This window comes from Ursus americanus, chromosome 23 (genome assembly GCF_024610735.1).
Source record: "Ursus americanus isolate L20-20 chromosome 23, mUrsAme1.1.p, whole genome shotgun sequence".
NCBI lineage: Eukaryota > Metazoa > Chordata > Mammalia > Carnivora > Ursidae > Ursus > Ursus americanus.
Genome location: NC_142149.1, coordinates 18330104 through 18386856, shown reverse-complemented (window position 1 = coordinate 18386856; position 56753 = coordinate 18330104). Strand labels below are relative to the sequence as shown.

Sequence of the window (56753 nt, the reverse complement as noted above, 5' to 3'; positions counted from 1 at the left end):
TGATATGTCATTTTGTATATTTTCCACTCGTCTGCCCAACATTTCAAGCTTGACTTGTACCGCCTTGAGCAGAATAAGAATAGCTGTGTTAGGGCCGCTCCTGCTATTTTCAACATCTGGAACGTCCGCGGGTTTGTTTCTGTGCTCAGCTGGCTGGTGGAGTCTGGTCTCTTCACACAGCTGGTTGTCTTCAATGGTGGATTGGATTGGATTTGCAAAAACAATTTTTACAGTAACTGGAGACTCAGGCCGATGCTATTTTCCTCCCGAAAGGATTTTTCATTGGTACCTTTATCTGGGGGTAGGGGTAGGGAGGCTCTTGCCAGACCAGGACCGTTTTAAATTCAAGTTTAAAGCCTGAAGCTTCTGGAGACACCTAAATGGCAGGAGGCTGAATGAAAGTCCACGGTGGCTTCGTTTATTTGCAGTTGACCCCTCTCCCAAAGTGCAGCCCTTTGGGGTTCTAGCCTAATGTGATAAACATATATACACCAGATTCCCCCACTCTTGCAGGGCCACGGACTCCTAGCTCATCCCCTCTGCTGCTGCTTCTGAATCAGTAAATACTCTCAAGGACAAAAGCACCTTGCATGCTCCACTCATCTTTCTGGGTTTCTACTTGTAGACCTCAGCCTGGTACCCCTCACACTCATGTTCACTGTCCACTGCTTGTTTGAGAAAAAGAAAGAAAGAAAGAAAGAAAGAAAGAAAGAAAGAAAGAAAGAAAGAAGGGAAAAAGAAAAAAAAACCCTTATATTGTGAAATAATTTTAGATTTACAGAAAAGTTGCAAAGATAGTACAAAAAATACCTGAATATCCTTCACTCTGTTTCCCCCCAATGTTAACATCTTACGTAACCTGATACATTTGTCTCAACGATGCAATTAACATCAGCACATTACTATTAACATAACTCCAGACTTCATTAAGATTTCACTAGTTTATCCACTAATATCCTTTCTCTATTCTGGGATCCAATCCAAGGTACCCCACTACTACATTTAGCTTTCAAAGTGTTTGCGAAGATTTTAAAATATATGTCTGTTTCATCCAGCTTCTGACGGAGGATGGTCCTAATCACGCCGTGTCCTGGGCTGCCCTCCCCTTCATCTCACCGTCATTCCTAGAAGTAGAAAGTCCGTCCCTGAGTCAACATAAAAATCTCAAAAGGAGTTTTCAGATTTGTTTCAGTGGAGGCGGTTGAAAGATTGAGTTTGTATTGGCTGGGGCCGGGGGAGCCGTAGATGGGCTAGAGAATGGGATGTGGGTGAGAAAACAAGTTGTCTGGTGGTTTAGGCTATGACACAGCAACAAACACACTGTAACATCTCAGTGGCTGAACACTTCGAAGTCTATCTCCGGCTCACACCAAGTGTGCTGCAGACGGGGGAGCTGTCGGGGCAGCTTTCTCCCAAGCGGTGATTCAGGGATGTAGGTTTTTTCCAGCCCGTGGCTCACCCATCTTTGTGGGGGACACTTCATCCCCACTCCTGATGTTTCCTTCCAAGAAGGGAGGGGCCCACGGGCATAGACCCTCGGCCTCTCTCCACGCCTTTGCTTATTTGCTTGACGAGTCTGGAAGGAGAAGCAGGGCGTGTCTCACGCAGCCCTCTGTTCTCTCTCGCCTGGGAGCTGGCTCGCCTGCAGTGTGCGTTCTGGACTGCTTCTGCCGCTAGGGTGTGACAGGGACGGCCCCAGCCCCACTGCGAGGGGAGGCCTGCCGTCTTCCAGCACTGCCTGTGACTGTAGAAAGTCTGCCTAATTCTGCCCACTCTGCTCCATCCAAAGCCTGGTGAATGCACCTGTGTAACTTACACAATGTATACGTCTGGTTTTTTCATCGATTCAGTCATCATCTAAGGCAGTGGCTCTCAACCCAGAGTAGTTTTGCCTCCCAGGGGACATTTGACAATGTTTAGAGTCGTTTTTGATGGCCACAACTGGGGAGGCGGGGGTTTGGGGGGCAGGGAGGAGACTAAACTCTGCTAAACGTCCTATAATGCACAGGACAGCCCCTCATAACATAGAATTATCTAGGCCAAAATGTCAGTAGTGCTGATGCTGAGAAACCCTCATCTAAGAGGAACAAATCGCCATCTTAGATCAGCAGAAGGACTTAGTCCAAGTGAGCCCAATGCACAGGGGAACCAGATCGGGTGACTGTTGAGCTGGGCTTTTGTCTGGCCAGATGTTGTCTGCCCTGCTAACAGGCCTTGCTAAACCCTACCCCACAGCTGGGACTTTAGTTTCAGTGCACACTTTCTCAGATGGCTCCAGGGAAACTTGAGAGTTCTCCCCCGTTCTCCTTTCTCCCTAAGGTGGTTCTAAGTCCCGGAGGTTGTTAATTACCATCAGGACCTAGAAAAGTAGGGGGCAGCCTTTACCATTACCTGCCCGTGCCAGCATCTGCTGGGCTCTCCACTTCCTATGGGCTCTGGCGTGGCTGTCCCTTCCTCCTTGGGTCTGCCACCCATCCCGTGGCCCCAGCCACGGCACCTCCAGGCTCACGGATGTCATGAGGCTGTGATGAGGCCGCCATAGGACCACAGGGCCAGGAGCCCTTTTGCCTCACTGCTTTCCCCTCCTATGATGGCAGAGCACCTGCCAGTACTGTAGGAAGGAAGCAGGACACAAGTGCGTTCTCCTGTCAGATCCCCAAACCCATCAGGGGGGGTCTATCCATTGCTCCTCCTCTACCCTACGGGGTAGGACTTGCTGCAGCGCCCACACCAATGCTTCACTCTAGGCCCTTCTCCCCAACTCATGCACCGCTTTTGAGACGCATGATCTGTTTCTAATGGAGTCCTCAAGCCTAGCTCCTGGCTAGGTGTGGGACTGGGAGGGTAGAGGGAAGGACTTCACAATAAGCATGAAGGGAACGGGGATGAATGTGTATTGGACCCAACACCGTCTTCATAAAAATACAATTTTTGGTAACACTTCCTTTACTCTCCATAAATGACAGCCATAAATAATATGCCTTCTCGTATACTTAATTTTTAAAAATCACAATACCATACCTGAACTGTAATAGAGGGGAAAAAAATACAAGGAAAACAATTTGTAACCAAATAACACATATTTCAAAATGTCAGTGCTCAGGCCCCATGACACTAGAAAACAATGAAGTGTCAGATACTTGCCCCTGCTTAAAATAAGTCACTTAGGATTTTTTTAAAAAATAAGAAGATGAGAATTTATTCTGTATAAGGAGAAAAACAGGGAAGACAGCGAGAGAGGCTAGAACAAATATTATTTTAATCTGTGTTTTTAAAACTGCAAAAACTGATTACCTTCTGATATTTTTTAAAAGATTTCATTTATTAAAAAAGAATTGTATTTACTTATTCGAAAGAGAGAGACACGGAGAGAGAGCACACGCAGGGAGGGAGAGGGAAAAGCAGGCTCCCTGCTGAGCAGGGGGTGGAACTCGATTCCAGGACCCTGGGATCCTGACCTGAGCCAAAGGCAGACATTTAACCAACTGAGCCACCCAGGCAACTAACCTTTTGTAGTCTGTACATGTGATGGAGTCTGGTCCCGGGGTTCCTGCTCATTGTCGGCAGTGCCCCCTAGTCATTGGGAAATTAAGACACGTCCCCCCACATTGCCAGAATCTCTCTCTCTCTCTCTCTCTCTCGCTCTCTCGCTCTCTCGCTCTCTCGCTCTCGCTCTCGCTCTCACTCTCACACACACACACACACACTCACACAATGCACACACACAATCTCCCCTCCCACAACAGCTGACTTAATGCTTCAAATATTTACCCAGCAAGAAAGAACAATCCCAACTGTACATGTGGAAGCATATATGCCAAATGTTAACCCTGGTTTTTCAAGGAAGAGGAAATTGCAGGAAACATTCCCATTCTTTTTTTTTTTTTTAAACATTCCTGAATTGTGTAAAATTTTGGTTGCAACCAGTATGAACTTTGTCATCGAAAAACCTCCGACAGAGCTATTTTGAAAAACGATGTGTCAGGGCTCCCTCTAGTGTGCGTGTGTGTGTGTGTCGTTCCTTTAAACGAGGATTCAATTCTGTGATTAGAAATTGCTAATTGACTTTTTTAAATGCCCACCAGACAACTTAAGGCGGGTGGGGAGACCAGCCTTACTGCGCCGCCTGCGGGTGGCTCCAGGTATCCGGCTCGGCCCAGCCCTTCTGCTTCCCCGCTCCCCCTTCGCAGCGCCTCCCGGTGGCCAAAAGTGGTACTGCGTCCTCCGGGAAGCAATGAAGGAGGTGCTCACTGACAGAGGGACCCCTAACCTCGGTACCATTGACCACTTAGCAGTCTGGTAAAGCTTATGGGTCTCCTTTCGGAATAATCGTCTTTTAAATATATAAAATAATATACCTATGCCTAAAAGAAAGTCAATAACGTTGAAGTGGTTATCAAAATATTTCTAAGTGTGTTATATAGTAATAAATGTGCTTCCTTAGTGCTTTCAATAACCAGCTCTAGTGGCAGGCCTGGTGATCAATTATTTTCCAAGTACTGAGGAGCACAGACGATATTTCAGGCTAGCGGCGACAACTTGATGGGCCAGTGTCTGATTTTTTTGGTGACAAAGTCACAGACACTGCTAGCACAATAGAAGGAAAAGATAAACCGCTTAAAGGTTAGTAAAGGTCAATATGTAATTTTTTCAGTCTTGGACTCCCTGAATTGACCCTCTGGGGTGCATGGCGGTGGGCATGGTTAAGACCCCCCCCCCCAAAGGGTAGGGTTTTGGGAGAAACGCTCCGGTGGTTTGGCAGAGGTGGGGGGGTGGGGGAGAGGGGAGCGCGGTAAACCTCGAGGGTAAGTAAAGGGAATGGCAGACGCGCCTCCCTCTGTGCGCAGATGGGGAACCTGCACGGCCCCTCCCCCCCTTTCCTTGTCCTGATCTCGTGCCACTGGAGGAAGTTAAAGCCCCGAGTAGTTGCTAGAGGAGCTCCCAGTTCCCGCGGGTGCTCCTGTATGTCCAGCGCCCACCATGTGGCCCCTGGTCCTGCTGTGGGGCTGCCTCTTGCTCCCAGGTGAGACGGGGCGGGAGAGGGAGGAGTGGCGGAGGGATGTGGGGCTCATGCCCAAGCTGGCAGAGAGAGGACCTCCTGAACCTACCTTTCATTCTCGTGACCCACTGCTGCCTGATCCCTCCGGGTTTCACCCCCACCGCACTAGTCCACAGCCCGCAGAGGGGGCGGGGGAGGGGGCAGGCACTTGCTGTTTCTGGAACGCAGAGCCAGACCTCTGGGTTCCAAACCCTTCATGGTTAGGGGGTTGGGAGGGAGGCTTTACCAATTTCACCGCTGTTTTCCTGCTGGAGGCAGACAAGACACCCCTATGTGGTTGCCATGGTAAACGCTGCAAATATTTCTTGAACTGCTACTGTACCACTCACAACAACCCTGAGAGATAAGGGATTACCCTGTTTCATCAGTTCACAGGTCTGCCTCTTTTTTTTTTTCCAACTTTTTAACATCAAATATCAGGACGCGTCTTGTAACGGATGACAATTGTTCAAGTGACCAAGCTTTTTTAGTGGCATATAAAATTATGGTGTATCTTACATATGATAACATCTTAATTTCAATGAGCTAGGACATTATCATCATCGTCATCATCATCATCTATAGAAGAGAAAACCCAGATGCCCAGGGAGGGCAAACAACTTCTCCAAGGTCACACAGCTGCTAGGTGGCAGTGCTGGGACTCAGACCCCGGGCTGTCTGAATCTAGAGCTTCGCCACCACCACCCTTTGGGCCGCCAGGCTTAGGGAAACAGCAACAGCCCTGTCCCAGTGTCCCTTGGTGGGGAAGGGGAACCATCAGCCCTTCCAGGGCTGCCGCAGAAAGGAGTGACTGAGGAAGAGTCTTCTGGTCTTGACCCTGGAACTTGAATCCACGGAATTCTGACCTCCGTCCCTGCTGTGGTTTCAGGTTATGCAGCCGTGGTGGGCCCTAAGGAGATCAGTGGGTTTGAAGGTGACACGGTGTCCCTGCAGTGCACCTACAAGGAGGAGCTGAGGACACGTCAGAAATACTGGTGCAGGGAGAGTGGGCTCATCCTGTCCCGCTGCTCGGGCACTGTCTATGCGAGAGAAGATGGAGAGGAGACGACGGAGGGCAGGGTGTCCATCCGCGACAGCCCCCAGACGCTCACGCTGCACGTGACCCTGAGGAAGCTGACCCTGAAGGACGCCGGGAAGTACTTCTGTGGGGTCTCCAAACTGGGCCTAGATGAGTCTTTCCTGGTCTCTCTGCTTGTCTTTCCAGGTAACAAATGCCTCTGCTTCCCCGGATGGGGCACAGGTGATAGAGAGAGGAAGAGGGACAGGTGGGCCACTGATCAGTGCTGGACCCCCTTGTCCCCTCGCCAACAGGTGTAATGCTTATACCAGCCTCCCGGGGGAAGGGCTCAAGGGCTCGGTGAGATGATGCCGGTCAAGTGCTCAGTGCTCGGCCTGGCCCGTTGTGGGAGCAAAGGCAGCGCAGTGCGAGCCTCGGCTCCTCTTTGAAGAGGTCACACCGCGCAGATCTGTTGAACTCCCTGCTCAGTGCCTTTCATCTTTGCCCAGATGTAGGAGAGCGATTGCATGGGCTGGGGATGAGAGGGACAGCCACAGAAAAAAAAAAAAAAAGACTTCCTCTTTGGAATTCAGAGATGTTCCCGAGGATTCCGCAACTGGGCCCACCACCGTGAAGCATCCCAGGCCCACTCCGTAGCGGCACCCCCTCCCCTGCCATGGCCACACTGGCCTCGCCCTGCCTGTGGTCTCAGCTCTCCCTTCCTGCTTCCCTTCCCCAGATCTCGAAGTCCCAAAGGCAGGTGCTACTTCGTGGGCCTGGGATCTAGCCTCAGAGGAAGAATTCCTTGAGCTCAGGGACACTAGGGGATTCTGGCTGGGGATGGAGCAGCTCTCTGGATGTCCAGAATCCCACCTAGACCTGCTGAGCTGAGAAGAGAGAAGCCAGAGAGGGCCCAGGGGAGCGGGCAGCCCCAGTCTGCGGGCCAGTGAGGGTGAGCAGGTCTTTGTATCCCGTTCCGCAGATGGGGGCCCGAGGCTCCAGAGAGGAAATGATCTGCCTGAGGTCTCATGGCAGGAAGTGATGCAGCCAGGATTCAAATCCAGGGTTTTTTTTTGCTCGCTTTGGTGTCTGCTCTTTCCCTCTCCTGGCCTCATCGCTGGGACCCACCCCACTCCCAGGCTGTCCCCACTGTCAGATCCCTGACATCCCTGGGTCTTTATTTTAATTCAAGGAGATAGAAAGAAGCTCACCAAATAATAACAGTAGTATCATAGCCCTATCAGACCTGTTCTCCATTATTTGCAAGCTTCTCTGAGCTCCTCTGATTCTTACCAGCATTCAGACCTCCTTCTTACCTAGTAAGGATCAATTTTACCTATATTTGAGGTTCTCTATTTTTAATTTTGACCTCACTTGTAATTATTCATCTCCGCATGATGTGTGCATTATGATGGTACCCTGTGTCAGACCTTGTTGACCTTCGATGGTACCTGGGACGTAGAAAATAAAGGCTAACGGCAGCGGTGTGCGGGGGAATGTTTAGCTGGGAAAGCTCTGATTCGCAGGGCCTGCCAGTTGCTGTGGTTTAAATGCCCCTGCCCTCCCCAATTTCCAGCCACCGATAGTTTAACGACCAGCTTACAAAATTCCTGAAAAGTGAACAGTCAGCTCTCCCGAGTCAGTGGGAGCCATCTCAGCACGCCATCAAGTATGGCGACAGATCAGAATTTCTGGAAAGGTCAGAACAAGACAAGAGTAGCCACTGTCATTTCTTTTATTTCCCATTGCCTGGAGGCTCCAGGCCACGAAATATGACAAGATAAAGAAGTATACCTATAGGAAAGGACAAGATAAATACCCTTTATTTGCGCAAGATTTGATCATTTCCTCAGAAAAATCAGAGAAAACCTGACTTTGTATTAGAATAGAGAATGACAGGGACAGGGAGCGAGTCCCGGATGGCACTCCAGCAAGGAGCTGACCGAGGTTACCGGGATGGGTGGGGAAGGGGGCAGGGAGCTCGGCAGCTCCCGGGGGGGGGGGGGGGGGGGATGGACCACACCGCGTTTCTGCCCATTGTGCTGGTCACAGAGGCTAGGCATCTTGTCCTTGAGGGGTCCCAGCCTCGCGGGGACAGAAAGAAGTGGGTCAGGCAGCGGTGGAGAGGAGAGGCGTGGCACATAGGGGAACAGCGCGGCAAAGGCACGGAGGCGTGTGGGATGCTCACTTAGCTGAGAATAGAGGGCCAGCGGAGGGGTGGCTGGTGCCCCGAATGGTGAAGAGGTGAAGCCGATGCGGTGAACTGAGGTCTGAGTTTGAAAGGCTTTAAAAGGTCTGTAAGAAGCTTGAGCGTCAGCTCATAGGCAGTGAGGGCCATCGACGGTTCTGAAGCAAGAAACAATGGGATCCAGTATCCCATATCCAGATCCATGTTCTAGAGGCAAAATGAGCATTGGTGTGAAGAGTGTCCTGGAAAGAGCAGGCGGCGGGCAGCTGGGGACAAGGGAAGCTGAAGGTCTTAGCTAAGTGGGAGGCCAAGGGGACTGCAGGATGGGGAGGCCGGCAATCAACTAGAATCTTCCATCCGTGGCTCCTAAGTGGCTACAGGGGCGGGGGGGGGGGGGTGTGGAGATGGTGGGGACTCTGAACAGAGAGGTGGGGGCAGGAAAGCTACTGGCTGCCACCAAGGCAGGAAATGTGGCTCAGAGCGGTGATCCTCACCTCCCCTGAGACCAGCCTTTCCCTTTCCCTTAGGTCCCTGCTGTCCTCCTTCCCCCACTCCCTCCTTCCAGCCTCTTACTACAAGGAGCCTCCAGCCCAGGGCAAAAGCTTGGCAAACTCAGCCCCCAGCATTAAGTGAGTGAATGCTTTTTCTGTCCCCCTCCACCCATGTATAAAGCAGCATCCAGTGAGTGGCCGCTCGTAGCCAGATGTGGCGCTCCGTGGCCCCCAGAGCCCTGGAGCTGCACCTTCGGCGGAGGAATCGGCGGCCCAGTGGGGTCAGCTCCCCCAGGGAGCAGCAGAGCCCAGGGAGGAGGCGCAGCCTGACCGCCAGGCTTGTGTTCTGTCCGTTCCCCCCGGGGTTGAAGGGCTGAGCAGGAAAGATAGGGCCTTGAACCCTGACCTCTGGCCCTGTCCCTGCCACCCTGCCCTGCTGACCCTGTGGCTGTTGAAGGAGGTCAAGGCCGGTGGGGGCAGAGGTGGTGAGGGTGGGCGTGTGGCGACATGCCGTGATAACTGGCCAGGACTGGAGCGGGAGGGCAGGAGCGCCTCTGAGCCCTGCGTGGCCACTGGAATGGGTCACGGAGTGGGGGCAGGGCTGCGATGCCACAGGCAGCGGCACGGACGGGGCTGAAAACTATGTACGGGTGTGGGGCGGGCCTGAGACCCCGTCGGCCTGCTCACGGTGGCTTCATCTGGGCCTCTCTTTGCTTCCTGGGGGGTCCTTTAGCTGGGGATGTCAGAGAAGTTAGTTCTAGGAAGGCTAGGGTTCAGGGGTCAAGGATCAGAGGTCTGGGGAACACCGGGATGCAAGGGTCTGAGAAGGTGCTGAGGCCTTGCTTTTGGACTTGTAGCTTCTCCTGGTCTCCACCACACAGTCACCACAGCCAAGCAGGGGAAGACAGGGGCCGAGGCCGCTCCGTCCACGGGGACCTCCCCGTACGGGCACGTGGGAACCTCCCCAGACACAGGAACCTCTCCGTGCGCGGGGACCTCTCCTCATGAAGCAACCTCTCCTCATGCAGGGACCTCCCACCCATCCACACAGCTGGACACCACCTCCGCGAAGGACACCCAGCTGTCCCCCAGCAGCAGCAGCAGCTCCGTGTCCAGGTGAGCCCAGGGCGACCAAGATCCCCTTTCAGGCCATCCCCAAAACCTAACGTGCCTTGGAGCAAGTGAGGACCTGGCACTCCTTCCTCTAGGCGAACACGGCCTCCTGTCAGGGCCGCAGCGAACAGCGCAGAGGGCAGACTCGGCCCCGGTCCCCCCGCCGCAGGGCCCTTGTGCAGTGAACAGCGTGCACTGCAGAGCCGGCAGCCCTGTTGCTCTGGCCACACAGGCCCGCCTGCGGTGAAGGGTCCACCGCGGCCCCGGTCCCCACTCCTGTCCCCACCCCAGCCTCGGAGGCAGCCACCCCAGTTTCGCCGGCGCACCTTGCACTGGGCCCTGGGCCAAGCATGAACATAGGTTTTTTTCTTACCCAACTGGAGCCGCGGCCTGAAGGGTTGGTTCTTGGGGCTTATACATGATTGCACGCGGTTACTGACTGAGGCTTCCTGCCTGAGACATCCAGGTACCTGCGGCCACATTCAGACCCAGCTGAGAGTGTTTTCTGGGGTTGGAAGTGGGGGCAGAGGTCCCTCCCACTGGGACTGACCAGGTGCTGTGGTCCCTGGTGCCCTCTGATCCCTTTGGGAAAGACAAGGGACATGGGGGGGACGCAGACGGCGAATGCCGTGGTGCACAGGATGACTGCTGTCTGCTGACAGCTGCTGGGCTCCTTCCATCTCGCCCACAGGGTCTCCATCCCAATGATCCGCATCTTGGCCCCGGTCCTGGTGCTGCTGGCCCTCCTCCTGGCCGCAGGCCTGATTGCCCTCGGCAGCTATCTGCTCCGCTGGAGGAAGGAAGGTGAGCGAAAGTAGATGGGAGGGGGTGGGAGACCTGCAGTCCCGCCACTACCCCAGGGAGACCTTGTGGGTCAGTGTGTCTCTGAGATATGGGCATCAGGAGCCCTGCTTCTCCCTTCTGAGGGAGCCACAGGTCAGTCAACATTAGGAAAAAGCACTTCAAATGTGTGAATGGGAGAATGGGGGCTCTTGGCTTGCTCCCATCTGTCCAAACTCATCAATCACTTCTGTCCTTATTGATCCCAGCAAACCCATGTCCACCCTGTGCAGGTCCAGGTCCTGTGTGACTACCGTAGCAGGGGGTGGGGGCGGGAATTCGAGACTAAGCACTTGAACAGGAAGGATATTGTGGCCTCACACCCACCGTGGGGTCTCGAGAGGTGCTCAGCTCCTGTCAAGACTTGGCTTCAAATCCCAGCTCTGCTACTTTTTAGCTGCGTGACCTTGGGCAAGTCACCTACCTTCCCTGAGCCACGGCTTTTTTGGATCACGGATCTAGAATACAAGTGAAATAGAACAGAGATAGAATATGAGTCCAACAGAAGTAGAATCCACGCCACGCATGTACTTTATTTTTTTTTTAAAGATTTTACTTATTTATTCGACAGAGATAGAGACAGCCAGCGAGAGAGGGAACACAAGCAGGGGGAGTGGGAGAGGAAGAAGCAGGCTCCTAGCAGAAGAGCCCGATGTGGGGCTCGAGCCCATAACGCCGTTATCACGCCCTGAGCCGAAGGCAGACACCCAACCGCTGTGCCACCCAGGCGCCCCCACGCATGTACTTTAAACTTCTCTAAAAGTCACATGAAAAAGGGTAAAAAGGAACGAGGGACGTTGATTTTAATTACACACTCTATTAACACGATCTATCCAAAACGTGATCATTTCAATGTGGAATCGGTATAAAACTCTTCATGATGTATACATTCTGCATTCTGCGTTTTTTCATATCAAGTCTTCCAACCCTGGCGTGATTCGGAGCATCGTGCTTCCCGAGTCAGTGGCCGTGCGCGGCTGGTGGCAGTAGCATTGGTTGAGAGGGTTGGCCGAAATATCAGTCAGAGCAGCTGCCAGGGCCGGGCGTTTCTGTGTGCCTTTGTTGCTTTTCTCTCCTCGAATGCTCTCAATACTGTGCTGTTAGAAACTACTCATTCCGAGCGGCCCCATTTGACAGGGGAAGAAACTGAGGCAGAGTGGTTAAGCAGTTTGCCCTGGGTTTGCACAGCCAGGAAGCGGTGGAACCAGGAAGATGTGTGCCAGAGTGCTCTGCAAATTTGCAACGTTGTCCTACAGCGGGTGGCCCTGGGGGTGGGGGACAGTGGTCCTGGGCCTGCCTCCGACTTCCTGCGCGACCGCCAGGAAGACATGTCAGCTTTGCCCACGTCCCCAGGTCACTGCAGAGGAATCTGGAGGAGCACATGGGGTGGGAACATTCCTGATCAAGACCTCAGACCTTCTTAGTTCCTTGCCTCTCAAATTGTGGTCCCCAGCTAGCAGCAGTGACATCCCCTGGAAGCCTGTTAAAAGACTCTCAAGCCCCAGCCCTGACCTGCTGCATTAGAATGGGCATTTTCATAAAATGTCCCGGGATCCTGGATGCACACTCAGGCTGAAGAAGCAATGACCTTAGCACATAGAGTTACTTTCCCGGTCGGTTTCTGGCCCACACCAGGGGATTTCCATGTACCCATCCCAAAAGTCTGGATCATTGCTAAGGGACTGAGCTGAAAGGCCAAGCAGTCTGCCTGCCCAGCCTGTGTCTGCGTGCTCCCTCTGGGAAGTCCTTGCTCCCAAGTGCCAGAAGGCCCTGTCCCCCTCTGCGGGAGCTGTTGCAGGCTGCTGCCAGCTACTCCTGGCTCAGGGTACACCTGCTGGTCTCTTTCAGCTCAACTGGCCGCAGAGACACAGAGGAACGAGAAGGTCCACCTCTCACACTTGGTAAGGAAGGCAGCCGGCCCTAAGCCCCAGCTCGGGTCCCGGTGGGGCTGGACGTCAGGACTCCTGGGCCCCGTCTCTGCATCTCCCTATCTGCTTGTCTCTGACCTCCAGGCAGGGCTCGCTTCCCATCTCTGGGGAATCTGTGTGAACCCCGAGAGCAGCCCTACAGAGTGCAAGCCAACAGAGTGCCCCTCGTCACCCTGACTGCCCAGCAGGTACCAGGCAGGGCTCTTCCCCAGGCCCAGCGCCCTCTTCTCCTCCCCGTTTTAGAAGCAGAGACTGTCAGAGCTGGATCCTGGGGTCTTTGGGAGGGCTGCAGAATCACGGGTTCAGGACGCAGAAGCCCCACCTGTGTCCTCCCCCAACCACCCCCACTCGCGCGGCTGTTTGTTGAGATGCCTCCACTTTATTCGCTTACACGAGGGCAGGAAAGGGGGGCTGCCATCGCCTTCTTTCCTGGCGCCAGTGAGGACAAAGGATGCAGGCCTGATCCCCTGGGGAGGGGCTGCGGCAGGAATGGGGTTCTGAGCTTTGGCTTAGGAAGCAGCTGTTGTTGTCTCAGGAAGCCCAGCAAGGCCAGAGGTGGTGGACAGGAGTGAGGGAAAGGTCATGGACCTGGATGGGGAGGGGGGCTGCCACTGTCCTCCAGAGCCCAGCGTCCCGGCTGTGCGTCCTAGGGCGCACCCTGCTGGCTAGAAGAGGGGTGGGGCAGGAAGAGAACCTCTGGGCTGTGCGGCTCTGCTCCAGGAGGGCCGGGGAGGCCGAGAGCGCCTGCACCAGCCACCTCCCTTCTGCCCGAGCTGCTGCCACCCAGCCCACTGCGGGAAGGGTGCTTGGGACTGCTTCCTGCCTGCCCCCGCTTACGTGGGAGGGGACAGGAAAGGGCACAGGGCCCGTGGGCCGAGGGACTGGGAAGGAGCCTGGCCCCTTGTTGGGGGAAGGATGGAACAGGGTCTCCCTGGAGGGTCAGAGACAAGACCGCTGTGAAGATGGCCACCTGAGAGCTTTTGGTTTTCTTTGGTTTATTTCCCCTCTGGCTTCTTTGTAGTTTTTAGCAGGTGGAATTGAAAGGGTTTGGGGTGTTCTTTGCCCCCATTCAGGTCAAAGAGGGAAGGGGGCACTCTACTGGCTCTGCCAGAGAGCCCCAGGGGGGTGTAAAATCAGAGGGAAGTATGAGGGCTCAGGCCAGCATTTCCCTTGCCTGCAGAGCTATTTCAAGAGGCTCTCGTTTTATTCTTTAATTGAACACCTACTATGTGCCAAGGGCTTTGCCTATGTCACTGAATCTTCATAACTCCTGTACGTGGTAGGTGCTATCATTACCCCTTTCTTACGGAATAAGAAACAGAGGTTCAGAGAGCATAAGTAACTTGCCCACAGAGACCCAGCGTGAAAGAGGCAGAACCAGGGAAACGGACTCAGTCTGTGGGGCTGGCAGTGCCCAGCCTGCCGCACTGCAGTGCAGAGGGCCTGAGCAGGGGAACCAAGGGCTCGGCCTGCCTCAGCCTGTCCCCCGAAACTCAGAAGAAAGAACCATCCCCAGTCTGTGAACATGGGACGGCTCGGCCCCTAACTCCTGAAACAACCCAGCTGGGAGTGCCAGGCTCCGATTAGGGCTCGGCTCCCACTTCCCGAGGCTTCTCTGATTCCCTGCTATTTTCCTAGTGCTTAGACGCAGAGGCTCTCATAGGTATCTTGTAAATTGAACCACATAGAAAATGCCTCCGCCCTTGCTGGAACAGGCCAATGGGCCATGACGTGGGCAGAAGGACCCACATCGGACGTAGGGTAGGGGTCCTGGCCACTGCCTGCATGCGTGGTTTGGTCTCTGCCCCCGGAGGTTCTTTCCTCAGATTCAGGCACCCTTGAGTAAGTGACACTTCTGTGGCTCTGATGGTCAGTGGTGGTCAGCAGTGGCTGGGTTTGGGCCAAATCACAAAGCTGTAAAGATGGGATTCATGGGAAAATGGAGTGACATCAGGAGTCGTCTGATGGAGCCCAGTGCTGCGGTGTCCTCACCGTAGGCAGGAGAGCCCAGGAGAGCCCAGGGCCATGACTGAAATGATTTGTCCTGTTCCCTCGTGCCCTCGTCGCCCCAGCCCCAGCCCCCTGAGGAATTCTGCTCTGATTTTCATCTTGTCCTGTAAGACTGAATGTGTCCCCAGAGACGGCTCAAATGTCCACCTCTTCCCCCGTCCCCTGCAGCCAGGACAGTGACAGACGTGGGTTGGGGGGGGGGCACTTAGGAGACAAGGACATTGAAATGAAGGGAAGTGTGTGCGGCACATTCCACCAGGATGGTGGCAGGGGATAGGAAAAGAGCGCGGGTCTGAGGTCACATGGTCGTGAGTTCAAGTCTTAGCTCAGCTGTGTGACATCTGGCAAGTTACATCACCTCTCTGAGCCTCAATCTCCCCATCTCATGGGGTTAGGTTAGGAAATTGTGAGATGAGCCCCCCCCAGCAGGTGTCCAGAAAACAGGAGCTTCTTCCTTTGTCTTCAGTGCCCATCGGGCCATGGGGTCTGCCGGCTGGGACACCCAGGGCAGCTATGCCCTTCGGAGACCCGCTGGGGGCCTCGGCGGCTCCAGCCTCTTCTACCCTGCTGCTGGTACAGGATGGCTCCTACCCACTCTGGCCTGCCTGCCTCTCTTCCCTCGGCCTGGGCTTTCTTATCTGATCAAGGAGGAGGTGCTCAGGCTTGGGATTTGTAAAGAATTTTTCCTCTGCGGTTTGTTATTGGGTGAACCTTTGAGGTGTTCAACTTTGCTCTCCCGGGGCTGCGAAGACAGGCAGCCTGCACATTCCTTCTGCTTGGGGGATAGACATAACAATAAGGAAAACAAATGAATCATTCCAGGAGGTCCCAGGTGTTGAGCGGTGAAACATTGCCACGAATATTCATTATAACCCTGAGGCAAGAATTCTTCTCCCATTTGACAGCGGAGGAGTCTGAGCCTCAGAGAGGTTAGCGGTCTGCCCAAGGTCACTCTGAGATGTAGGAAATAGGACGGAAGGGCTCTGACCCCACAGCCTGTGTTCCTGCCCTTGCCCACGCTCTCCCGTGGCTCCCTCCTCTTGCTGTGGCGGCTGGACCATCGCTGCTGCCAGGAACGGGCTGTGCTGACCGAGTCTCTGTTTCAGCCGCTGGAGTACACGGTGATCAAGCTCGCAGGGCCCCCTGGGCCTCACGCCAGCCCCAGCCCCTGCACAGAAACCCAGTGCCTCAGCCAGGTGTGAACAGAGGGCGTGGGGGGGGGGGGGCGCGGAGGAGGGGAGTCTGGAGCCACCTAGCCTGACTCCACTCTGACAATGCAGGGAAGTGGGGGGGGGGGGTTCTTTCCTCAGCATCCGCTCTCCAAACACTGCCCCCTGCTTCCGCCCACCTACCCCATAGGCTCAGGCCATTCCATGAGGGAGTCAGGACTCGCAACCCTACATCCTCTTTTTTTCCCCATCCAGAAAGTTCTTGAATAGCTTGTTGGTAGGTGCAGTTTCAAGAGCTCTGAGCTGGCAGGGTTCCAACACCTGCTGGCCAAACCTGGCCAGAGGCCATGAGGATACTCTGGGCTGGGGGGCTGGGGGATGTTTGGGAGGAGGTGAGGGGCATGGATCAAAAAACCTGGGGGTTCTGGGGGGAGCTTGTTAGTCTGTGCCCCTTAGACAGACAGACGGACAGGCCCAGAGCTGTGGAAAATTCTGGGGTGGACCCAACAGTGACCTGGAGACAACCCCACACACACACCAGCTGGGCTCTGCTTTTCAACCCCTGACTGTCTTTTACAGACTTCAGAGGAAAATGAAGCCCCTTCCCAGGACCCGGAGGAGGACATGATCACAGGGCCTCCCCTCCACATGTCTGGGGAGGAGCTCAGCTTCTCGAAGTTCATCTCAGTCTAGCGGCAAGAGTGCGCTCCAGGCCAGCCTGCGGGGATCTGAAAGGCTGCATTTGCACTAACTCAAGTAAGCTTTCCGCGACAGCTTCAGAGCCTGCCTGCCAGACTCAGGGCTCTCCCCCACCCTCCCCAGGCCCTCCTCCTGCATGCCCAGCCTGACTCAGAAGCCTTCGTCAGCCCCGGAGCCTCACAGTGCCAGAGGGACCCTGGGACCTCCCCAGTATGTTCACCTCCCTGGGTGGGGCGTGCAGCCTCTGGAGCTCGTCAGTTGGGCAAGGCTCCGGAGATCTGGCCTGAGTTTGAATCTGCTGCAAGAAATCCCCTGAGCCTGGGTGCCCAGGAACAGACCCCCACCTTCTTCTGCCTTCCTTCCATCCTGACTCAGCACCACTTTCTCCTGCGTAAGTGCGCGTGGAGGAGGAGGGGGAAGTGCATGCTGGGAATAGACGCGGGTTCTGATTTCTTGAAATGTGACTGCATCCCAGTCCTTCAGGAGGCTGGTTAAAAATGTGATTCCTGGGGGCGCCTGGGTGGCACAGCGGTTAAGTGTCTGCCTTCGGCTCAGGGTGTGATCCCAGCGTTCTGGGATCGAGCCCCACATCAGGCTCTTCCGCTATGAGCCTGCTTCTTCCTCTCCCACTCCCCCTGCTTGTGTTCCCTCTCTAGCTGGCTGTCTCTATCTCTGTCGAATAAATAAATAAAATCTTAAAAAAAAATGTGATTCCTGGGTTCTCCCAAGACCTACCAAAACCAGCTCTGGGGCTGGGCCCACAACTTTGCATTTCTAGCAAGGGTCCGGTGACTCTAATACTTGAGTTTGAGAAGCAGCGGGCTCAGGTTAGAGTCTACCTTTGGTGTGTGGGGCCTCCCACCTGCTCCGCCCCAGAGGGGCTGCCCTGCCCATGACACCATGACCCAGCTGGGGGCTGTCGGAGTCCAGGCCCAAGTCAGCTGCGCACTGGAAGGGGTGAGCACATGGCTGGCAGGGAGGGGTTGCCTTTCCCGGCTCCCCACCCAGCCGTGCTTCCCAGGCTTTGGAAGGAGGCTGGAGAAAAGCTTGGCTCCTTCCTTGTTGAGAAAGGGTTCATTGCCTGTGGGTTGGGGTTAGGGAGGGGTAGGAGAGCACAGGGTGCAGGTGGGCATCTAAAAGGCAGGAGAGAGGGGATAGGGCAGGAACCTAAGAGGAACCTGAAGGTGACCCTGAGTCTGGCCCCCAGGACTGCTATTTTTTTTCTTTTTCGACTTTCTTTAAAAAGTGCAATGGGTGGTCACTCAGTATACAAAAGTTAGAGACACGGCAGGGAGGAGAAGAAAACTCGCTCAGGCTCACCACTCCCCCAGACAATCACTGCTGCATTTTTTTGCGTTTCCTTCCTGTTTCGTTACTCCACATCATTGGCTGGATTTCACTTTAGACCCTGCTTTTTCCACTTAATTCTTTTTTAAGATTTCTATTTGTAAGTAATCTCGACACCCAACGTGGGGCTCGAACTCACAACCCCGAGATCAAGAGTCGCACGCTCCACCGACTGTGCCAGCCAGGCGCCCGCCCACTTAATTCTTAGACACTTTTCTCCATGTTTTACCAACGTTTATAAATAAAATGTGTATCAGCTCCGTGATATTTCCTCACAGTGTGTTTCCATTCATTTCAATTGTCTCTCATAAGATATTTAATTTGTTTCTATTTTTGCTATTATAAATAACAGCATGGCAAGTCTTTCCACAAGGCTCGATTTGCATTTGGAGACTTCTTGAAGAAGCATTCGTGTGCATGGAAATGCCAGCTCATAGGGTGGGAACATTTTTGACATTACCGATACCCATTGCCGAACAGCCTTCTGAGATGACAGAACCAATTTCACGCCCACCAGAGCCTCCCAGGCAACATTTCTCAAAGTCCTCACCAGCGTCTACACCTGTCGCTGGGGGTATGGCAGGAGGAGACACTCAGGAATGCCCCTGCTGTGAGGGCCTGGGGGGCTGGGCAAGGTAGAGCAGGTCTGATAAAGCAAGGGAAATGCTCCAGAAGGTGCCAGACACTGCCCCAGGTCCCCAGGAACCGATGAGCTCCTCTTACCTTCTCTGGGTGGAAAGGGAGCCCCTGGGTGTGAACTCTGGAGTCTCTGCCCAGGATCTGTGCACAGTGGGTGCCCAGATGTTGGGGGAGGTAGGGAGCAGCAAGTTTGAGGTGGTATCAGAGAGACCCCAAAAGCTCACCATGCGAAAAATCCCTCAGCTGGAGGGTGGTAAGAACTGGGGCTGCCCAGTGGGGAAAGAAGCCTCTAGTCCTCTCAACCTGTCACCTGCTGCTGCCAGGGCTTCCTGGGGATCAGGGGGTGGTCAGCCAGGTCATCCCACTACCACCCCTTGCCCCTTTTTAGACCATGTGCCAATGAAACAGACTGATGTCTTTTGAGAGACATAGCTCTTTCCAAGGCAACCTAGGATTGGCATCCTTGGGATTCCAAGTTTCCATGGATTTATCAGATACTCGAGCACCCTCTATTGACATTTGCTCACTCCCTTAACTCCCACGGCTGCCACCGTGCGGGCCCCATTGCACCCTCCAGGCTGGGGAGAAAGACCACTCCTTAACCAGTTGCCACTTTGCAACCCCCCATCTTGAAACACCTTAGTTTCATGTTCGTACATAAATACTCAGACCGCTTTTCTACTTGTCTTAGTAATCTGCAGTCTTTCTCCTGGCCATGAACTACTTGTTTTCTTGTTTGCTGTAAATTCTTGTATATGTGAATTCATGCCTTTCATTGGTACTAGGAAATTCTCAACTATTATCTGCTCTCCATCATTTTTCATCTTGCCACTGCCAGAATTAATTTTTCTAGACGCTCTCTTTATCGCCGCTGTATCTCTTAACCTCTCCTCCATATTTCCCTCCTCATCTCTCTGTTCTGCAATCTATGTCATTTCTTCCAGTTTAATACTCCTCAAACTTGAATACGTCTACAAATCACAGGGAATCTTGTTAAACTTCAGATTCTGACTCAGTAGTTGTGGGTGGAGCCCGAGAGTCTGCATCTCTAACAAGCTCTCGGGCTGGTGATGCTGCTGGGGCAAGCACCATACTTAAGGGAACAACTTTCTGGGTTCATTAATCTCTATTCAGTTGTGTTTAATTGGCTATTAAACCCCCCAAAATTAGTTTTTATTTTCGTCTTTGTATTTTTTATTTCAAAAAGTTCTGGATGGTTCTCTTTAGACCCTAACTGGTCATTCTAGAGTCTTGTTGCTTGTTAATTTATATAATGCCATCTTTTATACCATTAAATATTTTATACGCACATAGTTGGTTTACATTTTGTGCCTAATAGCAAAAGTCCCTGGAGATATACATATGCTGTCGTTTATGCTGACTATCACTCATGGTGGTTTGTTCCTTTGTATTTCATGATCTCACAAGGTGAGCTCATGTTTGGATGATTTCAGTCCGGGGGCTGAAATTCAGGATACCTTCCTCCAGAGAGGATTTGCATTTGTTTCTGTCAGGGACCAGGATGCCAACATGAGACCAGATAAGCCCCTTCCCAGATCCCCACTTTACCAAAACCTCAGGTTGCCCCTGGCTTTATATTTAAATTTCCAAATGTGATGCCAATATTGTCATTTGCCTTTTAGGGTAACTCCACCTTTCCTGTCCACTCACCATGCCTCTTGGTTATTTCCCTTCCCACAAGCTCAGCAACAAAATAAAACACGTCTTATGTCTCATTGTTTAAAAGCACACTGGTACCTTGATCACCACTCTGCCTGAACTAGATTCTGACTTCCATTTCCCAGGCACTCTGTAAGTCCCTTAGACCTTGCGTAACTCCAGGGAAAGGAGGAAGCCCTCCAAAACAGGATTGAGATTTCATTTCTTTCTACTCTAATGAGCAGAGACTCAGGGAAAGATTTGATTCAAATTAGGAAAAAAAGGGGGGGGTATTTCTCACACTGGCATGCGATAAAATGAAATTCACAATCACCACATCAGAATAAATGATAATTCTTAAACTTGAATATATTCAGCTTAATGATAAGCTTTCTGCTCTGTTCTTAATTTCCTCCTATTGTCACAGATGAGATGGTCCACAGACCAGGGCTTGGGCACCTCTACCGCACGGTATGAGGGCAGGTTTACGGGGGAACTGCAGGGAGAAGATCTGTTTCTGGAAGGAAGACCAAGCCCTGAAAAAATAGGTGGGGTGGGGCTTACACACTTAGACAATTTGTGAAATTGTCAGGCACTGTGCCAACACTTGTGAAAGTGAAAAAAGAGGGAAGACAAAGATAAGCCACATCCAGGTGCTGTCTCCGTGGCCTTTTCTCCTTCCTGGGCGGGGATGATGGTCAGAGGGGCACGCTCCCACCTCACACCTGCCACATCTGGTTCCCACAGAGCACTGTGGCTCCAGCATGGCCTTTTTCGAGGACATCTGGCTGCTCCCATGAGCTGGGGTTAGATTTCCCAGTGGGTTTAATTACACAGATGTCCTGTGTTTTGCACTAGGGCTGCTATTGTGAACAGGGTCTTTTTTTTTCTTCTTCCCTTATTACATCTTCTAATAAATCATCCAGTTCCTTAAAAAATAATGGCATGCAACCTAATTCAACACCATCTTCTGAGCACCGTTGAATAGGGCACGGTCCCCACATCCAGAGGCCCAGAGTCTGAGACAGCAGAGAGGACGACAGTCCCCATCAGGATGCCGTGACAAGAAGCTGTTTCGGGATCTGCTCCTTGATCAGATCCGCCCGGGGAGGCGTCACAAAGCATCACCAAGAGGTGATGATGCTGGAGTAAATTCTCAAAAATAAGGGATGTTTGATAAGCGAACGAACGAAAGCTTGTCGCACATTGAAAAACAATTAGTATTTTGGTAATTTGGGTATTGAATTTCCTTGCCTGCTACTGATTCCGCATCTGAGTGTGTGTGCGCATGTGTGGGGTGAGGGCGGGGTATCGGAGCTTCTGCTTAAGGCACAGATCACCTAATCTCGTCACCTTCCATTCGCCAACTTTTAAATTAGTAAGGGAACACCCGGCGTCCTTAATCTGTCAGCCTGCTTTGGCTTTGGGCCAGACTTCAGACACTTAGAATTGCGGGGACAGAATAGGGCCCTTAGTTCGGCTTACCTGGGGGCTAAGGTGTGTCTTCATATACTTACTTCATGCGGAGAATGGAGCTGTGTTCTCCAGAGAGGGGCAAGAGAACAGGAGGGAATGAGCATCGACTAAGTCAGTCTCAGCTGTGTTACGCCTTCTTCAGCTGCTGTTTCTTCTCTGAGAAATGGGCTCTCCGGCCAGCGCATGCGCGGCCTCACCTCCTAGGCATTGAGACTTTGAAACCCTGTTCAAAATGCAGGGCATCTGTGTAATTCAATCCGCTGAGAGACCTAACCCAAACTTTGAGCTTTCACAGATCAGTAACACTTCCAAAATATATTTTGTCAACTTATGCATCTAGAAACAAGAAAAAAAAATCTCATCCCTTTTATAAAAAGACCATTTATCTCCAAAGAGTAGGGAGGGAGGAGAATCTCAGGATAAAGGGCAATCCTTTTGAAGGGAAGAATTTTGTTTTATAAGAAAGTCACAGTGTTCTCCTTGGTATCGGGCTGCTGCTGACTGGAGACAGCGGCAGTCTGACCAGTGCTGCCTGGCAGACAGGTGCGTGGGGGCCCTAGGCTGGAAGGAGACCAAAGTACAGGGAGACAGACCATAGTCCTGCAGAAAAAGACTGAAGAGTGAGAATCCTCCCCCAATTAATGGCCCAATTTCATGCAATTCCAATTAGGATCCCCAAAGGAAAAGGGTGTACTCTGACAAAACGATCGTAGAGTTCACTTTCTAGAAAAAATAAAGTATTACTAAGAAAAATATCACTGATCAGAAGAGTAATTGGAAACTTTCTTAACCAGATATAAAACATAGAAATTTCTAAATAATTAAAACCTTGATAATAGCAATTAGAGTAGATAAATAGATCAAGGGGACAAGCTAAATAGTCTTCCCTGCTCCCTTGCACGGTCTGCTGCGTCTCTCCCAGAGCGGTGGAGTCACCACCAAACCCAGTCCTGAGGGAGGAGGGGCCAGAGCTGGGAGAGCTGCAGCCTGTTGAGTTCCTCAACCACCTGGAATGCCTGGATCTCTCGAAGAGTTGAATCTGGGGATGGCAAGGTAGACCACACTTCCCCTCATGGTTCCCTTTCTTATCCCATGTTCCTCCTTCAACAAGGCCTTCCTCCCCTAAGTGCGCCCCACCCCAGACTCTATCAACCCCCCCTCCATCTTTGGGAGGCAGCACACGGGGAGAAAGCCCCAGCCTGAGAACCAGGAGTCCAGGGGTCTGTTCCAGCTTTGCCAATGACTTTCTATGTGACACTAGACAAAGCCCATCACCTCTGCAGCTGTTTCCCAACTATAATATGGTAGGAATCCATTCTGCCCTACCAACCATATGCTACTGTGCCAGAAAGAAAAAAGAATTAAAAAAAAACCAAACTGGTAGCAATATTTCTTTTAGAAATTCAAATATCTTCAGTAGGAAATTACCTTGATGCTAATTTGGGGCTAGAAGGAAAGTTCCTCCACTCCCAAGGGTATGGCGAAAATAGATGAGCAGTGGTTGGCAAACTTGGCTACACATTTGAATCACTCGGGGAATTTTTAAAACATATAGCTTCCCAGACTCTACTCCTAGCCTGGCAGAGGCTGGCTAGATCCCGCTTCCTCTTCCTGAGCACCAAGGAAAACTACATTTCCCAGGCTCCTTTGCAATAATCCAGGGCCACATGACTAGATTCTGACCAATGGATGTGAGCCAACTGGCCTAGCCCATAATATCCCTGAGTAATTTCCTACACTCTACTCCTCTTCCATGACACCTGTGGAGCCTGTTCTGAAAGATGGTGGTGTCAAAAATGGAAAGAGGCTGGATCCCTGGGTCACTGTTAGGAGTGCCACCCAATTCCCATCAGATATGATGTGAGCAAGAAATTAATAATAAAGCTGTGTTGGGGGCACCCGGCTGGCTCAGCTGAACAGCATGAAATTCCTGATCTTGGGTTTGTGAGTTCGAGCCCCACGTTGGGTGTACAGATTACTTAAAAATAAAAATCTTAAAACAATAATAACAATAACAATAATAATAAACAACTGTGTTAGTTATAGTTGTCGGCCTTTTCAGAACTTCTGATTTAACTGATCTGGAGTAGAGTCCAGGCAATTGGTTTTGTTTTTTTGTTTTTTTTTTTTTTACCCCTCAGGCAATTCTAATATGCAGCCAGGATTGTGAACCACTGGGTTAGGACAAAAATACAAGTGTGGGGTTGCTAGGTATGGTCATGAAATATTCATTTTCCAAGAACACCCCAGAGATGGGAAGAAGGTGGTTCAAAAATGAGAGGAAGAGGGGCCCCTGGGTGGCTCCTTTGGTTCAGTGACCAACTCTTGATCTCAGCTCAGGACTTGATCTCCAGGTCATGAGTTCAGGCCCCGCGTTGGGCTCCAAGCTGGGTGTGGAGCGTACTTAAAAAAAGAAGAAAAAAAAAAAAAGATGAGAGGAAGAGAGTGCGGCAACACGGAGGGAGGCAGGGGACCCCAAAGAGAAAGGCTGACCAGAAAAACATTCTATGTGCTGGGAATGATCGCAGAAGATTTCGGAGTTGGGATGTTTAATATTCAACCCTAGATTCTCATCAGACCTATTAGGTGGGAGACATAAGTCCTTACATTGTCTCCAAATCACCAGTGATGTCTGCCCCACACTCGTCCCTGCGTGAGTGGATGCCTGGGGAAATCAAAGGAAGAAAGCCAGTTCCACATTTGGTTGTTACAGGGAGAAGGGAAGCGCTAAAGCCCCCTGCTAAGAATCCTCAGTGAACATTCTGGGGTCTCCTGAAGAATTCAAGGTGGGAAGGAAGGCTGATGCCTTAACCCTGAAGGATTGGACACCCCCCCACCCCACGGTGACATTTCAACCAGCTCTCCATGGCATGCACTGTTGAGCGCCTAGAACCCATCCCAGCATTAGCGCCAGGAGAGTCCATGACATTTTCACGGAGTATGAACCTAAGCAGTACAGGGCCCAGCTGAAGGTCACACAGCAAGCTCTGGGTGAAGGGGACTGGATGAGCCTTGGAGTCCCTGAGTCCCCTGGCCCCCACGAATGCTCACAGACTCCTGGATATAGGCATTTAGAACAAGCGGCTTCCAGGGATGGGGCATGTGGAAGGGTGGGATGGGAAATTTTGGAAGACATCACTGGACACGAGACAAGTCACTGCGACTTCCATCCCAGAATCATCTGTGCTGGGCTTCCCCCTCTCACCCTGTACCAAAGCCATCCACCGGGCCCCAACCAAAGACAAATAGAGCCCAGAAACCTTTGTTTTCACATTTAATCAAAGGAAAAGAAAGAAAACCAGTCAGAGCAAAAGCTGAAGAATTGGCTGAGGGAGGGGAGAGGGGAAGGGCAACAGGGCCGGCACTGAGTGTGGACAGTGGGGGGCAGAGTCCTCGTCCCGAGGTGCCCCAAGTACAAGCGTCCAGGGAAGGAGGACGGGGTCAGAGAGGTAATGTGGTGGGCACACACCTGTTCCAACCCAGCCCCGGGCCAGGGACTGAGTGGTGCTGGTGTAGGGGAGGTAGGGCACAGTGGAAGGGATGAAGACAGGAGAGGAGGGGTCCAGCCCTGCCCCCCAGGCATCACTGGAGGTGAAGGTGCCAGAAGAGCATCAGCCCAGGGGATCCGCCCTACATGGTCCGGTGCCAGTTCCTCAGCAAGGTGCGCGGCCCCCCAGGCCAGGCTCCCCCCTCCTCCATCAGAGGATGCTCTTCCATCAGGGGACTTTGGAGGTTAACCAAGGGCAGGGGGGGCTGCACCCCCAGATCCCCCGCTGCTTCTACTTCCAAGTGCCCCTCCCCCATGAGATGGGAACTGGCAAAGGATACCATTGCCTCGGGCCAGCAGGAGAGCAGCTTTTCCTCCCACTCCTGGTCCCCCTGGGCTGTGGGTAAGGGTGATGCAAGGAAGAGTTGAACTGAGGATAAAAAGAACACTGACGAAAGGGAAAAGAGGAGTATAAACGTGATGCATAGTGGATGCAGAGCTATGCAAATGAGATGGGAGCAGGCTTGACCTTTACATCTCATTTGCATATCCTAGGCAAATGCAAATGAGATCCCTAATATAATAAATATATTTCTAACTTTGTAATAAATATTCTGTTTCTTCTCCCTCCCCTTCCCTAGGAAATGGGCACACAGTGGTTCAGGGGCCAGCTCGGGCTGAACCTGCAGCGAAGACTGATCAGACACTCAGAGAACTGGGAAGCACAGGGGCTGGCGGTGGGAGCTAGGGGGTGGTCCCTGCAAGGACAGGTTCACCCCAGACAGGATCACAGAGAGGGACGCGGGCCAGGTGCCTGGGGAACTCTAGGACGGCATTCTTAAAAGGGATTCTCCTTATTTTACACAATTGTCCTCCCCAAGAACTCGAGGGTGTCATATAGGATAGGGGGACACTACGAGACGGGGAGAAAGACATTGGGGGAGGGTCAAGGCTCTGGAATCAGGGATAAGGGTCTCATAAGAAATGGGACTGATGGAGAACACCCAAAAAAGGGCTCCAAAGAGTGATCTCCAAAGCAAAACAACTCTTTGCTTCTCTTCTCCCAAAACCGAGACTGACACATACACACACACAGGCCAACAGCGCAAACACAGACCAGGTGCCCCAGCCTGCGGAAGCTAAGCTGGACGGCAGAAACAGGGTGGATGGCGCCCCCTGCAGGTGTACAACAGGGAGCCCCTAGAGCATGGATGGCCTCTGCCAAGCCCATGCTCCCTGGCCGGCTCACAAGCTCCTCTCTGCACCCATCCTCAGCCCCCCAGGCAGACCTGATGCGGGTGGGCCACCCGGACCCCACCGGAGAGACCAAGCTGGACCATGGTCACGAATAGGGAGCCCAGGTGTGCCCCGCACCACAAGGGGCCATGGTCACTAGTCGCAGGCTCTCCATCACGCGGCTCAGCCTTCAGCTCACCCCTCCCTGCGCTGCAGGGAGTAGAGCGGCCCTGTGAAGAGCACATCAGAGAAGTCCGTGGAGAGACTTCGGCAGTGAAAAGCTGCGCATGAGGGAAGGACAGGGCGGGGTCCACTTGGGGGACTCGGCCTCATTCCAAGAGAGCTGGGACCGCACTGCTCCCCAGCTGTGGCAGCTGGCTCCAGCTTTGGCTCCCCCAGGCTGGCACCACTGCCGGGGACTGCCAGGCCTGCTCTGGGCCACAGGGGTGAGAGGTGGGAGGAGCCCCAGAATGGAGTGGGTGTGGCCAGTCCAAGGAGAAAAGGTGGCTGGAGAGAGGTGGCAGGGGGCAGTGTACCTACTGGCCACAGGGCCCCAGAGCAGCGTTCCTCTTCTCTGGACTGGGCATTATGGAGGTGACTCTGACACACTCCTGGGCACAGGCTGGCCCTCAGAGAGGGACATCTGGTGGCCAGTGGGCATCGGGAGTGGGCAGCACCTGGGCACAGAGGTGCCCCATGAACACCCACCTCCTTGGCAGTGACGCGTCTGTGCTGAAGCCAGAGCAGGGCCCGCTAGGAGCCGTCACCCGGGGATGAGAGCTAAGGATCAGGGCTGGGGGTCATGGCCGGGGGAGGGGATGGATTCGGGGTTCTGGGTCACAGCCCAGAGGGGTGCGGTCCGCACGAACAGTCTCAGTACACCCAGCTGACGGGCACCCACTGGGGCTGCGTCCGCAGCTTCTCCATGGCAGCCTGGAGCTCACGAAAGGTCCTCTCCAGGTTGGTGTTGACCAGGCTGAGGTCGAAGTAGTGCCCGTAGCCGCTCTGGATGCGGCTGCTCTCCTCCACGGTCCTCCTCAGGTCTGCCTCCTGCCGGCACAAGGGGACCTCCCGGCCATCAGTGTCCCCCCCTCGCCCTGCCACCCCCATCATCAGGGGGAATCTGCAGCCTCCCCTATCCATCACCCTCCCCAGAGCCCAGCCCTATCATGTACAGTCTCCCTGGCTAAGGAGGCAGGAGCCCCTCCCTGCATGCCCCAGGGCTGCTCCCCCGCAATCCTGGACAGACAAATGGATGAAAAGAAGGAAGGAAGGAAATAAACTTTAGTGAGGGCCAAGCAGGGCACGAACTGCTTTGCAACCCACATAATCTTGAATAGGGCTCTGCAAGGTGGGACTCATTTATTCCCCATTTCCAACAGAGAAAATGGAGGTACAGACAGGTTGCGTGGCGGGCGGCTGCACAGCGTCTGCCTGACTCCAAAGTCAGTGCTCCCTCCACTCTGACCAGGGGCCCTTACTTCCTCAGCCTGAGATATACCTCGCAAGCATGCCACTACTAGGGCGCTCCCGGGTGCCCTGGGGAACCACCACCCCACCCCTAGTCAAAGCTGGCCAGCTGGCCAGGCAGGTGCGAAGTGAACTTTGAATACTGACTTAAATAAGTCAAAGTGGAAGTTCTGGGACTGGCCCGGCTATGTCCCAGTGGCCCCAGTTGGCTATGTTTGTGACCAGGGTACTTTAAGGGGAAGCCCAACCCAGGCAGCCTTTCCAGGGCCTGAGCAGGACTCTGACCCGGGGCCTGACCTGCAGTACCAGATGTGGCCAGCAGATGGACCCCGGAGCTCAGAGTTCCGCAAACCCTACATCTCCTGGGGAAGGCTGCTCCAAGGGGTACCTGGTAGGGAGGCAGGTGCCCTGGGGTCCTGTAACACCTGACTCGAAGCCTCTCCTCCCAGCGCTGCCTCCTCCCTGATGCTAACTTATCCCTCCAGCTAGCCTTCCAGCCTCCAGCTTCCTCCTTCCCTTCAGCCTTTCCCTCCAGCTGTAAACGCCCTCAGCCCACCTGGCCCGTTCTGCCCACAGATCTCCCACGGGCCCTCTGGACTCCCTTTGGTAAGCACTCTGTCCCCACAAAATGGAAGGAGCTGTAGGCCTGGCAAAAGCTCCCGTACCCCAGGCTAGCCGTATCCCTGACTCTGAGACTTTGGGCACTTTGCTTCCTTGCTCAGACCTCCGTTTCCATACCTATACAGCGGGAATCACAAGTCCAACCTCACTGATACCTTGCGTGGGCCTCTCTCCCCTTCCCGACACCACCTCCTTCCCCTCATCAGCTCCAGCCTGCCCTCTCCCCCAGGCAGCCACCAGACCCCTCCCACCGCATATCAGAGCCCTCACCGTGAGCTGCTTGGTGGACACCCCACTCTCCAGGGCAGCCCGGTTCATGGCCCGTAGGGTCTCAAAGTCAGGGGCCTCGATGAACACCACGTAAGGGACAAACTCAGCTGTTCTCAGCACTTTCACTGCCTGCGGAAAAAGAAGGGGATGGGGGAGTCTATCCCCCACGGACATTCTAGAAAGTAGGGGAAGGATAGCTGGGGGCACAGATACCTGGGAATGGTGGGGAAATGGTACCTGGGGTCCTGGGACCTGAGTCCTGGGGATGAATGGTGGAGAAACAGCTGGCAGGTGGCTGGGGATTGGGACACTGGCGGAGGTTAAAGGTGTGGGGGGCCTGGGAGGCTCAGAAAAATGTTCTAGGTGGGTTGGGCTCCTAGCAGTAGTTGAGGGGTTATATGGGGGCTGCTTGGGAGACCAGTGGCTGGAAATACATGGGGAGTGCCGGGGTGGGGGGCAACAGAACGCGCAGAGGGCAGGCTGGGAACAAGCAGGCTGGGGCGGTACCTGGGGGTTGACATCCAGCACGCACACCTTGCCGGCGGCGACCACGCCCCGGATGGAGTCGATTCGTGTGCCATACAGGTTGCCCTCGTATTCGCCATGTTCCAGGTAGCGCCCCGCACGGATGTCGGCCTCCATCTCCCCGCGGGACACAAAGCTATAGCCCTGGCCTTCCCGCTCTGAGTCCTTGGGCCGCCGGGACGTGTCTAGGGGGAAGGAGGGGCTGAATGAGCACAGGAGGCCGTGTACCACCTCAGACACACGTGCACTGTCCTACAGGGGCCTTGCAGCCCAGCAGGTGAGGCCCCCCTCCACCTGCACAGCACGGCTGCCTTCCCACGCTCTGTGCCCTCGCCCTCACCCCTGGCACACAAGGATCCGAAACATCTATACTGAGGGGGCCTTCAGAGCTCACTGCTCCAGCCCAGCACTCACAGATAGGGGGCTGAGGCCCACAGAGGGCAATGTGCACACGAAAGCCATGCACCAAGTTCAAGTGGATCTGCGGTCAGCCCTCAGGTTCCCGCCTCCAGGAACCAGAAGCTCTCGCCACCCCTGCTGGTTCTGTCACCACACGTGGCTGTTTCACATGGGTTCCCAGCTGGGTTTTTAGCAAGTGAACCATGAGAGGAGAGGCGCCCAGCCCACCCAGGCCACAGCCTCCCAAACCGTCTCCAGCCTGCAGTTCCCCCATCACCCCCAGAGGGCGCACCCCCACACTTCCCCCATAGTACCACCTGACTTGATACCCACGCAGAGGCCCGCTCCGCGGACGGACACCGCGCCGCCCCGCGCCCAGCAGGGCCCGGCCCGCACTCACAGGGCACCGTGGTGCCGTATCGGTCTGGATCCCACATGATGAGCTTGTTCTTCAGGCTGCGCCGGCCCACGCCCTGGGCTCCGATCAGCACCAGGGTTTTCCGGCGGAAGGGGGGCATGCGGGCCACCTCCTCGTAAATGAGCAGCTCATGGCGGTCAAACTCTAAACACGGGGACACGGCACTCATCAGGCTACTTGGGTGGCATGGGTGGGGCCAGGGGCCAAGGATAAGAGGGGCTGGGGCCAGGGGCAGCAGAGATGGCGGAGGCAGGGCCTAGGGACAAGACTGGCAGCCCCGGCACCGGCACCGGGACAGCGGGAGCACAAGTCACTGGCGGCTGCAGGGAGGGGGCATGCCGTGTGAGAGGACAGGGAAGGGGGCCTCCAACACGCACCTGCGTTCTTGGTAGTCAAATACATCATTCGCTTCTTTTTCTTTCCTGAAAGGCTGCCACACAGGGTCCCTGGCCACAGAGAGACGGGCGAGTGAGGCCAGGCAGGCTTGCGTCAGATCCCAGGTTAGGGGTTCTGGGGGGACCCTCATACCTGAAGTGGGTGTCAGCTCCAGGTCGCGTTTGACAAAGGCTTTCCGCTTCTCCTCCAGCAGCTGGCTGGGGATGAGCCCGGCGCTGCCCCCTTCCACATGGCATGCCTTGAAGGGACATGGGACAAAGATCTGAGTGAGAGGACACCTCCCCGGGCCCTCGCCACCCCCACACACCACAGCTGGAGACAGACACCGAGCGTTCACCTGCCACCAGTTAGCGTCGTCCTGGTTTACGATCTGCAGTAAGTCCCCAGCATTGAAGCGCAGGCCCGCTTCCTTGCAGGGGATGAGGCTGTCCCTCGCAGGGTCATAGTCAAAGTGGCATTTCACAAATACCTGGACCGGGGATCACAGAAGGGTCCAGGCAAGAAGGGAAGGCCGGAGGTCAGTACCCTTCTCAGACCAGTCCCCACCCCACTTCCCCCTCTGAGGGTGGGGGGAGTGTCACACTGTCCACCGTCATCCCCCTACTCTCACAAAGATGCAAGAGGCTCGGGCACTGCCCCTCTCAAGGCATGACGCCCCCCAGACCCGCCCGGCCGCCTCCCTGGTACCAGCCTCCTTTTGCTTCTAGAAAAAAAGGACTCAGAGTGATGGGGCCTCAGCTCAGGCCTGGGGCCATGGGCCCATCCACTGAGGAGACGCGGGATCACTGGGTAAGGCACACAATCCTGGCACCTAATGCAGGATCCCTCGGTCCACCCACGCCCTCCGCTTGACACAGGGGGCCCGGGCAGACGGCTGGAGAGCCAGTAGGAGAAGGGGGACAGAGCAGCCAGGCCCCCACCATTCACCAACCAGGAGGCAGCCGTACAGACAGGCGGCAACCCGATGGTACGCATGCGCTCACCCAGGACACGCAGGCAGGCCCAGGGCGCAGGGATACCAGCACTCATTTGGGTACAGCAAGCCTTAAACGTGCGCACCTCCTTTGGACATGCGTGTCAGTGCCCACGACTAAGGCCGATGCACGAGCGTGCGGGAGAAGGGGACCCCCACCCCCCGCTTGTCCCTCTGGCGGCTGCCCCTTAGGCCTCAGGCTGGGTGGAGCTGGGTGGAGGGACCCACCTGGCGGGGCAGATGGGGCTCCTGGTAGCTGGGCAGGATCTTGAGGATGACGCTGCCGCTGGCGCTGCGCAGGAGCTCCTGCAGCGCGCGGGGGTCGCTGCCCACCGGCTGCCCGTTCACCTCCTTGATGATGTCGCCCACGTGGAGTAGGCCTTGCTGGGCCACCATGCCCCCGTGCAGAATGCGCGCGATCACCAGCTCGCCGCCCTCCACACGGAACGTCACGCCCTGGGGGGGTGGAGGGCAGGTGTGGGGAGGCTCCAGCTGCTCCAAGCCAGAATCTCCAAATGGGTCTCCTAAGAGCCCCTCCATTCCCATCCTCACCCCTTCCACCCCGGACTCGCAGACTCCTCCTCTTCCGTCTTTCTGCCCAAATTCTTCCCTTACAGGGTCATTCGCGGAGGGCAAGTGTGCGGAGTGGAGAGGGTCCTGGCACATTCTGTGCGCAGCTCAGATGCACAGTGTCTGTGGTCTCCTGGGGCTGCACGGGCCCGACCCGGGGCAAAGCTGGGCCCATCTTCGTCTTCAGCCCTCTCCTGACCAGATTTGGTCCCCGCCGGTTATTCTCAACGGCCCCCTCCAGATCCCACCCCAGGCCTGCCCGGCGGCCTCACCAGATGCTCTCCAGCGGTCTTGCGGATGCCCACCATGCGCACTGCGTCGGGAGGCACCGGCTGGTTGCTGAAGGTGGGGTCCAGGCCAGGGCTGGGGGGTGGTGTCTCATAGGTCTTTGAGGCCACAGAGTCGTGTGTCTCCAGGAGGGACTGGGGAGGTAGTGGAAAGAAAAGGGACCATGAGACAGTGTCCCATGGTCCCTTCCCATCTCTGCACTAACGTCCTGCCAGCCCCCGTCCCAGCGGCCTGCCCCAGCCACCACCCCATCCCAGCGCCGGAACCTGGAAGTGGGGCTCCTGGAGGATGCGGGCCAGCTCGGCGGCCGTGCTGCTCTGCTCTGCCAGCTGGGCCAGGTCACGGAGGATCTCCTGCACCAGCTCCAGGTTGTTGTCCCGCACGGCCTCCAGCTTGGTCTCCTCCAGCCGCTCGTGGGCCTGGGGGGAGGGGTGCGGAACAGGTGACACCTGAGGCTCCCCAAGAACCCTGAGGTACCAAACACTGTCCCCTACCTGCTCAGACCCCAGGTAGGGGTCTGACTTCAGACCCCACCGTCAGCATTGCTTCTGATATCGGCTTCAGAGCCTCACTCACCCAGACACACGCACGCTCACACATGCGTAGACACACTTGCTTTCCCCTTTCTCCCCCAAACGATGATTAGGACCCAATTTACAGAAGGGAGAATACAAAGGACAAACCTTCGTTCCCATCCCCTTGTCACAGAGGGCCATTAAAATTATCAAGCTGTCCCCAGCCCTCCAGGACCTTATAAGCATGTGAGTTCCAGGACAGCTTCTCCCACCAGATGGCATGGTCTTGGACATCCTGTAGCCCAGGATGAGGAAGGAGGAGCGACTTGCTCAAGGTCGCAGGGACCTGAACGTGGGTCTCCAGACCTTCGGGCCAGTGCTCCCAGGGAGGGAGGGGATAAGAAATCAGTACAACTGACCCTTGAACAACACAAGGGTTAGGCACACCAACCCTGCACAGTCAAAAATCCATATATAACTTTTGACTCCACGAAAACGTAATTCCTAATAGCCTACTGTTGACTGGAAGCCTTATGGATAGCATAAAAAGTTCGTTAACCATATCTTCTATGTTATATGATGATATACTATATTCTTACAAGAAAGTAAGCTAGGGAAAAGAAAATGTTAAGAAAATCATAAGGAAGAGAAAACATATTTGCAGCACTGTACTTTATTGAGAAAAATCCACATAAGTGAACTCACACAGTTCAAACTCATGCTGTTCAAGGGTCAACTGGCTACGGTACCAGGAGAGGGCCCTGGTTCTTCTGCCGACCCTGGGCTCCATGGCAAGGTGCTCTGAGAAGAGGGAAAGGAAGCTTTCACCAGGGACCAGCCCAGCAGGGAGAGTCATGCTGGCTGGGTCAGGAAGTAAGGAGTGCCATTTCAGGGATATACATGAAGGCTTTTTTTTTCTCTGAATCATTTGAAAAATAAGCCACTTCACCCCAGAGCAGTTCAGCATACATCACCTTAGAACGAATAGGAGATCCGCTACATAAACTACGATACCGTTATCACACGCAGGGCGTTCAACATTGACACACTGATATATTATCATCTAATAGACAGTGTCTATTCAAATGTTTGCTGTTGTCCCCAAAAATAACCTCTACAGGTTTGTTGTTTTGTTTTTGTTTTTCCTGATGGACAATCTCAGCAAGGACCAGGTGTTACATTTGGTTGTCACATCTTTTTATTCCCCTTTAATCTATACCAGATCCCAGTAACTTCTGGTCTTTCAGGACATTTTTCATTACGTTCAGGCAAGTCGTTTGTAAAATGCCCCACAACTGGATTTTTCTGATTGTTTCTCCATGATGAGACTCAGGTTAATCATTTTGGCAAGAGTTCTACATAAGCTATCCCGTGTCTTTCCCACGCCTTGAGACCCTGTGACTATTCTGCTCCCCAACAATCTTTCACTGATGAATTTAACATTCATTTATGACCCCTGCCTAAATCAATTCTTTTTTGGGGGATGGGGGGAAGAAGGGGCAGAGGCAGAGGGAGAGGGAGAGAATCCCAAGCGGGCTCCCATGCCCAGCACAGAGCTGAATGTGGGACTGGATCTCAAGACCCTGAGATCATGACCTGAGCTGAAATCAAGAGTCAGACACTTAACCAACTGAACCACCCAGGTGCCCCAGTCAGTTTTTAACTTGGGGGTTGCAAATGGTGATTTCCTAACTTCATCATTCCTTCTACGTTTATTGGCATTCTACTATAAGACCGAGCTTGTCCTTTCCCCTCCCACCCCTCCTCCCTCTCCCCCACACCCCCCTCTCTGTATCACTATGGACTCTTTTTACCTTGTGTTCCAAACCATCACCATCACTATCTTCATTGCCTCAAATTATTGCAAGTTTGTGCAGTGAGAGCCCCAAACACACCCGTGTCCTTTTGACATGTTCCCATCAGTTCTTGAGCACCTTCTTCCTTCTGCCATGAGCCCATCCTGTAGTTTCCCTACCCCAGGTCTGGGCTCAGCAATTTCTCCAAAGAGCTCAGATTCCTTTTGGCAGGGAATGGTACTTAGAAACCAAGATCTGGGCAGTTGGTGCTCATTGCTTCTGGGGTGCCGCTAATGGCCACTAGTCAATACTGCTTGCTCCAATTAAAACCTAACTTTGCAAGATTTTCCTCATCTTCTCTCATTCCACATTTGTACCTCCCTTCTCCCTCAGTGAGTATTTATTTCCCAAGAACATTAATACATGTATTTATTTGTTCTGTCCTCTACTATTCAAAAAGATTTCAAAATTGCAAAACGACCATGGCTACCTATCACGAACTTCAGTAAAAAATCAAGATTTATCTGCAGTTCTTTTTGTCCTCGGAATAGTCTAAAAGCACTTAGAGCATTTAAAGTTCAACATCCATGATGCCCAGTGTGGTAGCCACACGTGGCCACTGAGCAATATGACGACTACGACTGAGAAACCGAACTTTTGATTTTATATCAGCATTTCGGTTTACTTAAGTATTTTCATTTATCATAAGTATTTAAATAAATACTCACATGTGGCTCGTGGCTACTGTATTAAATAGTACAGCCTCAGAATATATCTCACGTAGTGTATACAGTCAGAATATTGTGAGCAAAAGTAACTAGAATTAATTCCCTTTTCTGTACGGTTATGCTAACGATTTAATACGTAGATAGATTCACTTCTCTGCACTTAGTTTCAGAGTTCACTTTTTTCATTCTTTTCCATTTATTTGTATTTTTGGAATATGTACAACATTGACATGGTTCAAATTTTCAATCTATATAAAAAGTAAATTGAAGGAAGTTTCATTTCCACCCTCATCCCTTCTGCCCTATCACACCCGCACTCTAGAGGTAATCATTTTCATTATTCTGGCTTATTCTGTTTCTTTTCACAAAAATAAGTAAATATTTCTCTTTTCTTACATAAAAGGTAGAACACTATACACACTCTTCGATTCCTTGGGTTTTTTTGTTTGTTTAATTGGCTTGGTTTGCTGTTTAGTTTTTTACTCAACAGTATGCCCTGGAAATCATTCTATGCTGCTATGTGGAGATCTTCTATTATTATTATTATTATTATTATTATTATTATTATTATTATTATTATTATATTTTAATTACTGCATTTGACTCACTGCATGACTGGAGGACCATAATTTATTCAGCCACTCTCATGGGTATTTACGTTGCTTCTAATATCTTACTATTGCAAATACAGCTGCGGTGAATAACGTGGCACAGCTGTTGTCCATCTGTAGAGAAGTCTTTCATGTAATTTCCTGGATCGAGCAGGAGCTACAAGGGTGGTTTTGTTAGATATTGACAACCCTCCTCCATGGGGCTTGGGCCGCTTTGTCCTCTTACTAGCATTGGATGAGAGACTTTCCTGAAGCGCCTGGACCAAGTACACAGCTAGCTAATGGTGCAGCCGGTACTTGAACCCTGATCTCTCAGCTCCTGATCCACGGCTGGAAGCAGACTACAAAAGCAGAGACGCCACACAGCCATTTCTTAGAGAGCTTTTCCCTCTGCGCTCCCATGCCAACCTCTCTGATCTTGGCAGAAGACAGGGAATTCTCATTTGAAGTCTAGGTTCGTAATTAAATAGCTCAAACACTGAAAGGAGTCCCAGAGACTGGAGTGCCAGAGGTAAAGTCACTCTTCCGTCTGATGATGTGGTTAGCTTGGTCAGTGGGACATTAGCAAATGTGATGCAAGCAGAGGCCTGGAAAGTGCTTGGGACTTGGGACTTGTCCTCCCTGGCTGCTGAGACTGCCTTGTGGAGAACCCTGGGCCCCCTCCTAGAGGACGAGAGACCATACCATCCTAGACATCGCAGCCTTCCCAGCGGGGACACCAGCCGTGTGAAGGAGAACTTCCTAGATCACTCTGCCCCAACTGAGCAGCCCAGACCAGAAAAACCACCAAATGATCAAAAAGATCATGAGAAATGAAATATGGTTGTTTTAAGCCACTAAACTGTGGGATGGTTTGTTACATAGCAGAAGCTGACTAATACACTGAGCTCCCCACCACTGTAGCTTCCACCTGTCATGTCCCTTGGTCAGAGGCTCTATTTCAGTAACAGACGCTCCCGCCCCAGTCCTTCATTCTTCTAGGACCCTATCTTGCTTTGCCAATGCTCTCACCCCAGCCTTATCACAGGAGTAGAGTCCTCCCTGTGAACTCCAGCCCAGTGGCCAAGACTGCATTGTAACAACTCCTTATGGTTTGAAAAGCACTTCTACATCCATGACTTTCCCCACTCCCACCAACACTCGGAAAGAGAGACATCATTATCCCCACTTTTCAGAAGAAATAACTAAAGGTCAGAGAGGTTGTCAGACGTACTAAAATCACAAAGCCAGCCAGTGACTCTTCTGACTCAGACCCTATGTTCTTTCTACCTCATCTCGTATGGATTACATCACAGGCCTCCCAGCTGGCAGATGTCTCCACTGGTAACAGTTCGCCTGAATTTCTGAATGTCACCTGACTTGGATTCCTCACCTTAGCCTTGCCTCTTGTCGGAACACCTGCTGCTGGATCCAGGTCAGCCCTCCCAGATGTCACCCACCTGCGAGGGCTGCCACCTGTCGTCTGCAGCCAACCCCCTGGATTTATGATCTGTTGGCCAGATCTGACTTCCCTCCACAGCCTTTACCCTCTGGGTTTGTCCCTTCAGGCCCTGCCCCTCCCTAGTCCTAGATCTACCCAGCCCAGGCATTCCCACACGGTCTCCACAGCCCCAGAGGGGAGAGGCAAGCTCCACCCCACAAGGGTAAGGGAAGGAGATTAATAGCTACCAAGGCAGTTCTAGCTTGCCTATGCCTGAGTTTATGGGCCACTTCACCAGGAGAACCAGGTTTTTACCACTGGATCTTTGATCCAAGTACTTTTGTCTGTTAGGTTAGAAATGTATCTCTGCATATATGATCGTTAAAATTGATGAGGAGGAAAAAGTAGGTCCCGTTGTCCAAAGCAAGTCATATGGTCAAGCCCAGATTGAAGAATGGAGGAACTCTACCTTTTGCTGAGGGAAGTGACAAAGTTCCACTGCGAAGGGTCACGCGAAGGGATGGGAGGGAGTCTTACTGAGCTCAGACGGGCCTTTATAGAGATGCGCTTCTTGCCCGCCTCACAGCTCGATGGCGAGAAGTCACAGGGTCCCCTTAGCTCGCCAGCCTCTCACTGGGAGTCTCCGTGTTGAAGGAAGGCCCGCACTACCTTCTATTGTGCGTTATGCATCTGGGACCATCCTGGGAATCTCTTGGAAGGAACTTCTATCCCCAAGAACAATTCTCGGGAAGGGCGTTCATGTTTACAGTCTGATCTAGTTCACCAGTAACTTCTGGTTAGGCTGTACCATGAGGTCCCAGGACAACAGACTTGGGCTCCCTCCGGAGAACAAACTCTCTGACAGCCCATTCCCACAGCCCCAGCACTGCGTCTGGTACTCAGTGAGCACGCCATAGAGAGCTGTCAAGTCAAAGCTGGATGACTGAGTGAGGGACAGTCATCCAGCCAGCATTCCCCTCACTGGAGAGCTGCCGGTGGACCAAACGCACCGAAGAACACTACGGAGGGCAACCATGCTTGGGAGGGGGCCTTCACGCCCCGAGACTCTGCCGTCCGGAAAGCTCCCTCCCTCCTCGGCTGTCTCACTGTAGAAGCAACAGCTAACGTGACCCAGAGGTGACACGGTCTAGCAAATCCTACTCTGAAATCAGTTGTGGCTTGCTACAGGTGTGAAGGGTCAAAATGTGCATATCCAGCAACGCCACTGCCAAGGGTCCGCCCTAGAGAGACTCACACGTGCAGAAGCAGAGGAACGTGAGGACGCTCCCCGCAGCGCTGTCCTTGATAGCGGAAAATCAACAACGGACCTGTTTCTCAGTAGGCGAACCAATAAATAGATACAGCGGGCTCTATTTCATGTACTGGAACACCACACAACAGTTAAAATGAAACAATCTGGGGCGCCTGGGTGGCTCAGTCTGTGAAGTGTCTGCCTTCCGCTCAGGTCATGATCCCAGGGTCCTGGGATCGAGTCTTGCATCAGGCTCCCTGATTGCGGGCAGCCTGCTTCTCCCTCTCCCTCTGCCTGCCACTCCCCCTGCTGCTCGCTCTCTCTCTCTCTCTCTCTCTCTCTCTCTGTCAAATAAATAAATAAATAATCTTAAAAAAATAAAATACAGTGAATCTATCTGTATCTACATCTATACTTAGGTCAATAATCATATTACTTACAGGAACTAGAAATCTCACAAAGCTAAGCGGCTTACGCTATCATTCCATTATGGAAAGTTTAAAATCCCATATCCTAGGGGTGGGTTGTGTACATTTAAACACATCCGTAGGCTAGATAGGCAAACATTCAGGGGTAGGACATCATCAACCTCAAGCCAGTGGTCACCTGCCGGGAGGGAAAGCAGCGGAAGTGAGACCGGAGGGGCACAGGCTGCATCACACTTCTTTCTTACAAAGAAATAGCAAGGACGCAAGACAATGTGGCCAGCAGTTCCATCCTAGAGATGATACTCAGAGGGCTGTTAGGGTTTGTTTCTACACTCTTTGTATTCATTCATTGAGCAAATATTCCGTGAGCACCTACTGCATGCAAGGCACTGTTCTTGGCCCTGGAGACACAGTCACCCCTGCCCTGGTGGAGCTCACGCTCTTTGAAACACGCGCGATTCCTTGCTTTTATTTTTAACCCATGAATACAATCCTTGACCACTGAATGGAAAGCACTTTGCCTTTCTCCAATCCCCGCCACCAACTCCTCCCCAGTCAGCTCCGTTTTCTCCTCCCCAGAACATTCCACTTTCACTCTTGGTCATTAGCAACCTCCCCGGGTCTTCAGCCATTCCACAGATGGAACGTTCCCCATGAACAGGCTGTGTCCCCGGAACATGGCATTCCCTGCACAGCTCTCTCCCTCCGGTGGGGCCTGGTCGCCCTCCACACCCCAGTCCCCACACTTGCAGTCCCCCACATACTTCTGGCTTTTTCTCACCTCTGTTTCTGCTTAAGCTCTTCCCTTGGCCCCAAATGCCCTCCCCCTCCTCCTCAGTCTTCCAGACTCAGCTAAGCAGCCCTTCCTCCAGGAAGCCTTCCCTGGCTACCCTAGACCAGGTTAGGCATCTGTCCTTTACATTCCCAAGATGCCTAGTGCATCTGCCTCTATCATGGCCATTACCAAATTGTTTAGTAACTTTCTCTTAGTGGGTTTCTCCCCCACCTGACGCATGGCAGTGACCTTAAAAAGCCATCTGCACAAAATGTCCAAAGGCAGAGGGGACAGGCAGGATGAAGTCTTGGAAATTCCAATGCACAGGCACCAGTCACACCCCCGACAAGCCAGCAGTCACATCCATTCACATGGGCATGTCCATACTCTCACCGGCCAGGCACGGGACAGCCCACCACCTGCAGTCATGCAGACTTGTCACCTGGGCATGGGTATTCACGCAGAGCCCCTCCACGGGTCTTCTGGGCCACATGCGCCATTCCCAGGCACCCTATGGCCAAACCCCATAAACTCCCTAGGCACAGTGCCCTCGTGCCCACATCCCTGGAGCACTATACCTTGGCCAGCGATCTCACTATGGGACTTTCCATAATGCCTCGAAGGAAGATCAGGTCCAGCTCTGCAGCCCCCGTGGCATTGGGGAGGGATCCCAGGTTGTCCAGGACTTGCTGCATGGCTGGGGAGAAGGGGCGGGCAGTGAGACACAGGTACAGCTGGGCACAGGAGACCAAAACCCACCAGAGCCATCCCACCCCTCCTACCCTGTGTCCCACAGAAGATAGCCCCTCTCCAGCAGCACTTCCTCCCTGCCCAGCTCGGGCACTCCCGGCCCTGAATGTCTGGGGCAGGGGTCTAGCGGTGAGGGAGGGGGACAGTTTCCTTGAGCTGTTCTCTAGGCCCTAGGTAATGCCAACCTGGGCAGGTGGGAGGGTCTAGAAAGCAGGAAATTGACTCCAAGGTGGGAGGAGGGGAGAAAGGGAAGTGGTTGTCAGGGTCTAGGTTCTGGCCTGAACCAGAGAGCCACAGACTCCTCACTTGATCTCTGGATGGCTGAAGTCCCAGGACTCAGCCACCTGCACCAAGGGGCCTCAGGGGAGAGAGAGTACTTGGAGCGTGTCCCTGAGTGCAGGCCCAGAGTCAAGCAGGCAGCCATGCAGGAGACCAGAGCCTATGCAGTATCCAGTACAAACAGCATCATTAATTCCATGTGATTTTTCAAAAGTCATGGTCCCTCACTGGCCTCAGTCTTTCCCTCCTGTAAAATGGGTGTGTGGAACTAGACAGTGTCTACAGGCCCTTCAGCTCTGACAGAGAGTTATCTATTATCATTGAGAAGTTAATAGAGATCATAGGAAGCCAAGATGTGGTCCAGAACATTGACAGGAGCTGGGGAGCAGGCACCCTGGGGTGCTGTGGGCACCAAAGGGCCGAGGTTAGACCAAATCAGCCCAGGGATCAGCAACCCCTCAGCCTGGCATGGGACGTAACTAAGGATGTGAGAACACCTGACACTGGGCTACAGCAGTGGCTGCTGAAATCTAAGGTAGGGCTTGTCTGTACCCACCCACGGAGGTAGTGGCAGGTTCTGGGGGGAGGAAAGGAGAAGCAGAGTGTGCCCAGCTGGGGGCAGAGATGGGCAGGGGGTATCATTACTCTGCCACCCAGCCACCCACGCCTGAGTCTACATAACAGCACTCAAGCCGTGGAGGGGGGTGGATACAGTCCCCGGCTCCTCTCACCACTCTTGTCAGTGCCCCCTCCTCCAGGAAGGAATAAGGATGGGGAGGAGGGGGCACTGAAACGGGAGAAGCAGACATGGCTCAGTGACCGCCCTCTTCCCACCCTCCTCCCCACTTTCTCCAGAAACAACATCCAAGCCCGCCCTCTAGACCCCTCCTGCCCAAGCCTGGGCTTGGTATTAATCAGACACCTGCAAGGCCCTCAGTGACCACGGAAAGAAGCCAGGGCAGGGACCCTTCCCATTCTGCCTGGGTATCCTGGGATCCACCCTCCCCAGCCATCCTCACCTACAGACCCACAAGCCTGTCAGCCTTGGAGGAGGACAGAGCCCGGGGGAGTTAGTGCCCTCTACTCAGGCCGGCTCCCGTAGGCTCCCGAGGGTCCGCTCCCGGGGCATCCTCTCCAGATGCCCAAACCCCGAGGAAGGAGGGGAGATGAAGGGACCAGCTTTCCCCCACAGCCTCCCCACCCCGCCTTTCCCTACCTTCCCTGCGGAGATCAGCTTCCTCAGAAGAGCCCAGGGATACACCCTCCAAGGAGGCCCCGCTGCCTGGGCTGCCCGCCATGGCTGCCCCCCACCCCGGCTCTGGGGCTCCTGGAGTAGCCTCCACGCAGCTGTCGCTGCCTTGCCAGTCCGAGGGGAGCGGCGCTCGAGGAGGCGGGACTCCGGGAGCGCCCTCTGCAGGATCAGCCAATAGCAAGGCTGAGTTTCCTTGACCGCCTTGCTGATTGGCCAAAGCCCCGACGGGAGCAGCCGGGTGGGGAGGGGGCGGTACTAGAGCTGAGAGTGGGGCGGTGGGAAAGACAGTCCCGCTCCTCCCGGTGCCTGATCCTCCCGCGCGGTGTTCGCACCCGCTGGGGTCGGCAGGGGGCGGCTGAGGGAAGGTTTGCGGGGCAGGGGGTTAAGCCTGCTGCCCCTTCAGAACTGAGGCGGTGCTCAGAGACTCTCCTCTCACAGTCCAACTGCGGGAAACCACAAGCGGGGTGGGGATTTGGCCCCAGCTTGTTCCCGCCCCCTTCTTCTGGAAGTCTCTCCTCTAATACACGCATGCCACTTCCTCCTCTTGCCCTCAGACTTCTACGTTCCTTCTCCAGGCCCAGTTTCCTTTACAATGACTCCCTCTGGATCAAAGGCAGCCCCCAAGAATGACTCTCAGTCCCCAGCCAGGAGCAGGGGCACCACTGTGGCATGGGGCAAATACCTCGAGCCCCAAATGCCTCCCCCTACCTGCTAGCCATGGGGGGCGGAGGTGTGGGGGGTGGGGGACAGGGAGCAGTACCACCCTGGGCTGCGAGGGGTGCCTCACAGTCTGACCCCACATCTCAAAAGCGGCCCCTTCCCACCCCCATCTCGCATAAGCTCCTCCCCTTAGGTTAGGGATGGTGCCTGGTGGGCAAGTCAGGCATCTTGGAAGGGAAAAGGTGAGGGTGCATTCTCACAGCAGGGACCCGGGTGGGCAGGAGCAAAGGACTTGGCAGTTACCCCAGCCCAGTGCCTCCATTCCTCTGATATCCTGTACCCATGAGGACACCACCAGCTGCTGCTGCCACCAGACAGCCATTCCCTGAGGAGTGGCACCAGGTCGAAACGCACCCCTGGTTGCCATGGCAGCAGGAGGGATTACACACCAGGACATTAACCCAGGGATGCAGGAGAGATTTAAAGGGACAGCTCCACCTCAAAATAGCCCACATCCCAGCCTTGATTCAAAGAAAAGAGGGAGTCAAGTAAAGAGGGCAGAAAGGGTAGGGCTGTAGGTCTGAAGACTCCAGGGGCAACTTCTCTGAACACTTAGCCCATGCTATAGCCCACATATTCCCCAACCCGTCCCCGACCCTCAGGAAAGGGTCCCTTCACTTTCTAGAAGTAGAGCTGGGTCTCTCTGCAAGAATACACTCACACCATCTCCCTTCCACAATGACAGTGGCCGTGTTAACCCATAGGGAAGGGAATTGTTGGCTTCACTCCACAGATCCCAAGGCTGGAATCTCCCTGGGAAGGGAGCGGGGAGAGGGAGGGTGACCCTGACCTCAGAGGCGGGTGACCCTGACCACAGCTGTCTCTCCTATCAGGCCTGTGGGAAGTGTAATGGCCACCAAATGAGAAGAAGCAGACCCATCATTAGATTTTTGAGGCTAGGAGCCAATCCAGCCTAGGGTGGGCAGGGAGGGCTGCCTGCAGGAAGGGCCCAGAGACTCATAGCGTTGGGGGTCACACACCATCTCTTTACAGAAGAGGAAACTCAGGATCCAAGAGGGTAAGCAGCTTGTTCCTGTCCTCCTTCCTTTGGATATGGGAAGGCAGAAGTAGCCCACGGCATAGCACACAGGGGATCAGGGGCCCCACAGGTCCCCAGAGGAAGCAGGCCCATACCCTCATCCCTGGCCTCCACTCCCTGCCTGGTCCCCACTGCACCCCCACCATGGCCCCATCAAGTGGCCTGCAGCAGGGAAGTCAAATTCTCCTCCCTCTACACCCCTGCCAGGCACTATTAATGGGTTTACTAAGCAGTCCCAGATTGAGAGGCCTTTAATCACAGGCTCAGAGATGGGCTTAATTAACCCCTAAGCAGCTTACAGTGGGGCCCAGGCAGCCTGGAGCAGGGGAAGAGCCCAGGGGGCTCAGCAGGCTGGACACGAGGTGGGGGCACTGAGCCCTCCAAGGCCACCAAAGCTGGGGGACATTAGTACAGTTCCTCCACTACACGGAGAAAAGGCCTTTCTTAGGGGACAAGTGTGTCACAGTTTTGGGTCTAGACCACCCACAGCTGCCTTCACTTTCCTGGTTCCCTTTCTCGGAGGGGAGGGACAGGGGAGACATACTAACCAAACTGGGAGGCCTGGAATATCTTGCCAAGGCAGCAGCAAGGCCTGGAGCAAGGGAAGGGGCTGCACGGGCAGAAGGCATCCAGGCAGGGGAATGTCAGACCAATCAGAGCAAAAGCAGAGCAGACTGCAGTGTGAGGGCCCGTAGCCTCTAGCACAGGGAACTTCACCTGGCAGGTCCCTGACTGCACCCGGGGTCCATGAACCCCCAGAGTGGAATGCAGATTCTGTGCATCGGAGCATTTGTCTACGATGAGGGCCCACAGCTGTCATCAGAGTCTCAAAAAGGGATCCAGACCCCAAAAAAGTTAAGAAGACTTCTCTTGTCCAATCACCTCATCTGACTGATGGGAAAACCTAGGTCCTAAAAAGGACCGAGGGTCACAGGCTGATTGAGGCAATAATCCAGCCGCACAGCATAATAACTGCGAATACTCCTATCAGGAATATTCTTTCCCCGACAGAGCCTTAGAGTTTCACATCAACCTCCTTATAGAAGAAGAGCCACAGGCTCCAAGAGGTTAAGAAATTTGCTCCTGAGGCTTCCTAGCTCATCTGGGTGACCTGCTCCCTTGCCCCCCAACCACCCACAGAAGCAAGCCCAGGCCTCCTGAGCCGGCATCCTCCACGCACATTTTCCTGTAGCCCAGCACACAGACGCATGCCCATCTCCAGCACGTGCTGCTTTACTCCATCCATCTGGTGGGCACAGCAGGGTGGACTTCCCAGCCCCGGGCTGTCCTCCACCCCCAAGCCATCCTCCAGGTCCTAAGGGCCACCTCACCAACCAGCCTGGCCCCAGGCCACAGCCCTCCAGCAATATGCGGATCGGCTCTGGAGCACGCACGCCTCTGCCCTCCACGGGCGTCTCCAGCTGGACCCTGGAGCAGGTGCAGTGGGGCCATAGAACCTGCCTGAAGGAAAGGCTGAGTGGCAGGATGGAGCATCAGAGGGGGGCAGTATTCCTGCAGTGGGGGGGGGCGGGGGCTGCGGGAGTGCCCCACGGCTGCTCTCCACCCTCAAGTCCCTGCCTGGAGCACTCTCAGAACCACCGAGACAAACAGACGTCCTCAGCCCCTTCTTACCAGACTCAGAGTTGGTGGCGGCAACTGGCATGGTGAGGTCTGCAAGGGCTCTGAAATGTCTCTCCTGGAGGAGGGGAGAGAACAGAATGAGAAAGCACAATGGCAAAGCAATGGGGGAAGGAATTAGGAAGGCGCTCCCCTCAGGATCGGGGCATTCTCCCAGAGACTGGTTGATCCTAAGGTCCTGGGAGGCACAAAGAGCAGCTATTACATGTCCCTTTCTCCGAGGAGGAGGCGACGGAAGATCAGAGAGGTTAATCACTTTGCCCAAGGTCACGAAGCTAATAAAGAGAGCTACATTGAACACCCAGGTTTACGACTCTTAAAAAAACAATTGTGTTTCTGCCTGCCATTTTTCCTTTATTTATTTTGGGGGTGGTAGGAGTCCAGAATGTGAGTCAAAAGCAGGAAAGATGGGCATTCCCAGACTGAAAGCTCCATGAAGTCAAGAACTACCTCTATTTTATTTTGCTTCTGGATCCCAAACCTAGCCAGTGCAGACGCTCTACAAACATTTGTCTGGCTGGCTGGCAGAAATGAAGCCATACTTTGCTGAGGCCTCTCTGACTTCCTCTTTCTCCCTTCACCCCTTCTTAGTCCAGAGCTGGGACAAGGAAAGCAGGGGGCTCTCTATTCTCCAGGGGAAGGGGCGGGGGGGGGCACCCATTACCCTTCTTCCCTTTGCCTTCCTGGGCACTTACTGCTGTAGAAAACCCTAATTCCCAGTTGCCATGACAACTAGAGGCAGTGGCTCACAGCAGGGGTGGGGGAGAAGAGTGAAGCAGCTGGCAGTGCCCACTTTAGGACTGAATGCCTGCTGGGTCCTGGGGGTAGGGAGCCACAACTTCACCTCCCCCTAAAAAAGGATTCTACCCAGAGGGATCATCACCAGCTTTTAAGAAAACCCTCTCTAGTCCCATCCCTTCCATCCCCAGGCCAGAGCTGGTCACCTGAGCTCAGGTAGCAGAAATTACAAAGGTTGGGGGATGACTCCCCTTCTTCCTGGATCTTCCCCTAAAGACAAGGAAGAAAGGAGTTTTCAGGGAAAAGAAGGGCACCTCCTGTCAGGCTAGCACCCAGGCTGGGAGAAATGCCCAGGATCTACTGTGCCAGCCAGTGCCCCTGTGCCAACCCCCTGCTGTCCCCCTGCCTTTCCTCCTCCCCCGTCCAAGGTCCTGACCACCTGGAACCTGGAGCATTCTCCTGGCTGGTGCTGTTCTCCCAGACAGTTGCTGGGAGAGGGGACTCCAGACATCCTCCTTCCTTAGAGACTGGAAGGGTGAGAAGAGGCAGGGAGGATCCTGTCCCCTGGAGTCTTGCCCAGCCTGCCTGGGTTTTTCTCTGGGTAATCAGTTCCCACAGCATCGGCTAGCTCTTCCCCACCCCCACCCCAGCCTCTGGGAGGGCGGGGCCTGGCTTTGCCCACAGGAGAACAGCAGTGCCAGGCAAGCCAGTCTGGCTGCAGGCCAAGGTCGGGGGCCCAGGCTTCTGGGAACGCGCACCTCGGCTTCCAAAAGCTTGGGCCTCGGTGTCCTCTCAACCCTACCTCCAGACTATCCACACCACCCAGGGTCAGTAGGTGGTGCGGACCAGGCGCGAAAGGGAGAGGTTTTCCTCCAACCTCCCACCCACCCAACCCTCCATTAATACACATACAAAGAGATGTTGAAGAGAAAGGTCTGACAAAGGCGCTTTGAAGACCCACAGGTCGTGGGGAGGGGTAGACGGACTGAGGGATGGGGGGGGGGTGTCTAGAGATGTGCGAACCTGCACGCACCGACGATCGCATAGCCCCCGCCCCACGAGCCGGGCCCTAACTGGCTGGGCGCTAGGACCTGGGGGAAGGGGGGCGTGTTGCGAGCCATCAAAGAAGGCTCTTTGCAAACGCGCCCGCGGGAGACCAGGGGATGAGGTCACTGAATGGATGCCCACCCCCCGCCCCTGTCCTCACTCTCCCCACCCCCCGCCCCGCCATAGTTGACCTAACTTTCTGACCTCGGCTCGTCTCTCCTGGCACCTATCCCCTCTCCGGTCTCCAGACCCTAACCCTGGCTCCCGCCCCCGACCCGCCCCCCCTACAGCCTGGGAGGCGAAAGAAGCAGCGCGCCCCCCTTCCCAGGACCCCTCCCAGGGAAGGTTGAGGTGTTGGCCTCCCAAGGGGGCCGGTGGGGCCACCGGGACCCACGCAACCTCTGTCTCGCGCCCCCAACCCCCGGAAGGGCTAACAGCGCGGTTCTTACGTAATGCCCGGCTCCAAAGTCCCCCGAATCCGCACAGCCCCCGAAGAGGCCTCGCGGATACCCGATCCTCGCACAGCTCACCAGCTCTGTGCCCGATGTCACTTTGGAGCCCTAACGGCGCGGGCCAGCATCAAGCAGTGGGGTTTGATTTCTCTCTAGGAGCCCCCGAAAAAGGAGGGAGGCGGGCGGTGGAGAGGGAGAGGACCGGCCTGAGGGAAGGTGCCCGGGGACACCCAATCCAGAGAATAGGGCTGTGCCTGGAAGAAGAGGAAACAAGGGCCCTGGGGTGGGCGCTGACCCAGGAGTCGGAGTCGGGGGGCGCCTACCTGCGCCCCGGGCAGCCCCTAGCTCTGTGCGGCTCCAGCGCAGCCCGGCGCTCCGCGTTTGTTGCTTGTCAATCGCTACCCCGGCTCTTAAAGCGGCGAGGCCTCCTCTGCGCGAGGGGGCGGAGACGGAGAGGGGAGAGGAAGGGAGGGGGATCTGGATGTCGCGGGAAAAGCCGGAGAAAGTAGTCTTTCTGTGCAACTAGAGGGTAGGCGGGGAGGTAGGGGTTTGGGAGAAACCGCACACCCCAAGACCCCGTGTTCGCTTTCCATTCGGGGAAGCAGGGGCTAGGACCCGTACCCACTAGAGTCCCTCGGCGCCCAGCGAGCCCTTAAAAGGGCGATGGTGAAAGATAACTCCGCTCCCTTTTCTCAGCTTAGAGCCGCGTTTCAGTTCCAAGCGTGCCTCACCTTTCCCCCGCTATCCTGTTTCCCAATTGGGAAAAGGAACGGGAGGTGTTTAGGGTCTCGAGCTCAGAGGCAGCTTCCAAGGACTTGAATGGTGAATAGCTGGATCCCAGACTCTGGAAGAATTTGCAAAGACAGGGGAAACGTCTTGGAGAGGGAGTTCGAGATCTTATTTTAAGTCTGGGTGGGAGAGTTGGTCCATACCCTTGTTTAGGGAATACGGAAAGAAGTAACTGGCTATCCTTCTTCAGAGTCCCATCTCAAGAAGTAAACGAAGCGTTAAACCCAGTTAGGTGTCTGCCTTCGCCAGCCTTTGGCTCCACCCCAGTCCTGCTTGTAAAAGATAGTGTATGGCCTTGGAATACTTGGAGGTTCAGCCAGGAGACCACCCTTCACTCAGACAGCCTAGCATATGGGGCCAGCCGCAGTACTTCTCTGACCTCAGTGTCCTCCACCCCCTCTAATTGCCTTCCAGAATACGCAGAGATCATCCCTCTTTCTTGCTATCTGGGCTCCTAAGACCAGAAATGGATGCAGTGCCTGGCTAGCTCAGTCGGTGAAGCATATGGCTTTTGATCTTGGGGTTATGAGTTTGAGTCCCACTTTGGGTGTAGAGATTACTTAAAACAACAACAACAACAACAACAACTATTATTATTATTATTATTTAAGCTCCAGGCCCAATATGAAGGCTTGAACTCCAGACCCCGAGACCAAGAGTAGCATGCTCTACAGCCAGGCACCCCAAAAATAAAATCTTTTTAAAAAAAGGAAATGGAAGGAAGGGAGGGAGGGAGGGAAATAGACTGCGTCCTGGAAACTTGCTTGGAAATCTCAGAAATGGGTTTGACTTGGGAATCCACCCAGAAAGTGGGGGACTGGTCCCCAGGACCCCAAGAGACTCAGTTCACCCCTGAGCTCTGGAGGGCATAGATTTGGGTATATAGATATAAGGAAAAGCCATAAAACCAGTCCAAACTGCTGAAAGGCCTGGCGTTTCCGCGCTCTCCCCGCCCCCCCCCCTTACTGAGGGAGGAGAAGAATGTTAGTTAGCGACCCCAGATGGTGGAGACTGGAATTGCAGGTTTGTTTCCAACCTGAGGCTTGCGGGAGTATAGTTTCCAACCCTCTCCTCAGCCCTCAAACCCGAAGATCCTCCTAATTCAACTCGGAAAAATGTCCCCTTCTCATTATGAAGGCTACCCTCCACTGTCACCTGTCCACCTCTGGGCAGAGAATCATTCAGCTAATTGCATTTGGTTGGGAAGTGGAAGGATCTTGAATCCCTCTGAAATATTAATTACTTCTTCTCAATCAGGTGACTATTATGCCACAGCAACCCGCAGCAAACCTTCAGTTCCATTCAGGATCCCCAAGGCAAGGTGGAATCCCAGATTCTGGCCCACTAGGGAGGTAGAATCCAATTCCTTATTCTTACAAACTCCCTCCCCCACCCACACCCCCAGTAACTGTCAGTCAAGTATCAACTATCTCTCTAAAAGGGCCTTACAGAATGCCAAGCCCCTCGCATCTTTTCAGGACCTTACAGTTGATAGATTATTTGATTCTCCCAACAGCCCAATGAGGTTCCGGTGTGGGAAGAAGAATTTCTTGATGCAGAGTACCATGCTCCTATTCTGTTCCAGACAAGGTGCCAGCTTCAGTAATACTGAGTCGGATACCAGGTCTCGTGCCCTGGTTGGTGGCTGCTGATCTCCTGGAGCTCCCAGTCTAGGGTGGAGGTCGGGGAGGGCGGCCGCGTCAGACACAAAAAGCACTTTCTGGTGGGATAGCTGAATGTCCTAACAGAGGTGCAGTAAGTGGGCCGCGAGGAATGAGAGTGCTACTGGTGGGAAACAGAGTAGCTGAGAAGGGAAGCAGGTTGGAGGGGTCCAAAATGCATCCCGGGGCAGTTAGTGGCTGCCCCTATGGGTGGGGGTGGGGTGTAGGAGAGTGGGGGAGGCGTGGGGAAAGCGTCCTCTCCCTCTGCGGTCTGTAATTAGCTCAGTCTTCCTCCCTGCCTCCGCAGATCACAAGGGTGCAGTCAGTGTCTCCGCTTTCCCTAAAATCAAGGTTTTCCTCTGGTGAATGTTCGTCGCAGGGCTTTGAGAGTCAGGACACGGAGAGAAATAAAACTCAAAGCGGCTGTTCGGAATTTCTAGCAGATCTGGCTCTGCATGGAGTGATGGTGCACTCGCGACGATGGCCAGCAGGGGCCGCCAACAACTATCCCAAGTCTATCTGCACCCTCATGCTTGCCCAGACCCCTGCAACTCGCCGGTCTTGTTCTGGCAACCTTTTCTCTTGGTTGTACCTCTCAACAGGGGGAAAAAAAAGTTTGAAACTCTCATTGCGCGCGCGCGTGCACACACACGCGCGCGCGCACACACATTATAATGTATAATGTGTGTGTCTTAGACCAGTTGCATTACCTGTCTGAGCCTCAATTTTTTCATCAGTACAGTGGGGCTAACCCCCTCCACCTTGGGAGGGGACCCATGGAGAGTGACTGCCACAATGCAAGGCACACAGAACGTGCCCCATAAATGCGGTTCCCCTTTGGGTCTGGGTTGAACGGGCTCTAGCTAGGTGCCATCTGGGCCGTGGTGTTTAGTCTCTGTCTCTGGATATCTGGTGTGCCCATAACTGAGCTCAGGTCCTCCTGGGGCAGGTGGGGGTCCACCCCAGAGCTGCTGGCTCCCCATGTATCTGGCATGGATAGTATGTCCTCTTCCCACTGCCCAAAAACCATTAGTGGCATCTTGCCCAGCCCTAACAGTGCCACCCACTTTTATCCTCTTCTTCCTCCACTGTCCCCACCAAGTGGCCAAGGGCTCTGCTGTGGACCCATATAAGGGGGCCAAGAATAGGTAGACCATCCCCAGAGCGGCGATGAGCTTCCAAAAGGCAATGCAGACCCTAAGAGTGGGAGGGAGTCTTGCTAGCCACCCCCCCAATAACCCAATATCCATTGCTGGAGACCCTCACAACTTGGAGTGCTCCTGTAGACCTGGAGAGGGCAGGGATGAGGGGTCAAAGGGAAGAGAGTGGAGGGAGGCTTTAGATGGTGGGTATTATTCCCTGAAGACTGTGTGAGGCACTCGGGTTGTTGTTTGGAGACAGAAAGGAGAAAGGATGTCCCCACTTGAACTGGTGACCTGGAAGAGGGCTGTGTGTGTGGGAGTGCACGCACGTACGCCCACACGCCCACATGCCTGTGTTGCCTCCCAGCCCCTGTGCCCTGAGAGCACTTGTAGAGTGGGTTGGGGTAGAGATGGAAGGGGCAGGGGCTATGGAGAGCTGTAGGGCAGCTTGCTGGGTGAGTTCAGGCAAGTCGTTTGGCCTGGGCTGGGTAATATCCACTTCCCAGACTCGGAATAGCTGGGAGGGGGTGACCTGTATACAAGTGCTTTGTGAGCCATGACAGGGAAGCGGGGTTACCCAGGGCATGCCCTTGCCAATTCCCCATCCCAGGAACGCAGGGAGGTCCCAGTCCCAGAGCCATTCTCTGCCCCTCCCCTGCCACACACAGCAAAAGCTCTTCCCCTCCCCCCAGCCTTGCTTGGCGCCCACTGCTCCGCTCCCAGCCTTGAGGCCAGAATCTTCTCCTGCCCTCTGCATTAGGGTTTAGCCACCCTGGGCCCATACTGTGCACCTCTCCTCTCTGAGGTGCCTAAGGGCAGAGTGGGGGACCTCCTACCCATCCCACAGGGGCTCCAAGCCCTCTGGCTTTTCCATCTCCAGCTGCCTGCCCTGTGATGCTGTGGGGAGCAGGTGGGCCCGAGAGGGGAAGAAGTCCAATCATCTCTGCCTTCTGCCATCACCATTGCCCTTCTCCAGGCCAGAGCCATCAGGGGCGGGGCTGCCCTGTCACCTGCATCGCTAGAGCGCCAAGCGGACTGGGAGTGCGTGGGCCAGTGCAGCAGGCCTCAGGGTCTGTGTTGGGGGTGCGGGGAGTGGGGACTTATGGCAGGAACACCCCGGACATGCCCCTCTCCGTCATCCCCTGCCCCTCTCAAAGACCAACAGTGAGGCTGGCGAAAGGAACCGTGCAGGTGGCCACGTTCCCCCAGGAGCTCTGGGCCTTCCTGAGCCGGCGGGCAGACGCCGGGGAGACGTGCACTGCACACGCAGACAGCAAACCTGAAGGACCTGAAGTGTGCGCAGGGACGCGTCTGCCGGTGTGTTTATGTGTGCATGAGTGTGTTTGCCATCATTTGTGTGTCCATGTGGATGTACGTACAGGTGCACGCGTGTCTGCACGAATAGCCTGCATGGGTGTGTGAGCTGTGTGTGTGCCGTGTATGTGTTTGTATGCACACGCGCGTGCGTATATGAGTTAGGGGAGTGCCGGTTTCTGCCATGGTGGGATTCTAAGCACCCTCCCCAGCAGCCGAAACCTGCTTCCCCCACTGTGGTTTGGGGACTGGGGACAGGAGGTGGAGAAGGGGACCTGTCAAGCACCCTGAAAGTCTCCCTGAGCCCCTCACTCCCCTTCTCATCCTGACCGTCTCCTTTCCTGAACCCTCCTCCCCAGCCCACCGGGACTCTGTTTCCTATCCTCTCTTTCTCCCTCTTTTATTTACTAGGATCTTAGGTCTTTTGAGGAGGGCTTGACCAGAGTGACTTAACACCCCCAGTCCCTGAGCCCCCGCCATCAGAAACTCAGTTGCCATAATTCAAGGGTCCAAATGGATTTTCTCCAAAGACCAAGCATGACCTTGAGTCCTGAAGTTCTCTTTGGACCTTCTGTTCTTCCCTGTACTGAATCTTCGACCCAATGATACTCTTGGGATGGAAGCTCCTATCAGCCAGCTTCATAGCCTGAATGGGCCTGAGGTCCTCCGGTGGTTGTCTCCCTGCTACGCACGCACGCACACACACACATACACGTTCTCCCCTTCCTTCCAACCTACTGGCACTGGTTCCTGGAAGGCTCCCCATTCTCCCAGTTGTCCTTCCTCTCCTGCTCCCTGTGCGCATAGATCTGAATCCAGACAACTTGCTTTCAGACCTCCTAGCCCTCTAAAGAGCTTCCTTTTTTTCTTTTCTTTTCTTTTCTTTCTTTCTTTCTTTCTTTCTTTCTTTCTTTCTTTCTTTCTTTCCTTCCTTCCTTCCTTCCTTCCTTCCTTCCTTCCTTCCTTCTTTCCTTCCTTCCTTCCTTCCTTCCTTCCTTCCTTCCTTCCTTCCTTCCTTCCTTCCTTCTTTCAGAAAGAGAGAGAGAGCACAAGTGTTGGGGGTGGTGGGCAGAGGGAGAGGGAGACAGAGAATCTTAAGCAGACTCCACACCCTGCACAAAGCTCAATGCAAGGCTGGATCGCATGACCCTGAGATCACGACCTGAGCCAAAATCAAGAATCAGACACTTAACCAACTGAGCCACTCAGGCGCCCCAAAAGCTTCCTTTTCTTGATTTCTTCTGCCTCTCTCCACCCTTCCCCTAAACCTGGCTCACATGGAGGGCCCAGAGAATCTAACAGTAAAGTAGAATGTCGAGGAAACCCCAGCAATCATGGTATACAGCTCCAGGACACACAACAGCAAACCCTCAAACCCAAAGCCTCCTGGCATTCTTGTCCGATGCTCTTCCTATGTCACCACTTTCAGGGGCACAACTGACGCGCAAAGCCTGATTGCCCTGAGCTGTCGTGGGCGAGCCCGCCGCCAGAGTTCTCCTCTGACAGCACCGATGTGCCCCAGGCTCCACTCCCTTAGCCAGCCGTTAGCTGTTAGCCGGCCAGCCGGCCGGCCAATGGGCCCTAGTCCATTCCTCCTGGGGGAAGAGGGAGGATGGTATGGAGTTAGGAGAAATGGGGTAGATCTTTTCTTTCCACTGTGTCTGGGCATTTGCTTAGTCAGTTCGCCCCACTGCTTCATTTGCATTCTTGGATTTTCAAAAAATTATTTATAATTCAAAATCTTCTCCTGCAACGTGGGCTGCCGCCCTGCTCTAACCGTCACCCAAACCAGTGCTGCCATGTGTGAGCTCTGCCACGCACAGTTCCAGTCTCTTCGCCTGTATCTATTTCTTCGATCCTCATAACAACCGGTGGAGGCGGGGAGTACTAGTACCCCATTTTACAGATGGAGAGACTGGAGTACAGAGAGATCGAGCAATTTGCCCGTCGGCATGACGCTGCTAAGTGGTGGGGCTGGGATTTGACCCCAGGTTGTGTGGCCTCAGTCAATGCTGCATCTCACTTCGTAGGTACTATTTTTAGCTTTCATTCCTTCACAGATGAAAACACTAACGGACAGAGGAGTTCAATGACTTGCCCAGGATCGCGCAGCAAGCAAATGGCAGAGCTTGGCTTAGCAGCTTTTGTTAGTACAGAAACTTGCTCGTTTTCCATAAATTATTCCCCAGCCTACAAAAATATGATAACTTACAAAAACTACTGAACTTAAATAACATGTAAATGTGACTTAATTTGAGACAGTGCATAACATTATCAGCACTAAAAGAAATAAACATCTAGAAACAATTTGTAATCTTTCTAGCCGATCCTTTGCTGTTATCCATCATGGCTTAACGTGATCTTGAATTTATCTAGACTTGATTAAAATACTGTTACTAATGTGCTCTAAATCTTTTCTTAACTTGGCATCAGACACTGGGCTTGAGAACAGCTTAGCAGTTCTCAAGAGCAGCTAGCCCGGATGTCCCTATGGGAGAGCCTCTGGCTTTCAGAGACTACCTTCCTCCCCCAGTGCAGAAAACCCGGCTACTTGGCCTTGGTCTTCTCATCTGTAAAATGGGAGGTTGGGAGTTGGAACTAGCTTCCTGAATTCCCTTCAAACTCCATCAAAATATGTCTCCAAGGAGACAACTTCCCACTCTGCTCTTAAGCAGGTAAAAACCTTCTTTCCAAGGGGGGGTTTCCAAGAGGTGGTATCTTGGTAGATATTTCTTGAAATATTAATTAGCCCATTCAGTTAAAAACCTATTCCCACTACTGTGAAGTTCTTTGGAGATAGTGATGCTACCTTATTTGACTACCGGAACTCCAGGACCTAACGCAGTGTCTGCCATCAAGTGGGCACTCAGCTACAGGTGCGGATTCTGGGGGCGGAGCCGTACAACAGGAGCTGGAAAGTTCTCCAGATGATTCCAGTGCACAGCCAAGGATGAGACTAGGTAAGGGATCGTCCTCAGATGATGGGCCTGGTGCGTAGGCAGGTGAGGACCACCAGGCCACTGGAAGCAGAGAGGATCCAAGGAGCCCAAGGCAGCGCAGGGAGGGGACCGGGGAGGCTTCACAGAAGAGGAAGTGTCAGGACCAAGTCCCACGATTTTGCCGGGTGGAGGAGTAGAAGACACTCGTTCCAGATAGAAGGAACAGTACTACTCAGCAAATAAAAAAGAACAAATGGCTAATACGCCCAACGATACGGAGGAATGTCAAAGACGTCATGCTGAGTGAAAGAAGCCAGACAGAAAGAACATACTGTTTGATGTCATTTACATGAAGTCTAAGATGGGCAGAACGAATCTATAGAGATCAGCTCCGCAGTCGTCTGGGGCCAGGTGAACTGGAAGAGGGCAGCAGGGAACGAGCTGAGGGGATGGAAATGTTCTGTGTCTTGACTGTGGGGGCGGTTACACATTCGTCAGAACTCATCCAACAGTGCACTTCAAATGGGCCAATTTTATCGTGTTTAAATTATACTTCTCCAAAGTTGTTTTTGAAGGTTTTTCGTTTTTTTTTTTTTTTTTTTTTAAGTGGGCTGAGGTCAAATTGTGAAGGACCTCCGATGTCACGCTAAGACGCTTGGGCTTAATCCAGGAAGTCATGGCAGGCTTATTAGTCAAAGGTTTTTCAATTTGCTTTGGTTTGGCTTGGTAGCAAGTAAAAAACCAGTTTAAGGCACATTAAGTAAAAGAGAGAATTTCTCTGAAGGGTCCTGGGGCAAGTCACAAAACTCAAGGAAGACTTGGGGTCAGAAGCCTGAGGATCCTTCTTTCAGCTTTGTCTCCCAGTAGCCCCATGACCAAGCTCTAGGGTGCCCCCCATGACTGAGGACACCTCAGAGAAACAAAGCACTGACACACAGCCAACCGGCGGTGATGTCAAGCCGGGAACCCAGGTCAGTCTGATGCCAATGCCTGCGTCTCAACCATCAGGCCTGGAGAAACAAGGATGACTTCCCTCAAAAAGGCCCCTGGGAGAAACGGTGCCAAGCAGTTGGAGAGAGATGGGAGTGGGGAAGCGAGCAACCCCACTGGAGTCGGGAGGAGCTGACAGGCCAAGGGACCAGGAGGTGATCGAGGGGAGACTCCAGACTGCAGATGGCCTGAATCCCAAGGGACAGAAAT

At 53.8% G+C, this 56753-nt stretch overlaps 2 protein-coding genes across 14 annotated transcripts; one reads left to right on the top strand and one right to left on the bottom strand.

Annotated features, from left to right (window-relative positions):
• Positions 1–4885: 4885 nt before the first annotated feature.
• On the top strand, positions 4886–18104 carry CD300LG (CD300 molecule like family member g). Of its 7 annotated transcripts, none has more exons than XM_045814407.2 (8): positions 4886–5023; positions 5928–6263; positions 8772–8873; positions 9764–9851; positions 10540–10652; positions 12537–12589; positions 15733–15822; positions 16375–18104. In XM_045814407.2, exons 1-8 carry the CDS (start codon positions 4981–4983, stop codon positions 16486–16488), a joined length of 939 nt encoding a protein of 312 aa, XP_045670363.2. In that variant the 5' UTR covers positions 4886–4980; the 3' UTR covers positions 16489–18104. The 7 variants fall into 7 exon arrangements, with proteins under 7 accessions (XP_045670363.2, XP_045670360.2, XP_087710463.1 ...); XM_045814404.2 differs by having other exon boundaries at positions 9593–9851; XM_087854337.1 differs by lacking the exon at positions 8772–8873.
• Positions 18105–24876: 6772 nt separating this feature from the next.
• On the bottom strand, positions 24877–48665 carry MPP2 (MAGUK p55 scaffold protein 2). 7 transcript variants are annotated; one of them, XM_045814308.2, is made up of 15 exons: positions 48641–48665; positions 48440–48552; positions 46416–46479; positions 45466–45529; positions 40372–40490; positions 32535–32687; positions 32253–32402; positions 31639–31866; positions 30775–30906; positions 30570–30675; positions 30419–30487; positions 30024–30185; positions 29207–29409; positions 28700–28828; positions 24877–27388 (listed from the first exon to the last, which is right to left on the bottom strand). In XM_045814308.2, exons 4-15 carry the CDS (start codon positions 45494–45496, stop codon positions 27212–27214), a joined length of 1659 nt encoding a protein of 552 aa, XP_045670264.1. In that variant the 5' UTR covers positions 45497–45529; positions 46416–46479; positions 48440–48552; positions 48641–48665; the 3' UTR covers positions 24877–27211. The 7 variants fall into 7 exon arrangements, with proteins under 7 accessions (XP_045670264.1, XP_045670268.1, XP_045670259.1 ...); XM_045814312.2 differs by lacking the exon at positions 46416–46479 and having other exon boundaries at positions 48641–48655; XM_045814303.2 differs by lacking the exons at positions 48440–48552; positions 48641–48665 and adding an exon at positions 48032–48143.
• Between the last annotated feature and the right edge of the window lie 8088 nt (positions 48666–56753).

What these genes read in the sequence shown, in the direction of transcription:
- CD300LG (XM_045814404.2), top strand. Translation starts at nt 4,981, where the DNA reads ATGTGGCCCCTGGTCCTGCTGTGGGGCTGCCTCTTGCTCCCAG. An exon ending in GGGCTGCCTCTTGCTCCCAG is followed by an intron (nt 5,024 to 5,927) that starts GTGAGACGGGGC and finishes CTGTGGTTTCAG; the next exon opens with GTTATGCAGCCGTGGTGGGC. An exon ending in AGCAGCAGCTCCGTGTCCAG is followed by an intron (nt 9,852 to 10,539) that starts GTGAGCCCAGGG and finishes TCTCGCCCACAG; the next exon opens with GGTCTCCATCCCAATGATCC.
- MPP2 (XM_045814308.2), bottom strand. Translation starts at nt 45,496, where the DNA reads ATGCCAGTTGCCGCCACCAACTCTGAGTCTG. An exon ending in TCCAGGAGCCCCACTTCCAG is followed by an intron (nt 32,403 to 32,534) that starts GTTCCGGCGCTG and finishes CTACCTCCCCAG; the next exon opens with TCCCTCCTGGAGACACACGA. An exon ending in TTTGACTACCAAGAACGCAG is followed by an intron (nt 30,186 to 30,418) that starts GTGCGTGTTGGA and finishes CCCCGTGTTTAG; the next exon opens with AGTTTGACCGCCATGAGCTG.